Genomic DNA, 72,089 nt, shown 5'->3' with positions numbered 1-72,089 from the left:
TGCTGATGTCTACTTGTTGCTGGAAAAATGTTCGAGGATTGAAAAACTCTTGATATCGCGAGTGTGTGAAAGTGTGATTTTGGGTGCTTATGCTTGTGCCCTTGTTTGAAGAGCGAAGGCAAAAGCCTCTGCTAGGTTAGCGTGAAAACGAGTTTCTATATCCTCCTGGATAGTCCGACTGACTACGGTTGTGCACGAGTTTTATTTTCATATCCTTAGCAGTGCAAATTGTGCTACACTCGGCTGAGTTTGCCGTTTACCTTATCCTGTTATTTTTAAAGTTGTTATTGAATAATTATTATTGATATTTCCTAATTTTATTATTCCTTTTGGACGCAAATGCAGTTAATCTGTCTCATATGTTTCTTGTCTTTTTGAACGGATTTATTTCTTCCTGTATTCCTCGCCGTGTTTGTTTATATTCATTCATTTCGTCAAACGGAAATCCGTCATATAACAGTCATTCCTTAGAAAATTGTAATGATCATTTCACTATTTTTGCTCTACAACCGTATGGAAAGCCGAATTGAAAATCCTATTTTTGCGTTTCAATTAAATTTATTCTTCCTCCGGAAAATTTTGTTCTTTCTTGTTCTTGATTTTTTTCAGGCTGTTTGCTTTTCTTATTCTTCTTACTATAGGTTGTGGTATTGGATATTGTTCTTCGCCGCATAGCCCAGTGTTCAAATCTCGAGTGAATTCCTTGCAGAATTCCATCTAAAACTGAAGCGGGTTACTAGAAGTTCATGAAAATTTGAATGGTAGCGCAGCACGAGGAGGTTGGTATCTCGTATCTGTAGGTGATGCTAGCCCGAAATCAGCTTTCACTCACCTCAAGGCTTATTTCCGCGTGAGCCCAACCCTCCTATCAAAACCAACCTCTCGGCTGATTACTTTGGTAGAAGTAAAGGCACGCATTCTGCTGGCTAGGCATCCCTTGCTTATTCGATATGTAGCCATTCTGCGTCAGAGTTCTTTCTCTTGTTCCAGGTATGGCAGCCTCATTTTCTCGTTGATCTAATTTTCTCATCCACCTCCGTTAGTTATTATTTTGTGTTTATTGACGGCTTTAGGTTGAATTTCTTCATAAGTATTTCTCAGAAATTATTTCAGCTCTTTAACCTTCGGATTTTATAAAGCCATGCCGATCATGGTTCACTATTACTATGCATGTGTTTGCATTCATTTCTATATATCACTTCCGATAATTATTGACAGATATGCTTATTGGTCCTAATAACTTTATTGCTGACGGCCCAGTAAAAACACATTCAAACATTTCTTCTCTTTAAAACTTTAGAAAGTTTATGATTCTATTTGTTTGCAATTTCATCATAATCACTGATTAGCGTTAGTCTCTCTATTTATTTAATACTCGTATAGATATGACAAGTAAAGGAGACAAACATCGAATAAATTTCTTTTATTTTTGGTTATTCCGTACTGAGACTGAAATTCATCTCGGTTATCTCCTTTCAGGACTTCCAATTCTGTCGATAAGGATAAATCTTATTTACTTTAGAATTTTTTCGATTCCTCATATTTGAGGTCAGGGCCAAATAGATTTGCCTATTTTTCAAAAGGAGTACAATTTGGCTGGTCTTTTTGCATCCTTTTCAAAATAAGAGCACTAAAACCTAATAGGTACTCACACACCTCTGTTCTCAATGGCGTTCTAATCGGGCTTAATTATGAAGTACTTTCGTAAATTTTTACATTGTAAACTGACGATTAAACTATAAATCACGTTTCTCATCGGCGTAATCTTAACAAGATAATGTGGCCTGATCAATTTCAAGTTCAACGAGGAATAGATATAATTTTAGGCACGATTTTTCCTTATTTAAAGATTGTCTTTCATTTTTGCTTTAATAATTTTGGTAATACACACCCAGTGTGGTTTTATCAAGTGCCAATTTTATTTATTTCTCCTGAGAGTTCAAAAAAGGAACATTTTTCATTCTCCGGCTCCGAAGTGTAATATTTATTTATTTCAAGAATCCGTGCCTACCAGCAATGGCCCCAAAATGTGACTATTTAAGCGCCAATTTTCGCGTCTTCACATCCGGTTGGTGTGTCTCATAACAATGTGCCTTTGCTCCTAGACAGGTTGCATGATTTTTAAACGCAGTTTCTTTGGAATTTTTTAACGAAGGTAAGAGGCATTAAGTTTCTTCATTCTATTTTACTTATAATTTATGTGTCATGAATGGTTACAACGGATGCAGTAGCATTTTTTAAATTTATTTTTTAAGCTTGTACAGTTATCCGATCTTTTTGCCTTTAATTGGATGTAGTAATCGCTACAAAATTAAAAAAAATAAGGTAGTAGAGGTTACTGGGACTGCAAAAAAAATTATAATCGTATTTTTAAAACTAGACCTCCATTACTAATTTTTAAATCCCATGTTTGCTTAATTATTAGTTAATATATAGCCATCATAGATCTAATAAATATGTATGCTTTACTCTCGTTTAGCCTTCCTGTTAACTAGGCAAGTAAAATGAATATGTGTGAAAACATCCGACCTAACTAATTAATATTAACCGTAAGGAGCAAATTGTTAAGAAATTGTCTCATGTCGCTTTTAAGTGTGGTAGGTACTTAATAATCTGTCTCCGCAGCTCTCGTTAAATTACGAAGGGGATTATTTTATTATTTGGGATTAATTTCCCCAAAGCGTTAGGGTTGACTTATACCTACAAGGATGCCTACATGCTGCTGTCGTTTCTTTGGGAAGGGGAGCTCTGCTTTATGAGAACGCAGGACACGCAGTAAATTATGACATGCTCTCAGCTTCCCTAAACGCCAGGAAACTGAACGTTGTCTGAAGCGAAGCCAGAAAGCAATTAAGGCGGCGATAAGACGCCGAGCCTTTTAAGCCAGGGCTCTCTCTCTCTCATGCGAGCCGAGCCAGTAATTCAGGGAGCGGTCTCCGTAGGCAGCGCACGCGGAGGGCGGCTGGGGCTATCAGCCATCCGGAGATCACGTCCTGAGGCATGCGGCTCACCATTACCTGCAGCGATCTCCATCCTTCTCCCTCTTCCGTCAACGGGGTATCGCTCCTCGAATACTAATTTACTACCGATCAAGAATTCTTGGCAGAGAAGAAAAAAATTCACCACCTCCCCTGGTCCTCATCCTGTGTTCCCGACGCGAGTTGGCGCGGCTTTTTTCTTGAATATGAATTCTGGCCAGGAGGAGTTGTTGGTTTAAAAAAAATCATTTGGATTCCATGAGTCTCATGTATATTTGTTACTTAAATTAGAACGAATAATGATGAGGTGATTATATAGGAAATATCAATATAAAGGAGCTTAATCTGGATATTTTATAGAAAGTTTTCTGGGGTCATTTGGTGGGATCTCTTCATTATGAAATAAAAGAATAAAATAGTACACCACAATAATATTATAATTACAAATAAGCGATTGCAAGGTACGTGGTTTATTTTTATTACAATACCTTGAGGAATTTCTGCACCATGTTCGATTGGTACTGAATTATTTTTTATTGTACGTAGCCTAACCATGGATGTCAGCTTTTAGTCACATAATTAGTGTTATTTTACTGATTGATGAGCTGAAAGAATGCTTTTTAAGTAATGAAGAGCTTAGTATTTCCTTCAATAAAAATAATTTCAATTTTCAAAGAAAACCAGTATCGGGAAATATGAATACGTCATTACAAATTGACCAATTCAATTCCCGGTCCCGTTGGCGGTGAGGTAACGTCCTCACCTATTGACTTGGAGTTCGCTGGTTCGATTCCCACCTATTTGGGTTTTCCTCCAAGGGCAGGGATATTTGCTATCCCATTTAATGTAATGTTTAGGGGTTAGGTGGAGGAGGGGACTATGAAGTCTCCATCTCACCCCGATGAAGACGGTCAATAAATACAGAAGTAAAAAAGTAACCGTTGCTATTTATTTGAATACTTCAATAAGTTAATATAATTATGCTTACTTATTGAGATAAAGTTATGTAACACCGTCGTAATATAATACCAATAATTGCTTTTAAAATCAATTGGCAGTTTTAGAGGCTTAATCAGCATTTTTGTGTGAGTCACCCTGTTTTGACCTTCGATCTCATTAGTAAACGCAAGATATCTTCTCCCAGCTAAATTAATTAATAATAGTATTATTATAATTGATTTTACCATGGAAACTATTTTGTGACATAGTAAAGGATTCAATTTTAGTCAATCCAACTTTTTCTTTCATTTTTTTTCAAAATTTACCAAAATGATATTTACAAAATACTGCCTCAATAATGGCAGTAAGTTGAAAGATTTCTCTTAAATTACTGTTTCGTTTTTAGTTATCCAATGGTTGATACTAATTGGAGCTAATATTTTAATTACATGCATGCACTTAAACTGATGCAGCCATGAAATACATAACGTAGCCCGTGAGTTCATGATTGTGGTATTTCATCAGATAAAAATAAAAAACACCGTCTATCTGATAAAAAAATGGCAATAATTATAAAAGCTTGCATTTTGTATTTATTATGTATTTAATGAGAAGGTTTCTTTGTATGTAGCTTTAACAATTCACTATAGAGTTTCTTTCGCATCCACACAGCAGCCGAAATAAGCGTATTGGATTTAATTTACGGTCCGTTGTGTGATTTGCGAATGGTCATAGTAACAGCATGACTACAGTATCCGAGAAAATGATGAGTGCAAACGTTTTTCATCTCCTTCACCGCTGAAATATTGGCGTCTTTATTCTACGAGGGTCATCCGGAAAGTAGTACCCGTTCGTGAAATAAAGACACAAAAGTAAATATTAACAAACATAAAAAATTTTATTTGAAAGAGGATACTTTAAACTACTTCTCAACATAATCTCCAAGCAAATTAAGGTATTTGTCATAACGTGTGACAAGTTTCTGTATTCCTGCTGCATAGTCCTTCGCCGCCAGCTCATTGAGATACGCGAGGGACCCATCTTGCACAAATTTTTGCATAATGCAGATGGTGTTTAACAATTTCATGAACAATTGTTCGAGAAACATTGGGAAAATGCTCACAGATGTCATCAATTGTGACGCGCCGATCGTTCCTCACGAATTCGTCAACTGAGCTCACCAGTTGGTCTGTAATGACAGACGGTCTCCCCGAACGCTCATCGTCGTGTGTGTTCCCCCTCCCCATGTTGAAGTTGCGACACCACCGCCGAACAGACGACTCGTCCATTACATTGTCTCCATACACCTCCTTTAATTGGCGATGAATATCACATGGGCGAACGTTTCTTGCATTGAGGAATTTAATCACTGCCCTCACTTCACAACTGGCGGCGTTCTCAATTTTTTTAAACATTGTAAACAATCACAGAAACAACACAGGCAATGCTAGCGTCACGCAACTTGGCTCAGAGAAGGCAGACAAGCCACTGAAGCTATCTGACCTCGTCCAGCGGCTACTCGCGTCGTCAGCACTTCATGCGGCACGAACGGGTACTACTTTCCGGATGACCCTCGTATAGTTCCGCTTATTTTGATTCCCAGTGTATATTCCACGTGAAACTATGCGAATTGATGGTCTCATAATTCTATTTCAACAAGATATTAAGGTTTTTTTGCTTATTTTGGCACGCTATATCTAATATGCCACGTATCCAAAACATGCAGAGAACATACCTTATGTTCGCTGTATGGCAATGTTCTGAAAATCAAGCCCCATAAAGCCTGCTTTTACGATTATTGAAGCACTGGTAATCAGGAATTCACATTGAAAAGAATTCTAGCGATCGCTAAATCAATTAAATATAGGTAAACGAGCAGTTTGAGGTACTTTGACTTTTTAATTGTCAGTGTGATGTGAAATTGGAATGGTGGTGCTCATAACAACTCCGTTATCTGAACATTTATAATAATAATGCTATTACCTCGAATTCCAAGAGATTTTTCATGAGAAATTTTATTTAATCATACCCAGCAGGACCATATTTTATAATCATGATGATTCATATTTACTTTTTTCATTACCATTACATTTAAAGTGTAATAGTTACTTTCATAGCATTGTTATTTTTTATTTTAACCTTCAATCTTACGTCTAGTTATTCTGAAGCTACAACGTGGCACAGCGTTCATTATCTCGTATACTAAATGAAATTTAACTATCTATATTGAAAACTAATAAATATATTCATACGAAAACTAAAAGTTGTCATTTATTTCCTTTTCCTCCGTTCGTGTGGGTAGTTTGTATGCTTAAAACCATTTTAAAAAATAATGATGAGAAACAGCTAATGAATATTTTCAACTGCTTATTTTGATAACGGAAGCTGTGTTCTTTCCCAGTCGGTAGAGTGCTGCCCTTAGAGTCCCAGTTGTCAATTCCGAGTGATTTCACAGGTCACTACAACGAGAATCCTTGTTGTGTTCTTTCCAGGTTCAGTGGGCGCATGAATTTTAACATTTTAGCAGGGATTACCTCGGTGATATAAGGATTGCTAAATCCGTAGTGCTTACTTATTTGACCATACTTTCGGCTTGGAACTGAGATGTTATTATAATCATTTGTACTACGTTGTCATTTTAACAATACTTACCCTTATAATTAGCACCGTAATTAGTGTTGAAATGCTAATTTTTGCTTAGTGATAGTACTGGTAAGTGAATAATAAGAAGAAAAGGTTTAAGTAAGCATTGAGCTCATCTTAATGAAATATATTGATAAAACCACTCATTCAACCACTTCATTATCAATCCCCCCCCGCAGGCGACTTTTAGGATATCGTTCTCAACCGGATGGGTACCATGTTAGTGACGGGGATACCACAAAATAATGCCAGCGTCTTTGGGATTTAAATCCGTGCCATTGAAATAAGAACCAAGCATAGATGCCAATCCTACCAATCGGATTCAACTTGTACGTAATCAGATTTAAATATTAACCCAATTTCTTCTGATGTTATCTGCATCGTGATTTGCATTGACATAAGGCATTCTCTTATCTCATAACCTCTGGCACTTTCACAGAACAATTCCCCTTTTGATTAGCCTCAATCAGCTGATGTTCAGATATGTATTCTCGATCCCTGCATTCTCAAGGTTTTATTGTAGTGCATGAGTGTTACCGCCTATTCTCACGGAATATTCTGCTCTATTTTTCAGCCGTCCAAGATAACTTCAAGGATGCAAACCGTTAAGAATGCGGCGTTAAATAGCAGTGGTGAAATTTTAATTTATTTGTCTCGAGTTTGAAATGACTATGAAATTAAGCGGTAATTACCGTCCCAGGATCGTGAAACAGAACTGCATTTCCGCTTTCAATTTATGCCCTAGGTTTACGGCTAACTTGGGTCGTAGAGGTAGCTGGATAGCTAGTTGTTAAAAATCATGTCATAAATTAAATTTTTTCCTTTTGCAGTTGCCTTAACTGTGCATCCACTTGGAGATCTATCACATTGGGAAGGATCTACGTTTCATTTATGTTTGCAAATAGTAACCGGCAATTGCGATGGTATGCTCGAGTTTCACAATTAATGGTCGACGTTTTAACGCCACCGTGCCTGCGAAGAAATAGCGTTTTCTGCATAAGGTACGAGCAGGAGGTATTCCAGTGGTTTTGGAACTCTCAGGGATGTTTTGATTAAAAGAATAGTATCTTTTTCATTATTCATACATTTGGCATCAATTCGGTAGCGCAGACAGTCAAGATAGACGGAAAAATTTAGTTCATCCTTTCAGAAAACACTAAAAAGTGGAATATTAAATTGTTCGTTGCCTGTTGTAAATGTTAGTATTTTATTCATGAAATAGGATTTCTATTTATAAAACTTGTATGAAAATGCATGCATATTCAACAACTATTAAGCCGTGCGTGGAAAAATAAATGTCATGTAAACTATCTAGCAATAAATTGGCCAGCGAATCCTTCCATTAATAATAATCAATAGTTCCATTAATCGTGTGAGAATTCCTGCTTTACATTGTCACCATTGCACTTAATGCAAAAACCGATGTAAAAAGTTATGTAGAACACGAAAATAAATTCCGAAATATCATAAATTTAAAGGCGTATGTAACAATAATAATTTTTCACTAAAATAACGTTGCACATAATGGCATAGCATGTACGATACTTGTGGATATTTTTAATCCGGACTAAATCCCTTCCATTTTCAGAAATTATTCACCATATGTTCGTATATAGTGTATGTAGTGTAAGTATGTGAAAATATTATATGAATAGCTTATGTTTAAAGTACTATCCTTTCATCTCAGATATTCTTTGTATTGTTTGGTTTAAGTTTTCTTTGTTGTCCTTCTCTCAGCCTCTGAATTTTCTTACGCATCAATTTACCCCATATTTTTTGTTTCCTTTATTCCGAAAATTTCAATAGCCCTTCAGATGTCAACTAGAAGCCAATTATCTATCAACAATAAGGGTTAATATTCATAAGTCGCCGACTTCAAGGAAAATAATTTCCGCATGATTTCCATAGAATTTATTCATATAAATAGGGTTGCTCTTTTACGATTACTTTCGCTAAGCACAACCAGAAAGCTTATTTTCTAGCTGCATTAATCTGTCATGATGGCACCCTTTTATTTTATTCTTTATTAGGTAAGAATTAAGGCAGGAGAGTAAAGGGACTTTGATGTGATGACGAGGAATAAACAATATTAAATTTTTGCGGAAGTCATCATCGTGAGTTATTGTTCCCAAGGGTTGTTGTAGCACTTCTCCGAGGTATCCTGTTACCTGCTAGTTTTTTTCAGTTCGTCACCGTCCTGGAGCTAACAGTATCCATCATATTCTTCTTATAATTTATTTGCAATTCTTTTCCTCATTGATTTCTTCAGACAAGGTCATGAGTCAGTCTACACCTCAGGATGTGCCCGGTAAGTTTCTCTCTTCTTCTGGCGTTTTCCATTGGATTCTCTCGTCAGTGATCTATCTTCATCATTATTTTGTTTATCATTTAATTTCCAAATTTTTCTCTTCACCTGTCTCCTTTCCTTTCCTCCCTCCATCGTTCATGTTTAATAACCGAGCAAAGTAAATGCAACATACACGCTTATAGTAACCCCTTCCTCATTTCTAGATTAGTGTTATTTGTTATTGATAATGGTCTCTTCTTGGGGGAGCTTTATTACTTTACTTACTTTACTGTTTTTACTTGTTTTACTGGTTTTACTGTTGGTTACTGTTTTTTTGCTCTCCCCTCTCTTTCTTCCATCGTTGCTGATTTTGATATATTAATATAAAAAAGCCCTTCTACTCTTGAGAGAAGTACATTTGAAGGTTTGAGGCTCCAAGGTACCAATCTTCTACATCGACTGCAGACCTTTAATTTAAATATTCTCTTGCTTATTTTAGGGTCTATCTTCCATCTTTCTCTTCATATGGATTAAATTCTGTTCATGTTACATTAATATTGCTAGAGCAGCAACGCTGTCTAAAGCTCGCAACATGCTTAACCTTTCTCCATGCATTCGTAGGCTGCCTTTCCTCTTTTTATTTTTCTCTTTCCCTCTCTCAACAGTGTAGAAGTAATTTCAAGAACAAATTACGGTAGCGGAGGAGAAGGAAATGTGTAATTTGTATAAGGGAGGGAAAAGAAGAAATTTGAGGAAGACATTGCCGAGGATATGGAGCCCCTTAATTGTGCATATCCTGTGCTACGGGATGGGATAAAAAATGTACAGGGACAAATTGTAGAGGAAAATTAAAAATTTAAAACACGGATCAGGTTACAAACAGTTTGAAGAACAAAAATAAAAGCGAATTGAAAAGATGAATGGGATGGAGAATTGAGTGGAAACCAGCATCAAACCAGTCCTCAGCAAACTTTATTTCCTCCACCTTTTATTTCCTTTCCTCGGCCATGTTTCTTCCAACTTTGAGGGCTTCTCTAACAGGTTTTCTTGTTTTAATCTCACAAAATCATTAATCTCTGGCTTCTTCAACTCATCGTGAAAACAAAAGGCTTGTCTGAATCTACCAGCAATGTTTAGAACATATGTATGCATGCTGGAATACTTGAATAACCAAAATTTAAGTAGCACTTATTTTGGGGAGACGAACGACAGCTAGGGAACTCTTACCAGTTTTTGGGCTTTTGGTTCATTGTACTATATTCCAAGGAGAGAAGAATTTGCAGAATGGTGCCTTTTTTTTAATCGAGGATGCTCGATTATATAGTTTCCGGAATATTTTAATAGATCTAGTTTAACTTCCCATCAAACGGAAGGAGTTCATGACGCAATTAAATCTGATTGTTCCCCTGAAATTCATAAAATACATACATTACGCTGAGTTTCATGACTACCGACTCCTTTTCAGAAGAAAATACAGTGTGAAGTGCAGCTGTGACCACGGTGCGACCGGCAATCAAAGCGATGTGGCTTTGAAATTTTTCCACATCTGCCCTATTCTCCCAATCTCGTCCCAAGCGACTTCTTCTTATTCCCTGAACTCAAGAAACCATTGCATTGTCGGAGGTTTGGCAACACAAATTTAGAAATTCAAGAGTTGTAACAATGGTTTTCGAAGCTATCTGCTGAGTTCTACCATGACGGCCCTCGAAAGGTCAAGAAACGATGGGAGAAATGTATAACTCTGGTTGGTGACCATGCAGAGAGGTCTTAAGAATATCAAATGAAAATGAAATTTCTATCTCCAGTATTTTTAGTAATAAGTAAAATTATTCAGCACCCTCTCGTATGTGGGTGGCAGCCTATGGCATTTTCAATATTTCTGATTGTGGTCTTAGCGGTATTGGACGATTTTACGAAATTACAATGGGAGCGGTGTTAATGCCCACTTCCGTAAGCACATTGGGCGTAGCCCTAGGCTCCGCCTTCCTTTGAAATCAATTGCCTTCCCTCTTAAAACATATTATCCATCTTATATAAGTGCTCCAGGAAAAAGAATTCTGCTTATGCCTACTGTGGCCTTACTATATGGACTTTGGTAGAAGATTTGTTCCAGTCAATGGATAATTACGATGAAGCTTGTTACTCTTCGCCTTTTAAACCTATCACTTTACTATATCGCTTACAGATGAACGGCAGCAGATGGGAGAGGGGGTCACCGGGAGTAGGGATGTGGTATGAAAGAAAATTAGAGAGTGAGTAAAGGGGAGATTGAGAGGTAGCAGAAGGACGTTTTCGTTTGTGTGTGAGATATGACCTTGATGAAGCCTGGTTTTAACTGCCAATTAATTGGAGATATAGATTATTTTAAGAAAATGCCCCCTTTTTACTAATTTCTTCCATTCTGTTCTATTCTCCATTCTGTTCTATTCTCCATTCTGGCATTCTTCTCTACTGTTATTAATGCAAGGGTAGAATATAAGATTCTTGGAATCACCACCAGTTGTCAGCACTAGCGCAACGAGTTTCCCGCGTACTAATAGGTAGCCCTTCATGAGGAAACACGTAACGCGTCAGTGCTCTGAGAAAAGATCTGTAGTGCGGACACCTCATTGTTGTTCCCGTGTAGTGATTAGTGAAGATGGACAAAGTTGAGATTCGAGCAGTGATTAAATACTTCGTAAAGAAAGTAATGAATGCAAAGGTAATTCATGCCAACTTTCAGAACATGCAGGGGGACTCTGCTCCTTCACATTCAACTATTACCAAGTGGACAAAAGAATTTAAGAGTGGTCGCTATAGCTTGGATGATGATCCGCGTAGTGGCTGGCCAAAATGTGTCAATACCCCAGAAATTATTGCAAAAGGGGATAAAATTGTCTTGGAGGATCACCGACTGAAAGAGTGATAAATTACTGAAGCTTTAGGGATGTCATCTGCACAGATATATCAAATTTAAACAGTGGCATTGGATATGAGAAAATAATTTAAAATTGGGTGCCTTGATTCCTGATGCAGAATCACAAATGTACGAGAATGTATCACAATGGAAATTTACGAACACCGTTTGAACGGTTTTAAGAGCAACTAACAAGATTGTCTGCGCCAGTTTGTGACCACAGATGAAACATGAATCCGCTCTCATGCCCCTAAGACAAAACAGCAGTAAAAGCAGTGGAAACATGTTTATTCACTACCACCAAAGAAAACCAAGGTAATACGATCGGCCGAAAAGGTGATGCTTCAGTTTTCTGGGACGCGAAAGGGATTCTACTTACCTCGGGCCAAAAAATTACTGCATAATACTACGCTAAGTCATCTTTCATCGAGACAATGTACGCCCATTCACAAGTGTCGTTGCAATGGCAAAAATACGTGAGCTAAGATACGAATTGTTGTTGACACACCCTCTTGATTCACCTGATTTGGCTTCATCAGATTTCCATCTTTTCCACAAGCTCAGAATTTTCCTCGGTAGACGGAGATTTTCTTTAAAAAAAAGAACTAACAGTCGAAGTCGAAGGGTATTTTGCAGTCCTGGAGGACTCTTAATTGCCGAGATGGGACCAATACACTGGAACAAGCTAGACCAAGTAAGTGAAGACCAAGAAATACTAAGAGTACAGGGAGGTTACATTATAAAGTAAAAATTCATAACTGAGTTAAGCCGTTTCTATTCCAGTCCGAGAAAATTTTAAATTATCCTTGTACGTTTGAAGTTCCCTCTTTTGCTCCTGAAAATAGCAAGATTATATCTGTCTCTCCTCCACCACACTTGCTGCGCTCTTGCATACCTGTTTAGTGATTCGACTCTCGTCTAGTCTATTTTATTCTCTCATCATTTACAAACCACCTTTCTTTCATGCCTGTCTATTACCGGGTCATACAATGAAAATTCTTTCATAACCCATTTATTCCCTATCCTAATCATACCACATCTCTCATGCATCTATTTTGGCCACGATCGATCAAGACATGCAATTGTCCTGGCATATTACATACAGTGAAAGAGAAGAAGAGTACTTTCATACTTGCCTGACTTAACGCCAAGCTCGTTTCCTGTTAATACTTGCATTCAACTTGAATGGATGAATAGGTTCAGCCCGAATGCTTTCTTGCTCAAATTCTAGAACGTTTCTCATATGATTTCAATACAATCCAACAAGGGTCATTCATTCATTGTCCCGAGTTGGACGGAAACATGGCCAGTGAGACACGCTATTTGCGTGTGTGTGCATGTGTACTACCGCCGATTAACGACATTTTTCCCTCTGGATTTCATTTGGCATTCGAATCGATGTATGCTGATCGGTCAAATACCTTGTGCTTCTCGGCCTTTGTCTAATAGGGCACTCGTCGGGAGTGTGTATTCGATTACGTTTGTGTTTGTGTGTGTGGCGGCCTTTTGTGGAGGAGGTGGAAAGCGCGGCGGACATTTCATTGGCAATGTAGAGGCGGCACGGCGGGAAAGGGCCTTCCGCCGAGAGAGATTGACGACTTCGCGAAAGTGCTTTGAACTTGGCAGAGGGGAACGCAATGGGACGTAGGTCAGATGCGCCGTTGATTGTGGGACGAATGATTCACCCGCACCGCCACTGCCATCCCTTTCTCCTTCATTTTCTCCCTCGTGACTGAGGCATGAGGGTGGCGGGAGCTAGCCTGGGTCAGCCGCTCGAAATCGCTCAAAGATGAGGGAGCAGATAGCGTCAGCATGAGAACTGATATCGTCACCATGCGTCACGCTAACAGCAAACATTACACGGACGCATTTTGATGCATTAAGTTGAAGGCCGGTGAATAGGTCATTTTACTTTCTTTAACATAGTGAGGGATCGATTCAGTATGATTCCGTTATATCTCGATATCGTTAATTACGTATTTCTAAGAATCAACGCATTTCAAGTGGAACGGTAACTTTTACCTCTGACTTCACGGGGAAGGGTGTTTGACGGGGAAGGGTGACAACATATCACTAATTCTGCTTACGTAAAGATTGGATGGGCCCGAAACCTCAAAAATAATTATTGTTGAAGAATCGTTTTTGTGACTTACGCGATGTCATATCAGAGCAAGTTAATAAGATATGAAAAATGACCAGCCAAACAATAAAATTTCAGCTGTAAGCACTGGAGACTGAGCGTTTTCAACTACAGCTAAGACATCAATGAGATCTTTTATTATGATTATTATTATTAAGAGTGTTTCATTTAACTTAGATTTTGGCTAGACACAGACTGAAGAAAAATTGACACGAGAACTTATTTATTACGCTGTTGGTCATTTTCATGGGGGTACTTTTATAGTATTTCACTGGCTTACGAGCGTTATGAGTTATATTGTTTAAATCAGTTTTGTATCCCCTTGCTAATTTCTTACATTTTATCTTTTTTGGCCTTAGTACCTCAGGGGTCATCGAGGTAAACCGCTCTTTCGAGACATAAGTCTACCTGCAAAAGCACGACATATGAGTATTCACGCGTTATAACGCGTCGTATTGCACAACATTTTATTCTCAATTGTGGCAATTCTTAGCAGTGAAAAAAATTATTCCCCACGCCTCATCAGGGAAGCAAGGGAAAATAGCTAAAGAGATGAAATAGTGGGCAGAGGTGACAGTACCATTCTATCCAGGGAATGGGAATGGATATGGTAACAAGGCAACGGATGAATCAAACGGGAAGCATCAGCCGAGAACAGGAATTACGCCCTATTTATTGAGTCCAAAGAAAAAATATTAATCAAAATTTTTTTAATGTGCACCTAAGAAATAAACCTGTTGGTTCATGTACATAATTCATAGTTAATGCCACAGAAAATTCATTATATTAATTGTTTTTCCGAAAGACTATTACCTCAAATTCAGTCGGAAAATTGCGCCTGATTTTGCGTCAAAGATTGAAAAAATAGTGAAATCGTTTCAATGCTCCCTTTTTCATCAAGTATAGAAAAAATATCTTTTTATAATGCGTTTAAAATGGATTCGTACTGTAGCAGTATTCAGCATTAATGTTCGCAATCAGCCGTCGGCGGGATGTTGCAGTCCTAGAAGTCGTGGCAAAAACTCGACTCGAGTCTCAAATGGCAGAAATGATTGGAGAGGGTGATCCACATCCTGAGTTTATTTGCGCCATTAGTAATAAATGGATTAAAATATTAAAGGGAAAGGTAAGATACTGGCGCCGCCATAACCTTGCTAGTTAATTTTATAAATGTGGCGCGAAGGTGATGAACTGAATTTTTAAAGCGTTATGAAACTGTGAACCATCGACAAAGCTTTATTAAGATATTGCTAAATGACAGTTCTCCTGCAAAACCGTTCCCCGTAGCTATTCCCCGCCGCCCTTCTAAGTCCTTCTTCTTTCCCATTGCCCTTGCTTCAATGGGTTTCCGAAGTTATAATTTTTGCTATCGTACTGGCTTCCAACCCAGAGGGCCCGGGTTCAAATCCCGGAGGTGCTGAATATTTTCAGTGGTATCTCGATCCCTACTTGAGGTGCTTTATGGAGGGCACTTAGAGTGAGTATGCCGTCCGTCGGATAGGACGTTAAGCTGCGGACCCCTTGGCGCCTACCGTTAAGAGTAGGCTAATGCCGACGCTGTGTTTCTCTCCACCCTTCATCCTTTCCTGTCCATCCCCTATTTCACAAATGACCTCAGCTCTCGGTCGCCTCCCCTAAATACTACTACTGCCCATTCCTGTGCCTGACATATCTATAGGACCCCCTCCTTATTTTCTAAGGATGCCCTGTGAATATGACGTGAATGCACCTAAAACCGCCGGGGATTAATATTAAATGTGGAATGTAACGAAGTTTGTGTTGATGTTCAGTAGTGTATTCAGGCCACAAAGCCACCGAACCAACCGTAAATGCGATCACTCTTAACCAAATATAGCTAGTGATCACACAGTAATACATCTCATCAAAAATGATACTGAATTTTAAATACTCCGAATGGGGTACTGCATTTCGAGTGCTTTCCACACACTACACTATTATGGGTGGGAAAGGCACTGAATAATCATCCACTGTAGGAGCTGTATGAACTCTTGGCTCTTTCCGTGAGAAACTTCCCTTCCAGAAACCATCGGAAGATTAATTTAAACATGTTCAATTAAAATTAAATGAGAACATATAAGCAGGTACTCGAGTGTAAAATTTGTACTTGCACCTGACCTCCAACGGTCCTCGTTTTCCTCAATCACGTGTTAAATGATGCCTCGTTCCTCCGAAGGAAAACATTTTTATTCGGCGCCGAGATATACGGGCGCGGCGGGGTCAGAGGTCGAGAGGAAAAACCGGAGGCGGTAGGTGTGGGCGCCTGTGTGCTGTACCACTCTCACCCTTATTCCTCCTCCGCCTTTCTGTTGAGCGCCGCCCGCCTCGACTACACAGCAACGCCTTTCTGCTGCGCATAAATCGAGACATTCTTAATGCGTGCACGACGAGAGTCAGGTTTCTTTAATTATCTTAGCTAAAACGGATGCCAGTAATCTAGTCGTCTATTCTGGCATTATCCAACACGTTCGCCATTTACCAAAGTGGCACACTGCCGTCCTTGTACAATTTGCGGCATTGCTTCACGCTAACATGTTTTCCCTTAATAGCGTAGCGCCTCGTTCGGAGGCAATGCGCTGAGCTGAACGCTGGTATTCTTATATTTGAATATGCATGACCAAAATATTTTTTATCTCCTTATTGTGTGTCTTTATCGTCGGTGTCGGAATGGTTATCAGCTGCCTCGTCGCATTCGGTTCCATCTCGTTTGCCGACTTTTGGGAAGACCAGGCTTTTGTTTCAGGGTCATAGCCGTAGACCCCATGACTCATCTCCATTTATGACCTTTTTAGAAAACGTGGGTCATCATTTGGGCGAGTCCCTTGTAACTGCAGATCGGAATTCTTGACTTGGACGAGATAAAAGAGAATGCAACGAGGAAGCCGATTACCATTCCGAAAAAGGACTATGCCGATTGTTTTGAAAAGTGGAAGAGACGCTGAAATAAGTGTGTGAAATCTCGACGGGAGTTAAGGGGCTCGAAGACTCGAAGGGGACTAAGGACTCATTGTTCAAGGTAGACTATTTTTCTCAAATTATTGCATTGCTGGATGATTTCAGGACAGATCTCTTATATAAAAACGAAAATGACTGACTGTAGTTATCTCTTATTTATATTATATTTTCTCAGATGCTTTTCTCCAGCATTAATTGAATAAATAATATTAAGTAAAATTGTAGAGATGCATATTATGGAAAGATATTATAGATAGATAGATAGATAGATAGTGGTCTTTATTTGGGCGAAATTGAGACCAAATGGTCCCTTCTTCCATTTAATAATGTGTGAAGTACAGTGATAATCTAATAACTGCACTGTTTCTTCAGATGAATGTTTACGTTTCGCACAGTTTAAAAGTTGGTTTTTATTAGTAAACACTTATCAGGAGTAACAGTTGGCAATTAATGATGAAATTATATCTCGGTGTCTCACCACCTTATTCAATTTCTGTCAGCACGTGTTTTCTTAGCTTTCATTTACCCCTTCGCCCTTCGCTTCCTCCCTATTCCCGGTCAAGCAGCTTCTCCGCCGAAAGGAATCGGTGGCTGACTGTTACTACCACAGCCTTTCACCCGCGGTCTCATGGTTAAGACTTAATACCTACACAAAATTTCTTAGTCATCAAGTCCCACGGCGTCAGTGATTTCACATTTTTAGTCACGATGTTACGCGGCGGGGGTCCTGGACTCTGCCGAGCTTTCCAAGAGAGTAGCCTTTATGTTAATATTTTATTGGATCACTCTCATCATCACGGGTCATAAGTCGAGAATTGGTTTACAGCAGCTCACTGAACTATCCTGTTCCCCTCCAATCTCTGCATTCTCTCACAGCTTCTGGCACCTAAGTTTTCTGTTAACCGCTTGTCATAGATCATCCTTAGTCCGCTCCTCTATGATTCTTCCCCAACTTTCATCCTTCTATTGCGGTCCTCGGTTTATATCGTGTCTCAGGATATGCTCATTCCCTTTCCCTCTTTTTCTTGAAAATTTCCTCTTTTGGCTTTTCTCTTCACCCACTCTTTGTCACTTTTTTTATCCACTTTTCCTTCAGAATTCCTCTGTAGCACCACATTTCCATCGCTTCCAACCTTTCCCTTCTTTCTTTCTATTTACCTTCCAGTTCTCTGCTTTCTCTATCAGCTAAGTCTCAAATTAGTGGAAAATAAGACATGGAAATAACACATATAAGATTTAAATAATTGTTAGTTAATATCAATTCTTATTTTCTGTTTTATGTTATTCTCGTAATGAAAAGCCTTATTCGAAGAACTACGGGAGACGTCACGGCAGTTTCTTTAACGGAGGTAACCGCTGATGAATAACGTAATGCAGATATTTCCGAGTGTAAAAACCATTAATCAGTTAAAACCAATGATGTTTTAACTGAATATTTAAATTAAATACTAAGTTATTGGAGTATATTCTGTGTCAATGGGAGAGGAGATTAAGTCAACCGAAGTAGACAAGTTAACTCAGTAAATGGTATTTACAGGTTCTCCACACTTTTTGCGTCATTTTCTTCCGTTTCCCTATTCAAGTTTACGATGGGAATACAAATTAGCCATGAGCAGCGTTTACGTTGGGCTTGACTCAATTTGTGACTTGACCGTCAAATTAACCCCCTTCGATTATATCCCTCTCCGACTCCGCCTCCTTTCATACCCATTTTTCTAATTATTTATTTTTCTTTTCATTGTTTTTCCACTTTCAGAGGCATATCCCAACGGTTTTCCAGATGTCGCTTTTTAAATGCAGTCATTTGCGCGCATTTTTCATGAATGGTTCATTCCTCAAGCTAGCTTCCCCTTGACCTCCACAGTAATATTTTCTACGCCGCAGTCGTAAACTTTCCTCCCGCCATCTTACTCTTAGTCATCCCTTCCCTTTCAACACCTTTCGCAGACCCTCACTGCCGCTCCACCCTCCTCAACGCCGCAACTCCTCCCTGCTGCCACCCCCCCCCCTCACACTACACCTCCCCCAGGCATCCACTCATCAGTCTCCCCGACCTCGCCCTCCCACACCCAGGTGCACAAAATCCCCCACACCTTACCCCCAAGCTCCCAGAGTCCCTCTCTCCTTCCCGCGGTCCGACCTTGCTTTCACCGCTTCCGCCTTAGCCGACGGGGGCGACTTCGTCCGTTCCTCCGCGCCACGCCATTGTTGATTGTGATTCAATGGAACAATCATTTTTGCCTTCGATCCCCTCGACCCCTACCCGCTACGAAGGTTGAGGCGGGGTGGATGAGAATGGAGGGGGAGAGGCGAGCAAGTGGACGAGTTGGAAAGATAATTTTTATTCTTTCCGACAATGAGAATGGTGTCTGCCCCACTTTCCTCCTCTTCATTTTCGTCGGGGGCGTCGGAGGGAGAATTTGGACACAAAGGGTGGAGCGTCCCCGAACCGGAAAGAGATTGTATCTGCATTTCTCTCCGCGTGGCTGTGATTCCTCCGACAACTGGGCAACTGCAGAGGTTGCATACATACATGGTACCTTACAAACCACCGCTAAGGTGTGCTGGAGAAGGTTATTTCACGCCAGACTACTTTTGAGGCTAAATAGTTATCCTACCTAGTGTGGTCGGACAACATTACTCTGATCGCTTATTGTTCGTAGGAAAAATAGCATCTTAAATCTAACTGCTAAGCGCTTTAGCTCTCTCATTTGTTTAACTTGATTTCTCCTACCCTAGTATAATGGGACTAATGACACTTTTTAAACATCATTGCTAAAGATTAATCCTTCCAATGTATGCAAGAGATTTAATATGCCACTTAAATTTCGTTCCGAGAGTGATTCTTAGCCTAGTTCGTCTGGTAATTTTGATACGCTACTCGGTTTTTTTTGTAGCCTTATACAAATATAGCTTCTCTACCCTAAACGCAATCTAATTCGACAATTCACCCAACTCCATGAGGATGCTAATTATTCTAAATAAGGTCTAAACAGAGAAATGTAACATTGCTCTACTATTTGGTCACATTTTTCCTAAACTCTTCTGATAAATCCTAATATTTTTTTTTATCTTGTCCACACATTCCTTGTATTTGAATCAACCGGGGGAGGTGACGACTAAGTATTTAATCGATTTCACACTTCGTATTTCGGTATTTTTGATGCAGCAGGAGCTTGGGATGGAACTGCCTTTTTTCCAAAAATTCATCACTACGCACTTTTTTTAGTTTAATTCTAATAGCCTAGTGTCGCACCAAAGTATAACATTTAGGTCATCTGCTAAATCTACACTATTCTCAAGATTATGGATATCTCTGTAAGTCACTGCTTCGTCGGCAAATGAACGTATTTTACGATTGATCACGGAGTTAATGCCATTGACGTATAGAAGTTTAAAAGAGGTCCGATAGCACTTCCCTGGAGAACCACTGAAGCGACTTCTACTGCATTAGAACTGATATAATCTATGACTTCCATTGGTGAATTGACCATGCAAAAAGTCTTTAATCCAGCTCAAGATATTTTTATCTATGTATATATATATGGCTTTTAGCTATGTGAGTTGCTTACCGTACATTACTTTTTCGATTTTTTTAATCTTGAAAAACTGCGTCCCCCGGAACGTTGCTTTCTCTCCAACTAAGAATATCATGAACGAAAAACAAGTTGTCTCGCATAATTTACCATTTAGGAAACCGTGCTGGTTTTTCATCAATAAATACTGACTATCAGGGTGTTTCACGATCAAACTAGTAACTATACATTACAAGACCTTGCAGGGTATGGATGTGAGGAAAATAGGTACGTTATTGCTCGATTACTCTTTGTCTACTTTTTTAAATATAGGTGTTACATTAGCCGTTTTCCAGTCAGGAAACCTTGTGATTTACGAGGGACTTCCTGTGTATGACTTCTAGATGTAGCGCAAGTCCTTAAATATACAAGCTGGTATTTAATTGAACCCAGAGGATTTGTTAGATTTAACATTTTTCAGCAAACATGTCATGAAATTTCAATTTTGAGCACCGGTTGGTGGGAATGATACGTTAAGCTATCAGTGACATTCGATGATACATTGTTGAAGACGCTTTGAAAGGAATAATTGAATTAGTTGGCTTTTTCCAAATTGCTGGTTACTCTCTTTCCTTTATCGATTGTGAGTGAATTAACTGTAGTCTTATTTCCCTTAACCTCTCTGGCATACAGCCAAAATTATTTTGGATTCTCTTTTGTATTTTTAACTAATCTTTTCCTTTCAAATGTGCTAAACGCTTTAAGAAATTCCTGCTTGGCATTCGCCCTAGATATTTTACAACCATACGTGATCTAATCCCTACTTTTTCTAGAGATATCATCCCTTATATTCTTCAACTTGTTAAAACATAGCCTTTGAGGTCGTAAGGATTTTCTAACATCCGTGTTGTACCATTTAGGTTTCGTGTTATCCTTTATAAATTTACTTGGAACGAACCTGTTGCCTGCTTAGCGTATGATTTCAAGAAAGTGATTCAACGCATCCTTTGTATTTCGGTATTTACCATATTTCATAAAATTTGCTAATGAACTATGTAACAGTAATTTTAAACCAAATATTCCCCTTTTAAACAAGTTAATTTTTCTTAAGGGCTTCTTATTTCGGACCCCATTTGGGCAAAACGTTGCTTTTACTGCTCTGCGGTCACTAATTCCTTTAAAATTTCGATGCTTAGGACTTTTTCTAGTATTATCGTTGCGAACAAAGTAAGCTTATTATCGACCCTAGTTAGTGTAGTGTCAAGTTGATATTTGGAGGTCACCGTAAAGGAGCATAATAGTGACTCACAGGTATCTTTTTCTTTGCCCCTTTTAGAAAACTATGTGCTCCAATCAATGGACAGTACACCGATATCTCCCCCGATTTTCATCTCACGATCGTCCCGTTTGCTCTGCTGCTGATTTTTTTAAGTACTTGCCCTCTATGACTGAGCTGTAATGAAATTCGAAAGTTGTTTTACAATGGAATTTTAACGATCATCGTCAGTCACTACCGGCGTTTAATGCAAGCCTTAAAAATCCCCGAAGACCATGAAATTGGTTGTGATTAGTCCTATTGAAATAATATATTTATCGGACAAATTTAGCTCACTGATAATTGGAAAAACTTCGGTCCAATATGCTTCAAGAGATCTAAATGATTGAATTAAATAACTTTGGACCGATGAAGAGGAACTTTGGAATGACAGTAGGACATGTATAAAAATACTTAAATTTTATGGTGATCTTGAACTTGAATTTTAATGGCGACATTGAGAATTTTACTTTGGGGATTCTTTTGTCAAAAAGATTGGTGACATTGCCTCAAAACCGGATTGAGCATCCTCTATTCTGTATCGTAAGGGTTTGATCACTAGAACCAATCAGGTCAAATAGAGTTAAAGAATAGCAGCTGCAGGAAAAAAAGAAAGGAAAACCTTTACGACCCCATTAAATTTAAGTTGAATGTTTGTTAATGGTAAGGACACTGTAGATCATAAGAAGAAGAGTGGAATCGGTGCATTGAGGTGTGGTAATGGTGATAGTATGTATATTGGATGGGCAGACTACCCATGCTTTTAAATAAGCACTAAAAATATTTTAGAGCTTTAAAAATCAGTTGTGAAGTTAAGAGAAAATTTTCCAAACACCTTTCGAGTCATGACCACACCAGTGGCTTATATGTAAACAGTTAACGTTGAAATAGCAATTCACAGGATATTGACACTCTAGAATAAATAGAAGTTTCAAAAAAAAATCAGTGAACCTGCAGCAACTGTTGTCAAGGAATGTTGGTACCCCGCATTTTCCCCATTCTTACACCAGTTACATAGCTCCTCCTCTATCTTTATTTTCCTCCCCTCTCTCCTCCCATTTTTCCCTTCTCTCCTTGTTGTAAAAATAAAAACGAGCTTTTTTGTTCCATTGCTGCACCTGACAATGATGCTATGCATTGAAACCTAGGTCGTGCGAATTAGTAACCGTGGTTTGAGAGTTTTCTATGAATCAATAAATACTTAGTGATATACTGATTTTTCCTTAATATACTTCCTTATAGGTGGCCACAGGTATTGCTTTTGATTTTTTGAAAAAGATATTATAACCTCATTGAGGACAATATCTACCGCTTGGCATTTCTTTTTGGCCTAAATGCTAGAGAAAGTTTCCTAATTCCCAAATATCGCGTTGTATTAAGGACGATCACGAATGAAGTTGGATTAAAGAGTGATGATCAGCTGGTATAAGGTGGAGTGTCAGTCATTACCCCTAATTTATAACATAAACCTACGTAGAGGTAATGCAGGGAGAGGTAGGAGGAATCTGGGAGTAAGAAATTGTTTTGGATTTTTGATCGAGTCTTGTTTGCAGATAATAAAGCTTTGCTTAGCCAGCTATCTGTGGGGCTGAAAAGCATTTCAATATAAGCGAGAGAATTATGTGGCAAATATATGTTAAACGATCAAAAAAACAATCAAATTCTTGAGAAACAGGAGGGATAGGCTAAATAAAATCCTGAACGAAATATAATTTAAGAGTTCGAACTCTCAACTGAATTGAGTATGACTTATGTTTGCGGTGCTGCTCGAATTTGAGAGTATCAGCAGAATATTAGAGAAAGGATTACTTTGGTGAAATGAGCCTTTTTAAGGAGGAGGCTGTTGATGACAGTTACGCCAATTAAGATGCACAAAAGATAGTTTTGGTACATTGTGTAACGATGTTTAGTTCCGAATTGTGTTCATTTCTGCGTAAATATGAGCGTAGGTTTTGAAATTTGGTTGCGGAGAAAAATAAAAACTCTAATAGATGGAAAGGAAGGAAAAAGATAAATGGTTGCATCGAAGAAAAAGTTGAATGTGGAATTTCAAGAAAGGTCTAAATGGGGATGAAAGAGTTTTGTAGAATTAATATGATATGAACGTCTGTAATAGAGGGTAAAGTACTTGGTAATCGAGGAGGGGGAAAGGAATAGGCCTGTTATGATTGTACGTTTGTTAAGTGGAGTAAAGAACATATATATTGGAAAAATTATTCTGAATTTACAAGGTATACTAAAGTTGTAAGACCTGATTTTCTTCTTGAAAAACTACTTCCATCAGCAAATTGAAACTGCTGTCACCTCTCTGAATAATCTCCGAGTGGATGTTCACATTTACACTAAAATCTCCTATAGAGGTATCTTTTTCCCACAGGAAAAACCGAATGCTCCGCGGCCGAGGCTGCTTGTCACAAGACGTTTGGCCTTCTTTAAACTATCGACTCCACAAATGCACATTATTCACTTCTACAGCACCATTCCATGCACTTCACTCAATTGGAAACGATATTCCATGGATATAACCATCAAAATATGAGAAGATAGAATATTGCACACTATTCTTGCGCACTAAACGATGCCATTACAAGTATTGACACTGCTTCTCTTTCATGCGGCAGGTGTTTGAACACTGAACTGTGCGTTGCAGCCAACCATATCTTGTTTTATAAAGAGTGCCCGCGTATATTAAGCTCAAGAGTAAAGTGTGTACAATTCAATGAAGACCGCCCACTGTTTGGTAAACAGTAAATAATGGAAACGAAAGTACATGAAGGCTTAAATCTGAAACTTGAATCCGTTTGCATTCAAATTTACACTGTTTGCACAGTGCATATTTCAAAATTGATTTACTTTAATTCATGAAAGTGGAAAGCAATAATAGGTGAACGATTATAGATTTTTAAGATGTCAAATACAATAGCTATTCCCTATGGGTAGTAGTTTGATTCATGACTTCTTTAGTTGACAGCAGAGTATCATTTTGTAATTTTCAACCATAAAGCCATGAAATGCATCTATTTGTCTCACGATTCTCTCCCCCCAGTCCTCCTGCCACTCCCACTTCGTCAGCCCATTCACTTCAAACTTGAAGTTGGGTGATTCATGCGGTCAGATGATGTGAATTCGTAATACTCCAATAATTTCCTGACAGTTCATACATAAATCAAGCGGTGAAAGGCGACAATTTGTGTAAGCACGTGAAAGGCTATGAAACTTAAATACGCCAGTAATAATAGGAGTACTGTGGGCACATTTTCACTCCAGCGAGGTGGAGTGAGTGTTCAAATTTGTTAATAGTTCCCATTTCAAAATTCTAAAAGTCAATAAGTCAGGCTTCTGTCCTTTTCTTGGTCCCTCGTGGCTAACGTGCTGAAATTTAATTAGTAATTAAGATTCGGTGATAAGGTTGTGAAATAAGGTTGATCTTCATTGCATTTCATCACTGTCCCGAAGAGGTCTTAGTGTTACCGATGTGGCGTAATCGTAGTCGATCGTCTGTCTTCTAAGAGAGTCTAAGATTTTCTAGTGATCAAGTTTTAAAGTTTGTGTTGGAGCTGCTCTCGTTCAATGAAAATGGCATGTATCAGCAAGCTATGATCAATGGACTAGGATAGATTTATTTCTAGAGTTATTTTAAAAAACCGTTACATGAACATTTACTGGGATAAAAATTGAGGGCAATTCGAGTTTACTTATCTGTAAGATTCGAAAAAATTCTTTATTGAAGTGATACGATTTTCTCTTACATTTTTTATTGTTTAATTTATTGAAACCTCATACATATTTTACAGGAAGGTTAAACCTATCTCAGACATTACTACTTTCTCCTTGGCATTCTTATCCGTGGCCACGGAAGTTGGAGACATTTTTGCCTATCTTTTGGCTCGCATTTCAGCTTATAGGTGAGAGAGTTTGATCATTTGGTAAAGTTGAAAAATTCATCGTTTTTTTAATGCTTTTCTAATTTAATTTAACCCCTTTCAAGGATTGTCCCGAAATATTTTCTCCTCCGTTGTATGACCTCTTCCTCACAAGCATGAAAGTTTAAGCTACTAATTTCTAAAGATGTGCTTCGCTTATAAGATGTTCTCAAAACACAGACCTAAAACCATTTTTGGTCTTGTTTCTTAGAGTATTTCGTTCAGATTTCACCGATTCGACAGATTGAATAAAAAATAAAGTTGTTCTCAAGTTGAATCCATTGCAAAAGTCAAACCAATATAACTGGTTATGAAGATAAAAATATACCAATATATAAAAGAAGATTTGGAAGGTGCATGTCTCTATTAGAAGTATGGATTATGCACGGTCTCGGGATAAGTTCAACTTAAGGCCTTATCATTTAGATGACAGGCCATTAGACCTTGGTTTCAGAATCGTATTTGACATTCGCGAGCATATTTAGAGGGGCGTAAGACGATCGTAATCGGATTTCTGTAGTAATTCTGAAATCCAAAGACATGAAGCATTTTTCACGCCTGCCAATGCTACCAACCCGATGGTTATAACTCTCTATATAAAATTTGCCGCTTCCGACTTAAGGCGAAAAACACATACTCATGGATGGAAAGGTATCTTGCCCTCTTTAGATGAGTGCTATCCCCTTAAACCTATGTGCTATCCCCTTGATAGGCTACACTTTTGAATAGGGGGTAATAAGTTATTCCAAATTCAGTCCGTATCAAGATTTCCAATTGACTTTCCCTGAAAAAATGAATTATAAATGTATGCATATTTCATTCATCCAGCTGGTAAAATGCTTATCAATGAGCATCATATTTGTTATGAACACCGATCGCTCTCTTCATATTTATAGGATCATTGTGTTCAAATATTCGAATCGTTATTGGAATACAGCGAATAAGAAGAAAATGTCTTCCGTTAAGTGAGATCACATTTTTTTCAGCTCAAATCAATTATTGTGAAAAATGTAAAATTTACAATGTGTTCTCTTGTAGCATATTTTTTTATGTTTATGAGTTACAACTGTCATCGATGCGTCGGCGTAAGCCGTTGCCAGTTGAAGCATGTTTAGCTCGCCCACGCCTGCTTCTGATGATGAAAGAATGCCTCCCGCGAAACTGTTTCTTCTCTTTGAGGAAGACAAAAAAAACACATGGGTCTGGGCTATAAGGTGAACGAGGAACACGCTTTACGTTGAATGTTGCTAGATAATCGGAATTACGCGGTGAGTTTCGCGGAGTCCACTGCGCGCCAACACATCTCGTGCCCAATATCTCTGTTAAAAGCATGTAGGTGGCTATCAATGAAATTATCAATGCTATTGAAAGGGATCCGAAACTTTTTAGACCATCTTAGCTAACAATAACAACAGAGGTATTATGTTTACTTCTGTATGAGCAGGCATCGGAGCTGGAGCTCCGGGCCCACTTTCTTTTGAATTTGATTTTCTCACCTTCTTAAAAAATTAAAACCATCTTCTAGTTGTGTTCAAGGGGAAAACAATCTGTCTTCAAGCTTTTTGTGGCAATACATGGTCCTCTGCTGTCGATTTGTTCAGACGAAAGTAGAATTTCAAATCATTGTCACGTGTAACATCCATTCTTTCCGTAAACAAACTAAGCATTTTTAAACTCAAAATCGCTGTCGTTAACGCAATACTCGATTTAAAATATGGAGACTCATATCACGTGTACTTTAATATATTTAGCTGATATTTTAGAAATGAATCTAATTTTGTGCACAATAAGTCATGAGAGTAAAATTTTGAGCTTTCTTTATTGAACAGCCCTTGTATTAGTGAACACTTCCAAGACAACATGGATACTCTTCCCTCGCCACAAGGCTTAGGTTTCACGTAGCTTTAAGTATTTAAAAAAACAGTTATATTTCATAAGGTTTAATGCTTCGAGTGAAAAATAGGCATTTAAAAATAAATAAATTACATCGGATGATATTTTTGACAAACTACTTAATACATTTTTAATGATGAAAATATTCTAATGGTAGAAAATTAATGACTATCGTTCAGTGAATTACGTTTATTTTTATTGAAAATATCTGGGATATTTCATTAAATTTCAAAGTCGATGGATTGATTATGGCATAAGCAGATTAAGATAACTTAAACTTATTTTCCGACAACGTCCATTTCTGATGAAAAATGGTATTGCAAGTAAAACGTTCTCATGAAGGGCTTCTGCAACTCTCGATATTTCGGTGAAAATTCTCGAAACTCATTATAAGAATGCCTTAATTGTCCTACTTTGTGTTATTTACCAAATTTGGTCACATTTCTAGAGAGCACAGGGTGAAAAATCATCTCATTTCATGAAACCCTCAAAAATTGTCTTAAAGTTAGATGGTGGGTTAGGGATAATGGAGTTAATATGAATGTAGTTAGCATATTACTGGTTTGCGATATATGCAATTTAATGTGTAGTCCGATATATATTTCCATTTACATGAAAAAACATTTTAGATGGAAAAATTCGAACAGATATCTATGTCGTGTGTACAAACTTTGACAGGTTACCTTAATTATTGGATGTCAATTATAACACAATTTGGTTGCCAACTGCATGAGCCAACATGTACTTCAGAAAATACAAGATACGAAGCATCAGATAGAAAGTTTTGGAGTGACCTCTGATTTGATATTTTTTTAAATTTTGAACGTGTCCGTCTCATTAATTAAGGCAACTGCCCACGAGCTGTGGGGTAAGTTTCAGTAAAACCTGCCTCCGTACTTTTTTCATTTTTTCTGAAAACACAAATGAGGAAGGAAGGAAAATATGACTAGGACTCACTAATTAAATTTCGGAACACGCTTCCGTCAAAAGAAGACATGTGTTGATAAATCATTTCGCTTTTTACCACCAGAATTCCAATTTACTCAGCGTGGGATTGAATCTTGGTCACCAGGATTTTAGTTTCGAGATTTTATGGTTATTTTAAATTCATCTCTAACGGGGAAACTCTTTAGCTCTAATAAACAGTATTTTCGTATTTTCATTAAAAGCGAATGGTTGGTCAGATTTCGCAATTTTGCCATAAAAAAATTTCTTTCAAGCCAAAAGTACAGCATAAGTAATAATATCGGGTCGAATTATCCCTAGATGGGGGCAAAATAATCATCATTGAGAGTAAGAAAGTGGCAGAAGAGTTACATCGACTCCTCTTCAGATAACTCCTGGTCCATATCCAGCTGACAGCTCTGAACGTAGCTCTAAGCTCCAGATTATTATGGGAAGCTCAGGTGGCACCAAGTAATTGGCATAGCACATGGTATTTACAATAGCCATAAAATGATTAGCCCATGGAATGCCAGATAAAAACCAATAGGATTTTTAAGTGCAATAAAAATAAGTTCACATAGAATAGGTCTCAATATAAAATACTCAACTTTTAGTGCCAAAATAAATATAATTTTTGAATTTTCTATGGTCTATTATTTGTTTAAATTTTGGACAGAAGTGATAAATAGTATCAAATACGCGTATACATCTATATTTGAAACGTGATTGACCTAAATACTGTCATTTATTGTGCCAAAATTATCACTCGATCAGTTGTAGGACACATATGTAGTTGACTCTTTGTATTGTTTAGGGTATGCCATTGTATCTAACGATCTGGTGAGATTCACCGTAACGTCACAGTATGTTGCAGTAAAACTAATTTTCTTAAAAACTCTATTGCTAAAATTTTGGAGTAAAACAATTGAAATATCAACCCTCATGACGGACATTAGACAAAAAACGTGTTTAGACAAAAAACGAAGCAATTGTTGTAGCTTAGCAGGCGGATATTCCTCCAAAAGAGTCCCAAACATTCTGCTAAACGTATAGGGTGGAGTGTGTGAGAGTCAATTGCTATGGGTATTCAGTATGTTTCGTGTTCGCGGATTCCCAATTGCGAAAAGAGAACGTGGTCTCCTCACGATTTCCAGTATTCCGTAACCTCCATTTTTAGGGTGTGAAGATATTACCCGACAGCGGGATTCCCCCCAATAAATTTAACGTGGTATTTATCTCATTTCACTCGTATTTTCTTCCATTTCCCAAGCAGTATATCTTATCAGAGTTCTGGTATATGATGAATTTGTCTCTTGGGGATAAAATTCGGTGCGAGGATTCCTTTCGAAGATAGCAATGTCGCTTAATCCTTAACCTTTAACATTTTCACTCGTATTTTTCCTCCCGCAGGAGATGACATCATTATGGAGGAAATAAATATTGGTTTGCATTGAAGCAGTCATCATAGCATCCAACCCTTTGCTTAAAAGTTACTCCATCTTTGGTGGCAGGTATTTATGTGTTGAAACTATCGTTTCCTGTTTACTTTTCAATTATAGTCTTAGAATATACTAGTATAACACTAATTGGAAAATGTAATAGCTGCTATCTTACCACATTATCAGTAAAATAATTTAAACACAAAATTATATTCTCTTAAACCCAAATATTTACATAAACGTAGATATATATAGTGTATGTAGCTTTACAAGGATGGATAAGAGGGTAAATGGATACTAAAGAAATGATTAGTTTGTGTTTCAAGAAGGGAATATGTGATAGTTATGACATAACGGTAATCATGTCATCAATAGAAATCACTATTGAATAAAACCAGAATATACATAATTATTTGCTTCATGGATTAGGCAAAAGTGTCTGCTACTATTATTCGGTTAGAATTATTTGCCTTGAAACGTATACGCGGAGGTATCGTGAAAGAGGCTTGGAAAGAGCTGTAAATAAGAATTTAAGTCAGGTGGAATCCATGATATAAGTTGTATTTGCAAATAATCAAACTATAGTTATCCAGTCAGCCAAAGGTTTACAATCATTGCTTGGCTTATTAGAATAATGATATTATATATGTGTGATGATAATCAATGTGAGCAAAACAAAGTTAAGACATCCTAATGATTGGTAGAGACCTTTGAATTTCAGCTTAATTTCTTACGGATGGAAACTGTATTTGAGGGGAGTTTAAAGTCGCAGGTTCTAGGCTTTTTGGATGCGAGTGTGGAAAAGTGAAATAGATGAAAAAGAAAAAAAATGAAAATGCCCATAGTAAGGGGGTTGAGGAGGGCGAATTGTCGGAAGAAATCCAAGGAAACAGAAGATGCATCGCGTTTTGATTGGTAATGGAATCTTGGACATGGTGATAAAAGGGACGACGTTTGGCAGAAGGTTTTACGGGAAGCCAAGAATTGGCATAATGGAAATTGTGAATAGAGGTAGAAAGTATCAAAAATTTAATAATGGTTTAGCATTAAACAGAATGTCTGGTTATGATATGTTAAGCAAAGCTTGGAAGTGGAGCAGTAGTCTTCGATTACCAAAAACCTACCTTAAACGGTATTCTAAATTTTTAAATGAAAATTGTCAATTAAAATTTTGAAAATATTTTTTAAAGAACTTAAATCATGAGGTTTTATAATCAAATCACATGAGTATAATTTTGCCAAGATTTGGGTAATAACCATGAAGAGAAAAATTGAAATTGGCACTTTTAGCCTAAAATAAAAACTCAAGAAACTTTGATAGTTTATATACAGACTCTTAAGATATGTGTTTATCTAATGAATTTTTTTATATCCCTTATTTTTTCCCTTTAAATCCTTCAGTTTATTAATATTTATTTATTTCCAATTGAAACATCTCCTATTTTCTAATATAATAAAATGACCTTTTAGGTAGAATGTCAAGTTTGCGTAGGTATTTATGCTTCACTCTGAAGGAGTTTTTGATTTTCCAAAGACTTTATTTTAAGGAACAACTCGTTTTGCCGACTTGTGTTATCAACACCACAAGTCGGTGAAACGCGTTACACCTTAAAATAAAGTCTGTGGAAAATTATCAACTCTTTCAATATGGACATCAAAAAATTCCACGATGTGAAACCTGAAAGTGTGAACTGTACTAATGATTAACGGTTATATTTTCTGACCCAACCACAGAAGAATATTTGATGCAAGTGTATAAATAGTATGAAGTAGTGCAATGACGAAAAGTTTATCTCCTAATGTATGTGAGAGTCCTTGCGTGGACACCATCGTTCTGAAAGCCATGATGGTGAAAACCAGTCCTCCGACACGCCCTGAACGACACACTCAAGTAAGATGTCCAGGTAATTTAATTATTCGAGTATCCACCCTGCGAGCCACCTCTTTGACTTGGTCTTGGAACAACATTATTAATCCTGAATTATGATCGCGTATAAAGTGGTCAAAATGAATGATAAATGACAAGAGGGCCTGTATGTAAAAAACATAGATTGGATGAATTTGGATTCGTTGTCCACGGGCGCTTTTGCAAGGAAATCAATAATTGAAATGTAAAAACGTCCAAGATAATTCTTATTATTAATGTGGGAAAACTAATCCGACAAGTTACCCTTCTGGTAATTTAAATCTTGGGGTCGTCAGGAGACGCACGTGCCCTATAATTTATTAAAATCTCAAGCTGTTTTCCTCCAGCTCAAAACGGCTTCGGACACTACCAGTAAGTTTTTTTTACGAATTTTCGAGATCATTATCTTGTTACGTGATTGAAACCTTCTCCAAATACAAGCACCTTTCCTATTTTATAAATTTTGTACATATATTTTGGAAAAGCACCTCTCCTTTGGATATTTTTTCATTGCACTTCCCGATTGGGGAGTTGTAAAGGAGTGAATGGCAAAGAGGTGGTACTCTTGGTGAATTCAAATCTAACATAGCTCGTGCACTCACCATCAGGTGATCGGGTGCACATAAATACATATGAGATGTTGGTAGTCCCTCGGTTGGGTGATCACTGAATGAGTACGCTTCCTATATTTTCACAATAAATGTATGACGGTACTACCAGTTTCGACGCCTAAGAGACACCATCAGTTAAGGAACCCAAAGATGTCGTTGATACCTGGAAACCGGTAGTACCGTTATAAATTCATTGCAAAAATATATGAAGTAAACTCATTCAGTGCTCATGAATTTTTCCAAAGTTGAGCCTGAAATCATTGCATTATAGATCCAGTTGAGCGATATTAAACCAAACTTGGTATTAGTTTGTCCGCTCTTTTAGTTTTAGTTTTCCTTTTTCAGAGACACGGTTAGAATTACTCGAGTTCACCTCGCAGGGAATTTAAATTTCTGCGCACACTCTCATTTTCGTTTACAAAGCAACGCTTTGGTTTACCAAAGCAAACTGTTTGCCAAGAAATTCCCTTTATTTAAACCTTAAAAGGTTTATAAAGGCAAGATATAAGACCCCAGAGAAATACTCCACTGTAATTTTTAGCTCTTCTCACATTACTGTGACAATTTCATCATTCACACAATAGCCTCATCATGCATACCAGCTACATGCCTCTTTCCCCTCTGCATTTGAATTCCCCTTTACCATCACCATCCTCTGAATGTTCCATTGTTTCCCTCAGCTGATCAGACACACCTTCTCCTTCAAACTCAAGCAACCAATTTCCTTTCGAATTAACATTCTGGTGTGGGACTATGGCCGTTTGCCTTCGTTATGGTGATTACCACTCGTTGTGCTCACTTGAATTATCACGTTTCATTTTAAATTCTACCCTTAACCTCAATATGGTATTGGTTGCGATCCTCACATACTCCCCATTTATCTCCATCCGGTGCATATTTCTTTTTATTGGAAGTAGTTTACGCTGCGTTCCATTGATATCCTACTCGCCGACGGTAAAAAAACTGTAATTATCCCAACATTAATCGCCCTTCTCAACCTATTAACCTTCCAGAGTTCTAAAAAATTAACGGTTTTTTCTATCAAATCTGGGTTATTGTTTTCAGATCCTCAGCCTTCATTCCACGCTTGTACACTCAACTCCTGTTTGCATGCTCTTCCGTTTGTATGCATTGTATGCCTTTTTAACTTTATATCCGAATGTGCGAAAATCATATTGAAAATGTTTCCCAAAGGAATTGTAGTATGGATAGCTTTGGACTTTTCATTTCAAATTTCATTTGAAGTTAGGGTCACGGTTCTGGAATTAGTTCGAGGAGTGATAATTAAATATAAATGAGTGTTATTTATTTTTAAGTTTTTCAGACGAATATTTGTTATCTTTTTTTCAGAAAACCTATGCACATATTTGCCCAAAGGTTCGATTCAATTTCTTGAAGTGATCATTTTTTTATAAACAATCTATGTGAACTCTAATTGGCCGGTAATACAAAGTTTACTTACGTTTTCATTAAGATTCTGAAGTGCAGTCCAGGCAGGTTACAACAGGAAGTTGCTTTTTACTTTTTTAAGTAGATAGGGCGTATTCGCAGGCTCCTGCCATTGCCATACACACCGAACGATGAAAATTGGACCGCTGCCAGGAAATTCGCATAGAGAAGCCTACGAAAGTGGAGCGCAGTTTACGTTCACTTGCAGATGTACGTTCCTCCTTGCAGTTTACAAATCAAGGGTGTATATTTCAGCAGGGAATGGCGGAAGAAATAATATGAGGTTCCCATTTACTCTGATTCGATCACCATCCTTATATTAATTTTTTATATAACTTTTCGATGAGCGATTTACATTAGTTTACTGAAGAATGATCTGGTACTTTCCCGGCGAATAATGTTTTCCAAGATTATTCGGGTCTCCCACCGGGTCCACGTTCGTAGGGTTGCCGACGTTTCGATGGCCGAGTCGTCCATCGTCTTCAGGGCATGTCGGTGCTCAGGTATTTGGCCGCCTTATATAGTTTGGTCGGGAGGTCAGGTCACGTCTGATTGGTCGGCCGCTTTCCGCCTCTTGTTTCGCTTGATGTTCCTCAAAATGGGTTTCCACGCGTTACTGAGGGAGTATCCGCTGTCTCGGTTAATGGATTTGTTTTCGAGCCGGATCGCTATTGCTTCCTTAGTCAATCTTTCCCAGAATTTTTCTTCTCGGCAAAGGACCCTTGTCTCCTCCCACCGAATGCTATGGTCGGAGATGATGCTGTGCTCTGCAATGGCTGACTTCTCAGGTTGGCACAGTCTGAGGTGTCTCCGGTGTTCTTTTAACCTTGTAGCAATGGTCCTTCCGGTCTCTCCCACGTAGACTTGGCCGCACTCGCAGGGTATTCGGTATACTCCCGGGGTCATGAGGCCACAGGGGTCCTTTGCCCTTAGTTTAGTTTAGTTTAGCCCTTAGTTTGCATTAGTTTACTCTTTTTCATCTTATTCAGCAGGGAAAACGTGGTATATCAATAGGTTGAAGGAAGCAGAAGTGTTATTAATGTGAACCCGGGACCCTCCGGTCAGCTGTCCAACGCTCTACCCACTGGACTACCACGGCCCACTAAATTATATATATATACATATATATATATATATATATATATATATATATATATATATATATATATATATATATATACAATGTATTTGAAGTTAGCACTAGCGGACAAGGACAAAAACACAGAAACAAACAAAAAAGAAAAGAAACTCGAATTTTCGGTTGTCCAAGCCACCTTTTTCAAGGAAGAAAAGGGAGGAACTCCCATAAGGGAGTTTCTTACAAGATTATTAATTACTTCTGGATGCTGCCGTCGCATCTTTTCTTCTTTATATTGTGTTAAAAAGTCATGGGATGATTAAAAGGGTCACCAACTATATGGCTACGGCTCACATTCATTCATTAGCCTTTTTCGGCTATGGATTTCTCTTACGGGAAAGATGTAGCAATTACGACTTACAACATGTCTCTCCGAATGTCAGTCACGAAGGTGAAATGTTCTTAATTCTCTGTGTGTCCTCAGGGGTTGTATTTCAGATGATGTACGGGCCGTTGCGTCGTGAGGAACAACGCGAGAAGGAGTCTCCACTACGTTCCCTCACGGAAAAGACACATTACTCGTGTCGCGCGTGCTCAGCGTGAATAAAGAAAATATCTTGAGATCATTTCCTAATTTCATTCATAAAAGCTCGTGGCCGGAGCCAAGCCAAATGCTATTCTTCCTCACTGATTGGTGTCTATCAGAGACTGAGAGTTGTTAAAGGCACGTCTAATTAATATTTTCAGAAGGAAAGCAAAATACATAGTTTTCTCACCCAAAAATTTGGCCAGTTCACGCCATTATTACTGTGGTTTTTGATGAAAGAGAATGAATAAACTGTTGAAGGAAAATTATTTCATGAAAATATTTTTTTCCATATCGATGATTCTGAAAAATGTGGCACGTCATTACAATTCTCTGGCAAATATTGAGTTTCGATATCAATACTCAAGAAAAGCTATGACAAGACGCAATATGTATGCAGACTCTTTAGTATTATACAAAAGAGTTGAGAAATGATTTTTCGATAGCATAAGTCTGACGGACGTTGAAGGAATTGGCCTCACTAAACGGGCAAGTTCCTTGGTGCCTATGTAGCTATTCCCAGGCTAAAGTAAAATTGCTGCGGGGTAAGTCAAGCTATTGAATCACCACTAGCTATGTTAATACATTACAAGTAATCTTCTCTAAGCCTTGAAAAGAAACGGATAAAAAACAAAAAGCTGAATGTGTATAAATTGTATGTGACTCTCTAACCCAGGTGTTGTCATACTTTGTGTTAGTAATTGCTAAAATTCATTGCATAAGGCATCAAATTTAATCCCTTTTAGTTTTCGGGTTTAATCCCTTTTAGTTTAGTTGTCTTTAATAGCACGTCCTAAGGTAAATTTTCTGATACCTATAAAAGACTATTTTTTTTGTTTCTGTCAGGAAAATTATATTAGAATAAAGATTAGATATCCCTTAGCTTTTTTTCTTTCCAGAGATGAAAGCCTCATTTCTCCATTTCAGGCAAAGTAATATGTCCTGAACATCCTCAGATAAGGAAACTACCTCAAAAGTACGCGGTAAATTTAACCAGTATTTAAGCCAACGGTCAAGTAGTGGCTTCCATCATAATTCTTCCAATAGTGTCGTGACACTGTAAATTTGTTCATAACAAATTTTCGCAAACCTAGGAGCTCTTCGTTGCGCTCGATCTAGTTCCAAAATCAAGCCTACTTCATGAAGATGCCAAACACTTGCAGCATACTCGAGGTAGAGCCTAACTAACATGAAATAACAAAGCTCCTCGATACTTGAATTACAATTCTCAAGTATTCTTTTCATTAATCATAACTTTTTATTTGCTATTCCGCAAATTTCACGTTTTTGTTTTCCCAAGGACATGTCCGCAGTTACGCATATACGTGTGTATTGTGGGTTCCCTGTATAGTGTAAGTGTTTCATAGTGAAGTACTTTTCCTCCAAAAATTTATGGAAACACATCTATTCAAATTTAGTTCTAGCATCCATGTCTCACATTACTTTTGAATTACATTCAGGTCTTTAGCTAATGATACCCTATCAATCAACAGACCAAGATCAAACGAAGGGTACATAAGTTCATTCAAGGAGTGGAAAAGATGCATTAGATAATTAAATTAATCCTGAGGATAAGAAGAGGAGAACGGGGGAAAGGAAGATAGGTGCCAAAGGACACGGAACTGCCCATGAAGACTAGGAAACAAATAGCATAATGCCCATGTGATTAGGACAAAAAGAAAACATTAGTTTGGGCCGCACTGGTTATATGCTCTAAGTTGAAATTTCGATTGTGATATTTGGCATCGTGACTGTTGCATTGGCTTTCCTAGTATATCCGTCTTGAAACCGGACAGTGGGCGATTGTTTAGGCCCTCATGCTGCTCGACGGCGATTCCGAGTTCCGTATTTCTACTTTTTTCAAAAGCCTGTACATAGTCGTCCGCGTTTCGAGAATTGGGGAAAGGTGAAAACGTTCACTATGCTGAAATTCAGCGACTCCCTAGGGATGCGTTATTTTGACGTTGCTGTGCGAGGACGAAGTGTCTTTTTCAAGCCTTTGAACGCCAACCTACCGAACGTTTTACCCTTCCACAATTCTTGCCTCGTCGCTGACTGCCCGCAGACTTTTGGAAATTATAGCACCACCACCCGGTGTGTCTTCTGCTGCAAGTAGGCTAATGGAAGCATCGGGTTTTACTTCTGCCTTACTACTACAGGGTGAAGCTTAATAAAGTAAGATGACACAAAATTCAGTCGACATTTAGTAGAGCGAATTGCAGCACTCCCAGGATGCATGTCTTAAGCTCACCGCTCCTCCTTTGGAGGACAAAGACCGAACTGAATTGTTAAGAAGATTGCACCTCAGAGCATTGTGTTCGATTAGCCCTTGTGGGCAATAGGGGGCTTTTGAATTTTCATTTTCTGATTTCTCATTGCCATTGTAATTCTAAAACATATTCTCACGAGCTATTGATGCGAAGTGCCATATTTCCAATCTAACTTCCTATGAGTTAGCAGGAATCATTCCTCGCCATTAAATGCTGCTGAGACTATACTTTTTAGCAATTCGATAATGCGACAAGTATAGTAAAGTGTTTATACGTGAGCCTCCCTATTAGATTCTCAGGAATAGGACAGTAATCTAATTGAGTATCACACGTTAAATAGTAAATTGAGCCTCGTAAGTTAGCGGATCGTCGCGCAATCGTAAGAACAGTTCTGTTTTAGACAATGGTGCCATATTCCCAATCTAACTTCCTATGAGTTAGTAGGAATCATTTGTCTCCATTAAATGTTGCTGAGACTATACTTTTTAGCAATTCGATAATGCGACAAGTATAGTAAAGTGCTAATATGTGAGCCTCCCTATTAGATTCTCAGGTATAGGACAGTAATCTAATTGAGTATCTCACGTTAAATAGTAAATTGAGCCTCTTAAGCTAGCGGTTTGTCGCGCAATCGTAAGAACAGTTCTGTTTTAGACAATTGAGCATTTCGAGTGAAGCCAACTGAGGTGGGATACTGTATCATCGGTTAGACAAAGCACTCTTACAAGTCACAAATCAGTCACCCGAGAAATAATTGATAACTTTCAAGCAACCATGATCATAGCATAACGTTTGCATTTTCCTTTCGCCCTAACCAAACGCCTTGCCCTGGTGCCTTCTAATTCTCCTTTACCCATCTCCTATTCATTAGCAGTCATGGTTGAACCTCTGCCCTTATTAAAGCAGGTTCTATTCTATGCTTTCCATATTTTAATTCGATTTGCATATTTGTTGATAGAATATTGTGGTAATATTTTGTAATATTATACTGCACTTTTTTACTCCATCAATTTTATTTTAAGTGTTACCTATTGCAATTTTAAATTGTGATAGCACAGTAGATAAATAGTTAAAAAATATTATGATAATTTATTTTTGCTATTTGGGTAAAATCCTTCTATTTTTAAAACGTCGTTCTCATTTCAGTCGTACAACGAACATTGCCTATTTTGCCATTTTCCCAGTTAGAAGTTGAAACTTTGTTTGCTCATTTAAACCTAAACCGCTATTTCATCAAACCTAAGGTTGATTGGTTATGCGGGGGGAAGAGGTCATTCCGCGCTAAGCTCTGTACATGAGAAACTCATACGTTGTAGTATGGAGGCCAGTTAGTTCTTCCCTCTGTGCCACCTGCGTTCTCCCAAGATGTTCTGCATGATGAGTCTACACTTAGCTTGGGTCTAAACTGTTTTGGTGTAATAGAGTAAAGGAAAATTATCAATATTCGAGATAAACGGCTTTAAGAAGATCATATTCTCAATCCGGATACGGTTTACTGAATCCTGTGTACCTTAAAAATAATTATAAACTTAGTACATAGGAAGCGTATGCGGTAGGATTTTAAATGATTGACAATGTTTTTAATATTTGTATCACGTATGTAAAATTAATATTGATGATCTACAGATCACCTTAGTTTTATTTTTGTAATTCTGCAACTCAGTGTTATGGCTGCTTATAATATTCACTGAATCTTTTGTGGATAATAATTTATTCCCACCGATTTAATCATTCTCCAACCATATTTAACGGAAGAAACAGTTATGTCATTTAAAACTATTCTAATCTTAATTTAAATGAAAGTTTAGTCATTAATATGTTAACAACGTCTTCATTTAGTTTTTTCAAGTTTTAATTATCAAAATTACAGGTTTTTCAAAACGTAAAAATCATTCAGCTTGCCCGGGATGATTGAATGATTTGTTCACTTTGAAAATTTTGCATTTTTAATGCATATTAGCGGATGACTCCGTTAAAAGTTACTGTCGCGGTATCTCCCGCAGTCAATTGAATCTTACTTATAGGATATGTTCCTAGCTTCTAGCCATTTCTTTGTTTTACTTTTATTTTTCATTCCGGAAGAACATCATGGACTTGTAAGGTATTCTTCACAAGTTCAACCCTAGGAATATTTTCTACGCCCTGCAGAAATGCAGATCATTCTGACGCTCACTAGTGCGGTCAACAAAAGACTGTTTCGCCCTCGCCGCCTTTATCGCCCTTTAGCATTCCTCCCTTGTCTCCTTTATCGCCACTCTATGTACGCTCGCTCGGCTCGCACGTGACCCATTCAAGTCTTTCGGTCCGATATCGCGTGGAGGACTGGCACAGGGGGAAGGCCTTCAAGAAACCAGCGATAATTAAGGGAGGGGGCGAGCCATATCGAAAAAGAATCTGAAAGCGATGAATGCTACCATTAGAACTTAGATAAGACGCCTGAGCCAACTAAATGTATCTCGTGTCAGACAACATTTTGCTGCACCTTGAGGATGAAAATACGGAAGTTTCCTAGGAGTGACCACGTTCTTATTACACATGAAAAATTTCTCCAATAAAGTTATAGCATTTACTTATTTCCTTTCATTACCTCCATCAGAAAATTCCGAGGTTTGTCAGAATTATGGAATTGCTACTTTATATGTGTATATATATATATATATATATATATATATATATATATATATATATATATATATATATATATATGTACCGTATTTGTCCGAAACACTTCCGAGATACGTAAACTGTTCTACCTGCTCTAGTTTTTGCCCTCCTATTTTAATATTTAGCTTATCCTTTTTCTTTCTAGAAAATCGCATAACCTTTGTTTAATTAATATTGATTCTCATCCCATATCTGTCACAGTGAATTTCCAATTCACACAGTAATGCTTGCAACCCCTTGGCTGACTGACAAACTAAAACACGGTCAAAATAGTAGGGACACATGGGGAAGAATTGCGCTAAGCAAAGAGGCTTTCTCAAGGAGGAGGAAATTGATGACAGGGACGTTGAGTAAGGATGTTAAGAAATGACTCGTAAAAACTTTGATATGGAGCGTAGCTATGTACGGCGCGGAAACATGGTCATTGAAGCAGGGGGATAGACGTAGACTGGAGGCTTTTGAAATGTGAGTGTGGAGAAGAATGGGGAAGGTGAAATGGACAGAGAAGAAAACAAGCGAGGAAGTACTTGGTATGGTGGGCGAAGAGAGGGGGTTGTTGCGAGAAATCCAATGGAGGTAGCGGATGAAGGGAGTATTGACCGGCAGTGGGATGTTGAAGACTTTAATAGAGGGGAGGATGTTAGGCAAACGAGGAAAGGGAAGGAACAGGATAGGGATGTTGGACGGGATGAAGGGAGGAAGAATGTACCCAGAGATGAAGAGGGACCTCATGTAGAGTAGGATATTGTGTTTTTATAGGAGTCACAAATTATTTAATTAGTAGCTATGTCCATCCAAAAACCTACCTCAACCGGTAGATTACCTAATACATATATATGATATAATAGGATACATACATATAATAGGATCGTAGATTTTCGCGGCGTTCAGACGAAAGACTTCCCATTCTCGGGATGTCACCTACGCGGTGACATCCCGAGAATGGAGAGTCTTTCTCAGTATAATTATTTAGTGTTCCCTTCTGTTGCCCGAAAATATAGTAAATAGCATTTTTTTAGCAGTACTTACATTTATCAAACACACGATTTATAGTACAGTACCTATAATCATACGTGTACTTCTGCTCCATGTACATTTTATTTAATATCACAGTTTTGGCCTTTGATTACATATTTCACATACCAGATGTTGATTTTACATTGAATAATCCAGTTAAATATAAGCGTCATATTTTGAATATGACGCTTATTTTTCATTACAACAGCTTAGGAGAAAAATAGCATAAAAGAGAATTGAATATTTTCGGGAGATAAAGTGCTTTCCTACTTTTAGTTCGAAATTGCGTGGTTTTAGTTTCGACATCGACAACGATTTACTTCAAGATCATTTTCATTCTTACTTAAATTGAGTAATCAGAGTTGTCGCACCTCAATTTGAATGTATCATTTGGAAAAACGTTTCCTCATTTAATATTCAGAATGCTAGATTTTTGGTCAAAGCATTCCACAAAAAGTATGACCTAAAAGTAACGATGTTAGTTTAGGGAAATCCTACACCGGTTGAGAAGTATGGGATCCATTTTTACCGTTTGATTATTTGCGTCGGGTTTCCTTAAACATTTTTAAACAAGACTTCTGGCTTCAGGTTTTTCACACAGCCAATCGTTCTCTACCGTTGTTGAACCAAGCAGTTTATCTTCCTAGAATCTCCGCCTCTGAGGCATTTCACATTAACCTCGCCTTCTCCTGTCCGCTGTTCCGTCTCCCCGTTGGCTCTCCCGCCCACGCCGGACTTAACCTTCGCCCACCACGTACGAAGACGGCGAAAAAGCTTTTACGCCCCAGCAAGTAGACATCTTCCAGTCAAAGCAGCGCTCACCTACGCTAAACAGTTCAATTCACCCCATCTTCGTCCGCTGCATCTCATTTTTCTCCTGTTTAGCTTTCCCCTTGGAATAAATCACTTTCAACTTTGAGCCCATAAAGGCACATTCACGAAGGTCAGACAAATTAATACGGTTCGTGCGCATTTAATTGCGTAGCATGTAATTCCTTAATTAATCAACAATCGCCAAACTGCCTTCTATTTGTCTTTTCGTTGAGCCTCTCACCTAAGTGAAATATAAAATTTTTTTTATCGTTCAATCAATTTGTGTTGTCGAATTTCTCCAAACAGGTTTTGGACAAGCAAATTAATCTACTATACAATAGACTCTTGACATGACTGTATTTGCCAAAAGTGTTTCCCGACACGTATTCATATCATAGTTCTCTCCAAAACCGAAATCTCAGTCCGAAACCAAAGTACTCACTGTTAAGAGGGAAAACCTTGGTATGTTAATTTCTCTACAGATAGCTCGTGCGTGAATTTCTCATTATTTGTATAATTAATGTAATATAGCCATTAGGAACTGCTAAATTTTAGCCGTTTAGGGATGTGAGAAGAGTGTTTTAGCACAGGAAAGGTGTGCTCTGAAAACAAGAAAAGCTACCATAGCCAGGTGAAAGTTAATATTATATGATCCAGACATCCAATTTATTTAAATACATGTATATATTAGCTACTTCCCTTGTGTTTAGATTATTGCAAAACTATTAAAAAAGTTATTAATTAGATAGAAAACATTTTTTCGGATTTTTTAGCTTCAACTTCATTCAATGAGTAAAATCCTACTGCGGGTTCTTTACTTTACTCTTTAGTTAGGCCACTGAAGAGTTTAATTTTGTTGTCGATGAATTTCATACCATCTGGATTCATTTTTAATCAAACTCACGATTACTAGCAATCATATTATTTTTGTGTTTGATTTTTTAAAACTTATTTAATTAATTATTACAGAAGTAATGAGCTATTGTAATAATTACAATATTTTTGAAAGATATTTTGATTTTTTATCATATTAGTATTTAGCAATTAACATATTATGTTAACATATTACATGCAGTTATGGTTTAGAAGTACAGTAGTGCACAGGGTCAAGGTCCATAAAAACTACTTTAAACTAGTGAATTAATTATAATATAGTATTTTGAAGATAAAAAAATAACTTTCGGGCAAGAGGGTTATAGATATGAAAGACGTGCTTTAGAGGTATTCGGCAAAGTGTAATGGCTTTCACGTCCTCCCTAAAACTTTGGTTCTAATCTTTAAATTATGTATTATGAGTATTGAGTGATTAATAAATTGAAGTATTGTTAATGCAACAATTTCAGAGCGTAAAAATCATTCGCCTTGACTGGGACTCGAACCCAGATCCCTCAATATCCGGTCGAGTGCTTTAGCCACTTAAGCTACCGAGGCGTCCTCTTAAACTCTGAAATTTTGGGGCTTTTAAAGGAACTAGATGTTATGACGAAATACCGTACATACAATGTCACATGTATTCGTAGTCGTGCGCGAGGCGCCACTGTCCACGAGGTTAAAGCCAACTTTAAACACGTATGGTGTTTTCCCTTTGACAAATTCCAAAGAAACTGCGGGAGATGCCGCAACAGTAACTTTTAACGGAGTCATCCGCTAATGTGTATTTCAATGCAACAATTTCAGAGCGTAAAAATCATTCGCCTTGACTGGGACTCGAACCCAGATCCCTCAATATCCGGTCGAGTGCTTTAGCCACTTAAGCTACCGAGGCGTCCTCTTAAACTCTGAAATTTTGGGGCTTTTAAAGGAACTAGATGTTATGACGAAATACCGTACATACAATGTCACATGTATTCGTAGTCGTGCGCGAGGCGCCACTGTCCACGAGGTTAAAGCCAACTTTAAACACGTATGGTGTTTTCCCTTTGACAAATTCCAAAGAAACTGCGGGAGATGCCGCAACAGTAACTTTTAACGGAGTCATCCGCTAATGTGTATTTCAATGCAACAATTTCAGAGCGTAAAAATCATTCGCCTTGACTGGGACTCGAACCCAGATCCCTCAATATCCGGTCGAGTGCTTTAGCCACTTAAGCTACCGAGGCGTCCTCTTAAACTCTGAAATTTTGGGGCTTTTAAAGGAACTAGATGTTATGACGAAATACCGTACATACAATGTCACATGTATTCGTAGTCGTGCGCGAGGCGCCACTGTCCACGAGGTTAAAGCCAACTTTAAACACGTATGGTGTTTTCCCTTTGACAAATTCCAAAGAAACTGCGGGAGATGCCGCAACAGTAACTTTTAACGGAGTCATCCGCTAATGTGTATTTCAATGCAACAATTTCAGAGCGTAAAAATCATTCGCCTTGACTGGGACTCGAACCCAGATCCCTCAATATCCGGTCGAGTGCTTTAGCCACTTAAGCTACCGAGGCGTCCTCTTAAACTCTGAAATTTTGGGGCTTTTAAAGGAACTAGATGTTATGACGAAATACCGTACATACAATGTCACATGTATTCGTAGTCGTGCGCGAGGCGCCACTGTCCACGAGGTTAAAGCCAACTTTAAACACGTATGGTGTTTTCCCTTTGACAAATTCCAAAGAAACTGCGGGAGATGCCGCAACAGTAACTTTTAACGGAGTCATCCGCTAATGTGTATTTCAATGCAACAATTTCAGAGCGTAAAAATCATTCGCCTTGACTGGGACTCGAACCCAGATCCCTCAATATCCGGTCGAGTGCTTTAGCCACTTAAGCTACCGAGGCGTCCTCTTAAACTCTGAAATTTTGGGGCTTTTAAAGGAACTAGATGTTATGACGAAATACCGTACATACAATGTCACATGTATTCGTAGTCGTGCGCGAGGCGCCACTGTCCACGAGGTTAAAGCCAACTTTAAACACGTATGGTGTTTTCCCTTTGACAAATTCCAAAGAAACTGCGGGAGATGCCGCAACAGTAACTTTTAACGGAGTCATCCGCTAATGTGTATTTCAATGCAACAATTTCAGAGCGTAAAAATCATTCGCCTTGACTGGGACTCGAACCCAGATCCCTCAATATCCGGTCGAGTGCTTTAGCCACTTAAGCTACCGAGGCGTCCTCTTAAACTCTGAAATTTTGGGGCTTTTAAAGGAACTAGATGTTATGACGAAATACCGTACATACAATGTCACATGTATTCGTAGTCGTGCGCGAGGCGCCACTGTCCACGAGGTTAAAGCCAACTTTAAACACGTATGGTGTTTTCCCTTTGACAAATTCCAAAGAAACTGCGGGAGATGCCGCAACAGTAACTTTTAACGGAGTCATCCGCTAATGTGTATTTCAATGCAACAATTTCAGAGCGTAAAAATCATTCGCCTTGACTGGGACTCGAACCCAGATCCCTCAATATCCGGTCGAGTGCTTTAGCCACTTAAGCTACCGAGGCGTCCTCTTAAACTCTGAAATTTTGGGGCTTTTAAAGGAACTAGATGTTATGACGAAATACCGTACATACAATGTCACATGTATTCGTAGTCGTGCGCGAGGCGCCACTGTCCACGAGGTTAAAGCCAACTTTAAACACGTATGGTGTTTTCCCTTTGACAAATTCCAAAGAAACTGCGGGAGATGCCGCAACAGTAACTTTTAACGGAGTCATCCGCTAATGTGTATTTCAATGCAACAATTTCAGAGCGTAAAAATCATTCGCCCACATCATACACATACAATACACATTAGCGGATGACTCCGTTAAAAGTTACTGTTGCGGCATCTCCCGCAGTTTCTTTGGAATTTGTCAAAGGGAAAACACCATACGTGTTTAAAGTTGGCTTTAACCTCGTGGACAGTGGCGCCTCGCGCACGACTACGAATACATGTGACATTGTATGTACGGTATTTCGTCATAACATCTAGTTCCTTTAAAAGCCCCAAAATTTCAGAGTTTAAGAGGACGCCTCGGTAGCTTAAGTGGCTAAAGCACTCGACCGGATATTGAGGGATCTGGGTTCGAGTCCCAGTCAAGGCGAATGATTTTTACGCTCTGAAATTGTTGCATTGAAATACACATTAGCGGATGACTCCGTTAAAAGTTACTGTTGCGGCATCTCCCGCAGTTTCTTTGGAATTTGTCAAAGGGAAAACACCATACGTGTTTAAAGTTGGCTTTAACCTCGTGGACAGTGGCGCCTCGCGCACGACTACGAATACATGTGACATTGTATGTACGGTATTTCGTCATAACATCTAGTTCCTTTAAAAGCCCCAAAATTTCAGAGTTTAAGAGGACGCCTCGGTAGCTTAAGTGGCTAAAGCACTCGACCGGATATTGAGGGATCTGGGTTCGAGTCCCAGTCAAGGCGAATGATTTTTACGCTCTGAAATTGTTGCATTGAAATACACATTAGCGGATGACTCCGTTAAAAGTTACTGTTGCGGCATCTCCCGCAGTTTCTTTGGAATTTGTCAAAGGGAAAACACCATACGTGTTTAAAGTTGGCTTTAACCTCGTGGACAGTGGCGCCTCGCGCACGACTACGAATACATGTGACATTGTATGTACGGTATTTCGTCATAACATCTAGTTCCTTTAAAAGCCCCAAAATTTCAGAGTTTAAGAGGACGCCTCGGTAGCTTAAGTGGCTAAAGCACTCGACCGGATATTGAGGGATCTGGGTTCGAGTCCCAGTCAAGGCGAATGATTTTTACGCTCTGAAATTGTTGCATTGAAATACACATTAGCGGATGACTCCGTTAAAAGTTACTGTTGCGGCATCTCCCGCAGTTTCTTTGGAATTTGTCAAAGGGAAAACACCATACGTGTTTAAAGTTGGCTTTAACCTCGTGGACAGTGGCGCCTCGCGCACGACTACGAATACATGTGACATTGTATGTACGGTATTTCGTCATAACATCTAGTTCCTTTAAAAGCCCCAAAATTTCAGAGTTTAAGAGGACGCCTCGGTAGCTTAAGTGGCTAAAGCACTCGACCGGATATTGAGGGATCTGGGTTCGAGTCCCAGTCAAGGCGAATGATTTTTACGCTCTGAAATTGTTGCATTGAAATACACATTAGCGGATGACTCCGTTAAAAGTTACTGTTGCGGCATCTCCCGCAGTTTCTTTGGAATTTGTCAAAGGGAAAACACCATACGTGTTTAAAGTTGGCTTTAACCTCGTGGACAGTGGCGCCTCGCGCACGACTACGAATACATGTGACATTGTATGTACGGTATTTCGTCATAACATCTAGTTCCTTTAAAAGCCCCAAAATTTCAGAGTTTAAGAGGACGCCTCGGTAGCTTAAGTGGCTAAAGCACTCGACCGGATATTGAGGGATCTGGGTTCGAGTCCCAGTCAAGGCGAATGATTTTTACGCTCTGAAATTGTTGCATTGAAATACACATTAGCGGATGACTCCGTTAAAAGTTACTGTTGCGGCATCTCCCGCAGTTTCTTTGGAATTTGTCAAAGGGAAAACACCATACGTGTTTAAAGTTGGCTTTAACCTCGTGGACAGTGGCGCCTCGCGCACGACTACGAATACATGTGACATTGTATGTACGGTATTTCGTCATAACATCTAGTTCCTTTAAAAGCCCCAAAATTTCAGAGTTTAAGAGGACGCCTCGGTAGCTTAAGTGGCTAAAGCACTCGACCGGATATTGAGGGATCTGGGTTCGAGTCCCAGTCAAGGCGAATGATTTTTACGCTCTGAAATTGTTGCATTGAAATACACATTAGCGGATGACTCCGTTAAAAGTTACTGTTGCGGCATCTCCCGCAGTTTCTTTGGAATTTGTCAAAGGGAAAACACCATACGTGTTTAAAGTTGGCTTTAACCTCGTGGACAGTGGCGCCTCGCGCACGACTACGAATACATGTGACATTGTATGTACGGTATTTCGTCATAACATCTAGTTCCTTTAAAAGCCCCAAAATTTCAGAGTTTAAGAGGACGCCTCGGTAGCTTAAGTGGCTAAAGCACTCGACCGGATATTGAGGGATCTGGGTTCGAGTCCCAGTCAAGGCGAATGATTTTTACGCTCTGAAATTGTTGCATTGAAATACACATTAGCGGATGACTCCGTTAAAAGTTACTGTTGCGGCATCTCCCGCAGTTTCTTTGGAATTTGTCAAAGGGAAAACACCATACGTGTTTAAAGTTGGCTTTAACCTCGTGGACAGTGGCGCCTCGCGCACGACTACGAATACATGTGACATTGTATGTACGGTATTTCGTCATAACATCTAGTTCCTTTAAAAGCCCCAAAATTTCAGAGTTTAAGAGGACGCCTCGGTAGCTTAAGTGGCTAAAGCACTCGACCGGATATTGAGGGATCTGGGTTCGAGTCCCAGTCAAGGCGAATGATTTTTACGCTCTGAAATTGTTGCATTGAAATACACATTAGCGGATGACTCCGTTAAAAGTTACTGTTGCGGCATCTCCCGCAGTTTCTTTGGAATTTGTCAAAGGGAAAACACCATACGTGTTTAAAGTTGGCTTTAACCTCGTGGACAGTGGCGCCTCGCGCACGACTACGAATACATGTGACATTGTATGTACGGTATTTCGTCATAACATCTAGTTCCTTTAAAAGCCCCAAAATTTCAGAGTTTAAGAGGACGCCTCGGTAGCTTAAGTGGCTAAAGCACTCGACCGGATATTGAGGGATCTGGGTTCGAGTCCCAGTCAAGGCGAATGATTTTTACGCTCTGAAATTGTTGCATTGAAATACACATTAGCGGATGACTCCGTTAAAAGTTACTGTTGCGGCATCTCCCGCAGTTTCTTTGGAATTTGTCAAAGGGAAAACACCATACGTGTTTAAAGTTGGCTTTAACCTCGTGGACAGTGGCGCCTCGCGCACGACTACGAATACATGTGACATTGTATGTACGGTATTTCGTCATAACATCTAGTTCCTTTAAAAGCCCCAAAATTTCAGAGTTTAAGAGGACGCCTCGGTAGCTTAAGTGGCTAAAGCACTCGACCGGATATTGAGGGATCTGGGTTCGAGTCCCAGTCAAGGCGAATGATTTTTACGCTCTGAAATTGTTGCATTGAAATACACATTAGCGGATGACTCCGTTAAAAGTTACTGTTGCGGCATCTCCCGCAGTTTCTTTGGAATTTGTCAAAGGGAAAACACCATACGTGTTTAAAGTTGGCTTTAACCTCGTGGACAGTGGCGCCTCGCGCACGACTACGAATACATGTGACATTGTATGTACGGTATTTCGTCATAACATCTAGTTCCTTTAAAAGCCCCAAAATTTCAGAGTTTAAGAGGACGCCTCGGTAGCTTAAGTGGCTAAAGCACTCGACCGGATATTGAGGGATCTGGGTTCGAGTCCCAGTCAAGGCGAATGATTTTTACGCTCTGAAATTGTTGCATTGAAATACACATTAGCGGATGACTCCGTTAAAAGTTACTGTTGCGGCATCTCCCGCAGTTTCTTTGGAATTTGTCAAAGGGAAAACACCATACGTGTTTAAAGTTGGCTTTAACCTCGTGGACAGTGGCGCCTCGCGCACGACTACGAATACATGTGACATTGTATGTACGGTATTTCGTCATAACATCTAGTTCCTTTAAAAGCCCCAAAATTTCAGAGTTTAAGAGGACGCCTCGGTAGCTTAAGTGGCTAAAGCACTCGACCGGATATTGAGGGATCTGGGTTCGAGTCCCAGTCAAGGCGAATGATTTTTACGCTCTGAAATTGTTGCATTGAAATACACATTAGCGGATGACTCCGTTAAAAGTTACTGTTGCGGCATCTCCCGCAGTTTCTTTGGAATTTGTCAAAGGGAAAACACCATACGTGTTTAAAGTTGGCTTTAACCTCGTGGACAGTGGCGCCTCGCGCACGACTACGAATACATGTGACATTGTATGTACGGTATTTCGTCATAACATCTAGTTCCTTTAAAAGCCCCAAAATTTCAGAGTTTAAGAGGACGCCTCGGTAGCTTAAGTGGCTAAAGCACTCGACCGGATATTGAGGGATCTGGGTTCGAGTCCCAGTCAAGGCGAATGATTTTTACGCTCTGAAATTGTTGCATTGAAATACACATTAGCGGATGACTCCGTTAAAAGTTACTGTTGCGGCATCTCCCGCAGTTTCTTTGGAATTTGTCAAAGGGAAAACACCATACGTGTTTAAAGTTGGCTTTAACCTCGTGGACAGTGGCGCCTCGCGCACGACTACGAATACATGTGACATTGTATGTACGGTATTTCGTCATAACATCTAGTTCCTTTAAAAGCCCCAAAATTTCAGAGTTTAAGAGGACGCCTCGGTAGCTTAAGTGGCTAAAGCACTCGACCGGATATTGAGGGATCTGGGTTCGAGTCCCAGTCAAGGCGAATGATTTTTACGCTCTGAAATTGTTGCATTGAAATACACATTAGCGGATGACTCCGTTAAAAGTTACTGTTGCGGCATCTCCCGCAGTTTCTTTGGAATTTGTCAAAGGGAAAACACCATACGTGTTTAAAGTTGGCTTTAACCTCGTGGACAGTGGCGCCTCGCGCACGACTACGAATACATGTGACATTGTATGTACGGTATTTCGTCATAACATCTAGTTCCTTTAAAAGCCCCAAAATTTCAGAGTTTAAGAGGACGCCTCGGTAGCTTAAGTGGCTAAAGCACTCGACCGGATATTGAGGGATCTGGGTTCGAGTCCCAGTCAAGGCGAATGATTTTTACGCTCTGAAATTGTTGCATTGAAATACACATTAGCGGATGACTCCGTTAAAAGTTACTGTTGCGGCATCTCCCGCAGTTTCTTTGGAATTTGTCAAAGGGAAAACACCATACGTGTTTAAAGTTGGCTTTAACCTCGTGGACAGTGGCGCCTCGCGCACGACTACGAATACATGTGACATTGTATGTACGGTATTTCGTCATAACATCTAGTTCCTTTAAAAGCCCCAAAATTTCAGAGTTTAAGAGGACGCCTCGGTAGCTTAAGTGGCTAAAGCACTCGACCGGATATTGAGGGATCTGGGTTCGAGTCCCAGTCAAGGCGAATGATTTTTACGCTCTGAAATTGTTGCATTGAAATACACATTAGCGGATGACTCCGTTAAAAGTTACTGTTGCGGCATCTCCCGCAGTTTCTTTGGAATTTGTCAAAGGGAAAACACCATACGTGTTTAAAGTTGGCTTTAACCTCGTGGACAGTGGCGCCTCGCGCACGACTACGAATACATGTGACATTGTATGTACGGTATTTCGTCATAACATCTAGTTCCTTTAAAAGCCCCAAAATTTCAGAGTTTAAGAGGACGCCTCGGTAGCTTAAGTGGCTAAAGCACTCGACCGGATATTGAGGGATCTGGGTTCGAGTCCCAGTCAAGGCGAATGATTTTTACGCTCTGAAATTGTTGCATTGAAATACACATTAGCGGATGACTCCGTTAAAAGTTACTGTTGCGGCATCTCCCGCAGTTTCTTTGGAATTTGTCAAAGGGAAAACACCATACGTGTTTAAAGTTGGCTTTAACCTCGTGGACAGTGGCGCCTCGCGCACGACTACGAATACATGTGACATTGTATGTACGGTATTTCGTCATAACATCTAGTTCCTTTAAAAGCCCCAAAATTTCAGAGTTTAAGAGGACGCCTCGGTAGCTTAAGTGGCTAAAGCACTCGACCGGATATTGAGGGATCTGGGTTCGAGTCCCAGTCAAGGCGAATGATTTTTACGCTCTGAAATTGTTGCATTGAAATACACATTAGCGGATGACTCCGTTAAAAGTTACTGTTGCGGCATCTCCCGCAGTTTCTTTGGAATTTGTCAAAGGGAAAACACCATACGTGTTTAAAGTTGGCTTTAACCTCGTGGACAGTGGCGCCTCGCGCACGACTACGAATACATGTGACATTGTATGTACGGTATTTCGTCATAACATCTAGTTCCTTTAAAAGCCCCAAAATTTCAGAGTTTAAGAGGACGCCTCGGTAGCTTAAGTGGCTAAAGCACTCGACCGGATATTGAGGGATCTGGGTTCGAGTCCCAGTCAAGGCGAATGATTTTTACGCTCTGAAATTGTTGCATTGAAATACACATTAGCGGATGACTCCGTTAAAAGTTACTGTTGCGGCATCTCCCGCAGTTTCTTTGGAATTTGAAGTATTGTTATTTGAGGACGTTTCATATTAGTGCGCTAGAGAATATGAATTTAAAAAAATTTTTCCAAACCACGAACTTGGCATTAATTGCTAAGGACATTTACCAAATTAATAATATAAAAAAGCTTTATACCTTTGGAATTATTCTCGAAAGTATACAGCTTACTGAATCATTTGACAGTGGTTAATAAGTTAGCCTGGCTTGTATACATTTAGAAGACGGATTATTTTGAGCATCATTTCTCTCAACGGTTTGAGTGTAACTGATGTCTTGGTGAATGTTAATTTCTGCAAAAATTCTATCCTGAAGCACTAATAATTCGAAAGTAAAACTGATATTTGACAAAAAATTGAATGAAACAATGTTTCCTATGCAGTTAGTTTTAGGAAAAAATGTTCAATGCGAAGTTTGAAAAAAAAGTCATGTACATTGTTTTCATATTCAAATCATTTTCAGTTTTTTATACAAAGATCAACCCTTGTATATATGCTTTATAAAAATGTATCAGAATTCACTATAGTTAATCTTGGATAAGGTGTCTTCCTGTTAAATCTTTAAAGGAGTTTTTTTTATCCTTAGAACAATGTTTTGATGCCCAAATTCGTTCCTCGTGTGTATAATTTAAAATTCTCAAAAGGCAATTATAATCTTGGTATACTCACACACACTTTTGAATCTATTTATCAGGTAACCAATTGAAAACTTGTTCGAAAGACTTGTGAACTTGTATTTCCGTTTTAGATATTGAAATCGAAATGTTTCTTCGATGCAATATTGGTATTTCTTCCTATGCTATTCGCTGAGAACACAACTACCAATTGCTTTGTGTGAAAATCAATTACTGTAGTAAAAAATTGGTAAATTAATGAAGGTATAGAATATTGATCTAAGTATCCAGTTACTTGAAAACATTTTTCCCCTTTTTTCTTCAATTTTCTTTGTTTAGTGCAAACACCAATTCATTCAATTCAATTTCATTTTGGGTTTTCATACAACAATTAATCCATTTGGATACAGATGGGTTCAAAATTGAAGAATGATAGTCTTGATGAAAAGAATGTTAACAGTTTGATGCAATATACTGTTGTGGAATCTTTCAGGAATCAGTGGATATTGAATTATCAATAATTGTAGTCCGGTTCTTTGTTATTTTTTAACCAATCACTTCATAAAGAGCATATCATTGCATTTCTAATTTTTGGCTTAAGAAACCATTGCTTACTTTCGAATATGATCTGCGACTCACCTTTCTATGGTGCTGTCAATGAACAGTGTCCTCAAACCCCTAGCATTCAAAATATACGACCTGATCAAAGCAAGCGATGCGTTTCTCTTGACCTCATTGGGTGTATTCAACCGTTAAGAGATAAAACAAAATTTTTGGTTCCTCAGTGAGCTGCTTATTAAACATAATCCGGGATTTATACGACAAGGTGTATTTCCCTCTCGCATGTTTCAGTTGATTGCCGGGCTGTTTAAATTGAGGTGAAATAATGGCCTCTGTCATTTCCTCACATCTACTGTCGCAGTCTTCTCGCAGCTTTCCACGCAGCCGTCTTGGTCGTTTCTGTTCAAGATTAGTGGCGCTGCCGACGATGTGATGTGCATTGGTGGCGTCGCACTGAGACTCGGTACTCATTCAAATTCCACACGCGTATACTCTCAAATGTGAGTTCCTTCTTCAGGATTCTCCATAGAAGCCAAATAAGGCACCTGCCCGACTCGTTTCATGTCACCCCTTCCATCCGGTGCATGCGCGGAGTTCGGCGGATGACGTGTCGAGAATTATTTCTATGGGATTCTGGAGGTATAAGAAAATTCTTTGTGTCAGTTTTACCATTGGAACAAATTTTATTCTAGTTTTGGCATTGCTTTGCAACGATAACTTCTCTGACAATTAAACAACTTTGAGCAGAGGACTTATGTCTTAATGAAATTCTACGGTATAATTCACTTCTGGGGACATTGAACGCGGGAGTTCCTCTAGCAAACGATAAAGCTGTAAGATAAGGAACGTCATTATTCTCTTATGAACGCTTTTCAGAAATACCGTCACCAAGTGTCCTATGTTTACATCGTTGCCTTTTCAATCTGCCATGCAACAGCATTTGCAATCAAATAAGCTTCCTAAGTGATTCATATATCCATGTAATACCATTATGTTCAAGATTTAGGAACTTGGAACTTCGGATAACTTAAAGAATATGCAAGAAGATGAAGGATTTTATGGCATGCAGGAGCCATGAGATATTTTTATAGATGTATTACAATGGCTTTAAATAGTCGAAAAGACTTGCTATTCTAGAGATATAATTTTTGAAAATGGAATGCTTCTTAGTAGTAAAGTAGGTTATTAAATTCCTCTTAAAGTCGTGAAAAAAAGGGGAAATGGCGATGCAGTTGATCCTATCAAAGTTTCTTAACTGAAATTAATTACGGAGTACATCGATCTTCACTGCCTATAAACGTCCAACGACGTGGCAGCTGAATTAGAGTAGAGTATAGAGGCTAAGGAGTGGGAAGTTTTAGCTCTGAAGATATGCGATACCACCTACTTAAAATCATGAAAACCAAACTTACGACAAATAATAATGTGCACCTATATCTAATGTTCATCTTAGAGCAAACAATTTTTCTCCTTCCTGATGTACTTATGCCATCTCTCTTCTCAAAGGATCATAAATGATTCTGGTAATCTGCTTAATGAATACCCGCAGCTTCCTTTCGTAAATAGTAGCCGATAAAATCTTTAAGCAGTAGTAAATTCGTATTTCTATCCGTGCTGTGGAAAGATGAAACCTGTCAAGATAAAGTATAGCGGTGGTTTCGCCGGTAAAGTTCATCCGACCCGGGAACCCACGCACTCTGGATCCATAATTCCCCGGAAGATTATTGTTGACTTGACGGAACTTGATGGCATTTTCTGTCAGCCACCGTAGTCGATGCTTGCTTGATGAACATTAGATTTCAGTGAAAGTAGAAAATGACTTTCTCATGAATATTTCCTATTAAAAGGGGGTGAGACTACGAAAGAGGAAGATGATGTGGGCTGGAGGAGCCACCGACCGTATCCCTGCCGGGTCAGCGTGCAGTCAAAGAGAGACAAGTTCTTTCAAATCAAATGTGGCTGCCTCGATTCTCGACCCAGATGGCCTTCCGCTTTATCCGGTCTCACCCATAAAAGAAATTTGCATGGTGCAGGTAATAAATAAACCGACGTCACCGGCGTTTTTAATCAATGAATAAATACGTTTGATCGCCTCGGCCGTTCAGAATTTGTTGAAGAAGCGAAAGATTTCATATTGTTTTCTCTCTAAGTCTATTTTAATCGTGAATTCATTACTATATACGTTAGGTTAACATGCATGAGAACAACTAGCGAGAGTTTTATCTGAAACCCTGGCCATATAAATGTAGCATTTCATTATTATTTTTCATCGTAAATATTACAAAGCGACAATGAGTAGGGTAAGGCTTAGAAAATATCGACCGGGAGTAACGAATATCTAACTATTTCCTTAATTTATAGAAACGAATCACTTGTCAATATTTCATCCTTTCCATTCCGGTACGACCAATTTCGACAGTCGACTGCCATCATTAAGGACCGACAATAATGGTCTGATCGCATATACCCTGTACGCCTCACTTTTCGGCGGGGAGGGGGGAAAAGGGAGGTGGGGGGAAAAAAGGAGGGAAAGGAAGAGGAAAAAAAGTGTAAAAGGAGGGGGATGGAATGAAATCCCCATATTCTCACTGATAAAGGAAAGAAAATCCCATTTCCAACGGCTTTTCCCAACACTGCCTTATTATCTCTCCTTTATCTTTAGTGAGGTGATCATTTTTAAACGCCCTTTTCCCTGTTCACTTACTTTCTACCTTGGAAAAAAAGGAAAGAAAAATTCCCCTGCCTCTTCCTTCTCTAGATATTCAAAAATTCCTTTCAAAATTTGTCTAAGCTTTCCCAGACTCATTGTGTCTTTACAGCGGTTAAGGGGACAAATAATTGTTAAATGGACGAAACCGAACGTACCGTGATGAAAATTGTGGAAAATTACTATGAAGTGTTTTTTTTCCAATAACATGGAACGATTTCACAACCATGAGTTATACATATTTCCTAAATTAATGGAAAGTCGATATTTTTTTTATTCAGATCCAGCTTTCAATCCAATCCCACCATTGGAATTGTTTTCTTTATGATTAAAAAGTAGACCAAAATTAATTGGTTTTATATCCACCCACTGAAATAAAGCATTTTATATTTACTCAACTATATTTTTCATAAAATCATCACAGTGCATGAATAGGGGCCGGATCTTCAATGAAAAATTATGACATCACTAACAGCAACTAAACTTCAAATTTCAAAAACTTAAAATATTCGATGTAGAAAGTCGGTATTAAATAGACGAAGCAACGTCCAATATGAGAAATGCACAAATAAGATATTTTTATCTCCATAAGATTTTTTTCAAAGATAACACAGTTTATGCCTTGTAGTAAGATATTAGTTTATTAAAAAAACAGAAATTAGTTCAAACGACTAGGCTTGTTAAGGCCTCCGTCATTGACCAGTACACGCCCAAAACTCGATATAACTAAGTGCATGCGCAATTGATTTTTGAAATTAAGACCTGGTCCTATCAGAAGGTATGTTATCTGTAGCTGTATCTACTCCGTTAAATAATTTTGATATCATAGCAGTAAGCATTCGATTATAATAAGAAAAAATATCGTAAAGTAAAGTAAGTGGCGCCCATATTTATAAAGATTATTTAAGATGTCACTATATGGAACCCATCCATTATGGAATAAAAATTGTAGTTACAAAATTGTGAGTACAAAGTTGTAAATTTTTTCTTTCCGTCCATATTATTGCTTTAGTATAGTTTATCATGCCAATTTACCTCCAGTAAAAATTTTACGATTTTATATACTTAAATAAATTAGTGTACATGTGTGTTTATATATATATATATATATATATATATATATATATATATATATATATATATATATATATATATATATATATATATCAATTACACGGAAACACTCACACGAGCAGCACAATAATAGGACGGCAAAATAGAACACAAATAGAATAGCAACATTTAAAAGGACACTCACACGGTAAATTGTTCGAGCTTTCGAGTCAAGAGTCTTATTTGAAGTAGGCCTCGGAGAAGGCCGGTCCTTTTAAATATTGCTATTCTATTTGTGTTCTATTGTGTCGTCTCATTTTTATGTATGTGTATACATGTATATATATATATATATATATATATATATATACATGTATATATATATATATATATATATACACATTCAAACACGAAATCCCGCCAAACGGCGAATAAATACTCATATATACAGAAACAGATATAAGGAAAAGGGATAGGAACACACATAAAGGACGAACACAATAGAGGTGGGGAAGGCGGAATCGAACGTATCACAAGAGTAAAAATATTTCCTTGACCGGGACTCGAATCTCGGATCTTTCCACTTGCCGGGCGGATGCTCTTAACCAAAGAGCATCCGCCCGGTTAAGAGCATACACGTGCATATCCATGCACAAGTCTCATAATCACGTATTAAACAAATTCTGAATTACTTTTTATTCTCGGTAAAAGTACACATCCTGACAGCCACAGTTGAAGACTGATAGATCTGGCCTTTCGGGGATGCAGGGAAATCGTATTCTGGTGATCAAGTATGGTCATAAACATTTCTTATTTTGACCACAACTATTCTTGCTGGCTGATAGCCTTGAGCTTCGCTGCCTGATCATTCGCGGGTACGTAGCTATTGGCTCGCGTACAGTTTGCTGAGCAGAGCTGACTCCCTCATAAAGATTTCCTCTATGAGACGAGTGTTGAAAACCTAATGGCACTTGCTAAACTGCGCCACATTCGGAAGAACAAATTGGAGTGACGCTTTGAGTTAGTTTTTCTTGCCACCAACTGATCTGCGGCACAGTTTCTACGCCTCTTAATTGAAATAAATCGGTGATCTAATGACTAAGAACGACGAGAAGCGTAGGCATCGTTTTGATCAGTGGATTGCAATTTTTAGCGCTGCTTTTTCACGCGTTCCGATCCCAAGGCGAATCAATCACGGAACGCTTAGGGCTATGCTGTCATGCACTCGCAAGTAAAGTTCGAGTTACTCCTATGGGTTCATGCTGTTTTACACGTCCGGACACTGAGAAATTATTTCCCATAAACCCTGGTATATGAGAAATAACGTTGTCGGCGCAGTAATTCGATGACACATGCTATTACTCCCATTCAAACTGCCTGAGGGCCATTTCGCAAAAGAGTTGGGGGTGAATCACTAATGATCACTAATGTTAAAATATTATAACCATATACTTTTATCCTTTCCCGTCACTAATGACGTATTTGGATGTCTTAGCATGATGTGAATATATTGGAATAGACTAAATTTGTGTTCATCTTATTCAAGATAAAGAAGGGGTAATACACCCGATCCGTATTTATTGAAATTTTATGTATCGTGGATTGTCTTAATTGACAAATCGATGCTGCGTAAGCCTGACGACGGAATTTACGAGCTCATTTGTCATAGCATCGATGGCCTAACCAGGTAGTCAACATAGGCAAGAAACACTGTGCAAATGCCGACGGCAAATAGTATGCATGTATATGCGTGTGTATATATATAAATATATATATATACACACGCATGTATATGTATATATATATATATATATATATATATATATATATATATATATATATATATATATGTGTGTATGTGTGTGTGTGTGTGTTTGTGTGTGTGTGTGTGGTTATATTTATATATATATATATATATATATATATATATATACACATTCAAACACGAAATCCCGCCAAACGGCGAATAAATACTCATATATACACAGAAACATATATAAGGACTAATGGTTCTCATTGCTACTTATGCAACTCGTTTGACTTTTTCAGGTTGATAACAATTTGAAATGTAAACTATACCTAATGCAAATATTACTATTGGCCCTGGCCTACTATTCGGAGTTAGGGTTTAGATGGACACTTTAAACTAATATTCAGTGCCATAGTCATCTAAGAAACTTTATCAAAACTTGCTGACCTACATTTGATTAGTAAAAAAATTATCTAATTTTTTTGTTATCTTCTTGAGTCAGTTTATAACACAAAATCGATATCCATTGCAAAAAAATCGTTATATCCATATAAATTCTATATATTATAATTAATTCTAATATATTATTCTTTCACGCACGACGGCCATTTGAAAAGCTCTCGGAATAAAATATAAATGAGCGACTTACTTCTGGGAAACTTTTTTATTTTTCATTTCAGTCTCCCTGTAGACTAACTTACTTGGTCCATTTTGTTTCAGTATCTTGATACCATTTCGAAAATTAGATTCTTTCAGACCTGAAAAATACCCGTCTATTTCGACTGTAAGTTCTTTTTTTAAGAGAATCTCCGTCCACCGAGGAAAATTTTGAGCTTAGGTAAAAGATGGAAATCTGATGTAGCTAAATCAGGGGAATGAGGAAGGCGTGGCAACAATTAGTATCTTAGTTCACGTAGTTTTGCACTGGCAAAGACGCTTGTGTGTGGGCGTGCATTGTCTGAATGAAAGGTAATTTTCTTCCCAGCCAAACCTGGACTTTTTTCGATTGTCTTTTACTGTAGTTGGTCCAGGAGGTAAGCGTAACCGGCGTAGAAAATCTTGCTGGTTGCTCTTAAAACCGTTTACTAAGTGTTCGTAAATTCCCATCCTGATACATTCCTACGTCAAGAAGGCATCCATTTTTAAATTGATTTTCTCATATCCAATTCCACGGTTAAAATATGACATGCCCGTTCAGATGACATTCCTACAGCTCAGCTGTTTCTCGCACATTCAGTCGGCGATTCTCCATCACCGCTTTATGCACTTTTGCAATAATTCCTGGAGTATTGGCACATTTTGGCCAACCATTACGCGCACCATCATCTAAGCTGCCCCGACCGAACTTAACTCGTTTGTCCACTTAACAACAGTTGAATATGAAGGCGCAGATCCCCCAGAGTGTTCTGAAAGTCGGCATGAATTTCCTTTTGCATTCTTAACTTTCTTTAAGAAGTATTTAATCACTACTCGATTCTTAATTTTTTCCATTCACTAATCTACATCTACATCTACTCAATACCCCGCAAGCCGCCGCAAGGGCGTGTGGCGGGGGGTGCTAGGACACCACCCATAATTTAGAAAAGAAAAATAATTAAAAAAAAAATCGCATGCAATAACGACAAAATCATATATAAAAAAAAAACATGGCATACATTCATGCATGAACACTTACACCCCACACACATGCAAACACTCAAACTACCAACTAACATACACATGCACCTGAAAGTATACCTAACATCTCTATAGTGTTTAATTTTGTTCCGACTTGTAAATTCAACGTTTTTAATATTTCTAAAGTGACTTCGGTTTCTTGCTATTATGATTACTGATTGTTCGGGGAAAGAATGAGTATTTGTACCTATCTGTCTTGGAATCTATCTCCCTTAGTTTATCTTTGTGGTCTGATCTACCTAAGTAGTGTGGGGCCATTATAATTCCTTCAGTGTCATATTTAAACTCGTTTGTTCTGAACCTTTCTAAAAGTCTAAGCCTCGCTTGTTCTCTCCGCACTTCAAGTGGTTCCCAGCCTAAATCCCCTAAGAGACCTGTCACACTTGTGTTTTTATCATAACAATTTTTAACAAATCTAGCGGATTTTCTCTGGACTTTATCTAATTCTTTTTGCCAAATTTTCTCCCACGGATCCCAAATACTTGCGGCATATTCCAAATGAGGTCTAACTAGAGCAAAATAACACCTCTCTTTAACTTTTTCATTACATTTCCCCACCACCCGTTTTATGAAGCCAAGTTTCTTTAAAGCTGATCCGCATATTGTCCTGATATGTGCTCCCCATGAAAGGCGTGGTGTTAGAACAACCCCCAAATATTTAACTTGATTTGCCGTAGTCAATACTGAACCCTCTATTTTGTAGTTTATATCCTGTTCCTCGCTTCCTTTATTCCAAAATTTCAAAACTGCACATTTATCTATATTAAGTGTTAATCCCCATTTATTGCACCATCCCGAGATATTGTCTAAGTCTCTAGAGAGTAGCTCGCGATCTAGTTGGCTCCTTATTTCCCTGTATATCACCGTGTCGTCAGCAAATAACCTTAGATTGCTACTAACGTGTGTGCTTAAGTCATTTATGTATAGTAAGAACAGAAGAGGCCCTATTACACTTCCCTGGGGGACGCCCGAAGTAACATCTCTCTCCGTTGAGCACAACCCATCTATGACTACTATTTGTTTGCGGTTTGACAAGAAGTCCCTAATCCAATTAATTATTTTCTCATTGATCCCATAGTATTTAAGTTTGTGTAACAATTTATTGTGTGGGACTTTGTCGAAGGCTTTTTTGAAATCCAGGAATACTGCATCGACTTGGGTGTTGTTTTCTCCCGATCTAAGTATATCGTGAATGAAGAGACCAAGTTGTGTTTCGCAAGATCTGCTTTTCCTAAATCCGTGCTGGTTGTGGATTAGTATTTTCCTACTATCAAGAAATTTCATAATGTTAGTGACAATAACGTGTTCCAATATTTTACAAGAGATCGATGTTAAAGAAATGGGTCGGTAATTGGTTGGTTTATCCCTATCGCCGCCTTTATAGATGGGAGTTATATGGGCTAGCTTCCAGTCGCGAGGCACTGAGCCTTCTTCTATCGATATCTAATCACTACAAACAAAAAGAGGCATCCGAACCACAGATCTTTTCTCGGAGCACTGACGCGTTACGTTTTTCCTCATGAAGAATAACCTATTACTACGCGGGAAACTCGTTGCGCTCTGAATTGTTGCTCTTAACCACGATAATCGGTCCAGCTACGTGACTGACAGATTGGATGGGGAAATTTCATCAATTCAAAAGTCGGTCGTCGTCCCGCAGCGGGAGACACGTTATCAAAAAGAAAACAGTTGTAGAGTGTGCATAAATAATTATAATAATGTTAACGTCAGGTCTTTTACATCTAGTCGGTATATGCTAAACTTTTGCTGGTTCTCCATTCATTAGCCACAGCAGAGTTTGAAAATTGATTTACAGGATATATAAGATAGCCCACTGCATAAAAGATAGCTTATAAATAAAAAAGTATATATTTGGAGTTTTAACTTATCAATTCCTGTTACTTAACTCCGTAAGAAAATCAAGTATTTTTTTATGTTTACATTTGCTGTTCTAAGCTAATGAACTTATTATTTTACATTCCATAAATATTTTATAATGTACCATTTTTTTGCCAATTAAAATAACCTCACTTCTTATACCTTGCCATTGTTTTAATATACAGAAATTTTCTTGTAATTTTTATGCATCTTTTGTTAAATACCATGATCTGGTTTTGGTGATTGTTAACTTCACACCTCGTGCATGACTCCGTGTTCACCCTCTGGGGAATCGGACTACAGTCCAATGGCGCATTAACCCATATTGCACTTGGGCTACTAGGCGCAACCCGCAAATAAAGAATTCACGCTGGGAACCATTGTGTATTATTATACAAAGGAAATATTATGGAAATTAGAATGTTCTCAGTATATCGATTTTCACATCCAATTATACCTTTGTCCACACAAGTGACAAAGGTTTCCTAATTCCTGACGTCACACAATCCGATAGTAAATTGATTGATTCTATTCGAATTAATATTTTACTTTTACTTTCATTATCTTTTAAAGATGAATATTTGAGTTTTAAGTTTATGTTATATTCCTTAAATGTTGAGTTATATCAAATAAATATGTTGATTAATATAACGTTGAAAGTGGAGGTGGTTGATTGCATGTTGCGCCCCTTTTGTATTGCTGATGTGTGAATTTCACACACCGTCGGGCTTAGTACTGGGCGAACTCTATCATAATCTACCAAACCGGGTCGACCATTGTGTTTATGGTTTTTTATATATAGGTCTATATAAATAAACATATATATAATACATATAAATATACATATATTATACATATAAACACACATATAATAAATATAGTAGGCGTGTAATATTGTTATTACATGCCTACTGGAGTAAAAGGAATTGAGCGAATGGATTATTCTTTACAGACTTTAAGGCTTAAATGAGGAAAGACTAACTAGGCATATTTCACTAGAATGTTTATTAAACTTCCACCAAGTCACGCCTGAGACAGCCTTTACTGACGCTTGTACTACTTTCAAATGCCTGCGAGAGTTTAAATGCATGCAACAACATAATGCTTGTATTATTATTTGGGTCCCTAGAAAAGATTCAGGTGAACGACCTTCATTAAATTAATTAAATATGACCATTTTTCTGTTAGCACATCAATTGTTTACGAATGTTAAATTCTAGAAAGTAGATATAATAATTTTTTATACATTTTTATGTGCATTTTTAGTAACTGAAAGTTAGGATTTCTCAAAGTGGGAAGCATATGTTCTTCCTGGAACCCCGTGAGAAAACGAAAGTCTGAGAAAATATCTTAAAAAATAATGTCTAAGATCTGCCTTGAAGAACGGTAATAATTTATTTGAAATCGATGCAAATGAATTCCATTTCAATCGTCCTACTTATGTCAAGTATCTTCCGGAAAATGATATTTTCATATGAGGGTTCAAATAGTTCTCTAGGGAAAACTGCTCAGCAGAAATAGCTCGACCTCTTGTGATTTAATATTCCGCTGTGTTTAATTACGGGGCACTCCTAGTTTTTCGGTGCTCCGCTACGCGTTCATTCGGAAGTATTTTCAGGTCAAAGACTTCAACACGATGATGCATGCTGCAATGGATAAAACACTCTCACTAAACCAAGGCGATGGAGCAAATTTACGGTATCCGGTTATCGAGTTTAGAAACTTGAACTTCCTTGCTATTGCATAATTAGGTAAAATGATCTGATTTCTCACTTCACCATGTTCCTTCCCGTTAATATGTTTGGTGAAAATGCACTGTGGAGGCAATTGCATGACATCAGTGTACATGACCATCGTAATCTGCCAAACGTTCCTGGTCCATAAGCAGATTGCCGAAATGAAGCTGAGAAATTATGGGGCACCTGCAGCTTTTGTGCCCGTGTTCCTCCGAGAAGCTTTTTGCGTGGCACGGCTCGCCATTACCTGACGTGTGCCATCATGAGTTTCCTTTCATTGCCATCACGAGTATGCCTTTCATGAGTTTCCTCGGGGAGTGTTAACATTCCTCGCAAAACTTTCTCTGCGGCCGCCGCCAGATAATCGATCTCCGCGAAAATTCCGATGCAGTGCATCCTTTTTTCGAGTCTGTTTGTTTCCCTTTTGAAAGCCCCTTTTGAGTGCTCCGTCGCTAGATTTGGAATGCGGATGTTAGGCATTTCGGAGTGGCATGAATACAGGTGCAGTCAACACCCTTCCTCGCATCCCTCCAAACCATTCCAACGAACTTGGGTCATCATTCCGGACTACCGTGATGATGATCTGAGAGCGGAGGCACATAAAATGTTATAATGCGTGCTACGTTGCGTAGATCTTCATCTACGTCTGCATAATAACCCGCAAGCCGCCGAAACGGTGTGTGGCGGGGGTGTTAGGTCTCCAGTCATGTATGGACAATAAATGAGTCCATAATTGAATATGAATGTACTATATTTGCTCATGCACAAAAACACTCGAACACAATCACACACACACAAGTATATGCCTGTATGTAATTATACCCCTGTTCAATTGGTGTTCTTGACTAAATAATTATATGTTTACGGAAGGATTTGATTTAATCTAATTGGGCGGTTGGATTTTATTTTGTTATAATTGTGTATCGTGCGATGGAAAAACGAAAACTTCAAATCTGTCTGCGACTCTTAACCAATCTCTTATATGTATGCAGGTGGTCGAAATGACTAATAAAATTTGATACCATAATAATTCCCTTGACTTCGCTAGAAAACTCAGGTGTCCTGTACCTTTCTAAAAGTCTGTCTTGCTGGCTGTCTTCGTGAATCAGGAGGCTCCCAACCCAATTCCTCCTGAATGTCTGTCATACTTATTCTCTTCTCGCAGCAATTAAAAAAAATCTATCGGTTCTTTTACGCTACATTCCGTTGAACACGACGGGAAAACTGGTTCAGCGAAAGGGAGATGTCTGCTAGGATTTCCTTCTTCCTTTTGCTTACAAAGCGGTGGTGACTCAAAATACTGGGGGAGGGGTAGAAAAAAATATGTATTACCACATCCTCGAGATCCTCCCACTTGGCTTTTGAGTTCCGCCGAGCGTACATAAGGTGCGTTGCGTAAGACGCTCTAGTTTATCGCGACCCATATAAGTGGACCGGACCGTCAGTCCGTTGAGTTTCCGCAGTCCGCTTCGGATTTCCTCTAATGATAGAGCCGATCTGTTAAAAACCGATCAATCTCCCTCGACTCTGGCTCCCTAAGAATGGAATCGTGACGTTGACTTAACGCCAGTGTCCGACTGCCGGGATGCATGTGTGTTTTCGAACGAGGGAGGGAGAGAGAGAGAGAGAAACAAGGGGCGGAGAGAAATCCCTACGGATCTTAATGAGTGACGTCAAGAGGGCGATGGGTGTGGGGAGCAGTGTTGCTTGCCACGGGGGAGGAGGGGGGGGGTGAGGGCTAGTGGGAAGGGGTCGTCGAAAAAGTGGTTACCGGAGGCGGGTGGGTGGATGTTGGGAAGGTGGTCCGGAATGGGGAAGGGATCGGAATAAGGAGATGGGGAGTTCGTGGGGAAGGACCCCGCCGAAGTGAAAGGGAACGTGTGTGTCTCTCTCTCCAACCCGATGATGGAAAACGGGGGACCTGTGCACTGGTGGGCGAATGGGTTGGGGATGGAGACGGGGGGACGGGTGAAGAATTTAGGGCAATGAAAGCACGTTAAGCCCCAAGCACGACACATGAGGAAAATCGATAATCTATTTTTCCGAAGACAAAATATTACCTCACCATTCATCCTCCTATGGGAGAGTGTGTCAGCCCCTTCATCCAAAACGACGATCCATAAACGACTGGAAAGCGGTCGAACCCTTGCCTCTACAGAATTTTTTTGGTGTTTTAATTATTATGGATAGAGTAACATGTGGAGATAGGCGTAGAATGGTTCTCGAAATCTATTACACATCATTATGGACTTCCGACACACTTTAAGTGTCATGCAAACACCTTTCTCCATACGCTGTTTCATTCTCGTTTATTTGTTAGCGCCGCATATTTTCTATTTTTTCTAACCCCCTTTAGTACTAATCGACTTTCCTCTCCTCCTTTTTCTCCCTATGACAGCGCCTCAGCACTGAATTCAAAATCCTGCCACCTTTAAATGCATTCAGCATTCACTTTCACCACCTTTTTCCAATTCCTCTTGTAGCTTCTCCTCTTCCCCAGTCATATGACTACTGTATCATTTTCATTTTTATTTAAGTAGCACTTTTTCCTCTTTAATTTTGCTCATCCTTATTCAAACCCACTGTTCAAAATCACACAGCATTCGTTTTTTCTCTTTTCTATGAGAATGGATTTCTTATTCATGCAACAATGCGCTATTAACGTCAAACTTTATATTTTTCATGTCACTTTTTCTCCTTAAGGACGGATCTTTCTATTAATTTACTAAATTTCATAATCTCTAGACAAAATCTATGGATGATCTCTTTTGATAAAACATAAAATTTTCTATAATTTGTCTTCCTTCTTTCACGTGAATAATGAATTGAAATTAGGTACATGCAACTTTATCATGACAGGTGGATGGAAAAATATAGAATATAATTTTTAATACCAAGAAATATTTTCATAAGAGCATTTTACATAAAGATAAATGATAAATCATCCTATCTGTCTGTCCTATTACCGAAGGTAGATAAGTTCAGAAAAATTTGTGAGCTTTAGTTCTATTCACACTAACATCTTGTGATTGTTTTTAACCACCGTCATCCTTTCTCACTGCCATGCTTTGAAGTATTTTACCGTCAAAAGGATTTATTTTCAGGGTATATTTCATCGTCAACACACGTAGGTCCTTTAAAATTTGTTTGGTGAGTAGACTATAATTACAGCTAATGCAGTTATGTCTCAAGCCATGCAGGCATAACATGTTACGCTGAAGGGTTATTTGTCGTACCTGAAGAACGAATATCCTAGTTGAAGTCAGAAGGTATATACTCTCTTCTTTCACATGTTTTGTGTGTGGGTCTTGCAACCATCAATTAGTTCTCATCTCGAGACGTATAAATCGCGCCAACCCTTTTGCAATTAGGATGCCCTCGGGTGCCACCGGTCCAGAGATTCGAGGTCGAGTGATAGCGGCGAAGTCGCGGGCGGTTGAGCACGCGCCGTCAGCCACAAATCCTATTCTCGTGGTCAGGAAAGAGTCGCGAGCAGGTCCCCCCTGGCGATTTTTGAATTGCGAAGCCACCCAACACAGCCCGAGTTAGGAATTAAATTGCGCTGTGCATCCCCATGGTTTTGAAATGTTTGCAGCTAATTCGTGATCCGTTCTCATTTCAATTTCCATTTCGGCTTTCCTGCCATGCCTTGATTTAAGTCCCTTGTAAAGGCAAGCACCAACGTTGCATAACTTAGGAAGAATATGACATGAGATTTACCATGAAAACCAACCTCAAAAAAAACTGGACGAATTCGCAAGCCTTTTATCGACTATTTCACCGACTATTTGGACACCGGGGCGTGATCTTGTGAATGGAACATGGGACCATGCCCCACCCTCTCTGGAAAATATTTTATCTTCAACTAAGTTCAAAATTGATATTACTTGCCTTAAGATTACTTTTTAATATCTGCTCTTCCCCGATCATTCAATTATCTAATCAGGATGCGTTGCTTTCTCTGAATTAGTACGAGTAATTTCATAGTAAACGTGATTTTCAAATATATTTGAAGGAAAAACATGTCGTAATTATTTTTATTTTTTTTGGAAATGATCCTTCACCCTCTTAGAGGTTTTATAAAAATACCAATGACTAGAAATAAATTTAATCCAGCATAAAATATTAAAGTTCGTATTAAGAAAATGATGGTTTATTGTTGCGTCGGATATCAGGTTCTTTTTTTGTGAGGAGAGGCAAAGACATGTATCGCTCTACCATATTATAGAATGTTTCAATTTAAAACCTACCTTTGTTGTTAAAATACTAAAAATAATAATAAATAAGAAAATGATTACATTTTATATTTTGAAGTGTTTTTTATGTTATTCACGGTTTGAGTCAATTTATGTGTAGATTATTACTTGACTTTAGTTTACGACCTTATGTAACCTTAACTAGTTTTAATAATTAAACATAAATAAATTAAAAAAATATTAGATTATGAGGATTTCAAAGTTGCTCTCATTCCTACAAAATACCATGCAGCCATTGAAGAGTCGTAACTTAGGAATTTTCTCTTCGTAAGTTCTGGTATTCGTTGCATGAATTAATTATTTACGGAATATACGTTCAGGGTCCATGTAGTGACTTTAAAGTTGTTATGTATATTATATTTTTTTTTCGCAGAACCACATTTGAGGCACCAGGTTTATTACTAGTACTTACTTGAATTTATACAAGGAATATTTTTTATTGCTCTTGCAATGTTTTCTCGGGGAGATCATTTTGTTATAGATGCTCATTTCTTGTCGTTTTCTCTTGAAAATTGCGCCAATTTAGAAAACCATGGCATTTTAAAAATGTCCAAAAAAACTGGATTCTCTAATTAGGATGCCATTACTTAAAGATCAATTCTTTTACTCTGCCCTTATAATTTCTTATAGAAAGCAGTGTTCTATTAATATGCACGGTAACATTTATGGAAGAAATTTTTATATTTGAACGATAAATTGCATCATAAAATAAGTACCATTCTAGATACAACATTTTGCTCGAGAAATTTTATAAATTCTCCGTCTTAAGTCATTCACAAAACACTATTTTGATGAATGAAATTGATTCAAATTTATTTTTCCTCACCATGAATGAAAGAGACAAATTCTACCGTGAAATTGGAGAACACGCTCCAGTATCACTTTCCACTTCCTTTACTTTTAGGTCAGCGTAAATTAAGAGGCATGGATTGGAGAGAGAAACTCTCTGCCTGCCCGTTTTGCCAGGCCAAGGAATTGCTTTTCATGTTCGCCTTCTACTCGTTTTCACCAACCGTTGAACAAACATATCGTTGTAAAAATAGCATTAAATACATGTACATTCAATTATAAAAAATCTGTCTCCAATAAGCAAATAAATATCAGCGAAGGCTATAATTAACGACCAATTCAGGGTTATTGTGAGGCTAGACACTTTTCAATCGACGCTAAGTAAAAATAGGATCTCACTGTGGATTGATTCATTTTATGTTTTAAACTTTTACTTGTGTGTGCATACAAACCTAGGTATCTGGATTCGTAAGAAACCAAAACTTTCCCTTTTATTTTAAATGCAATATAATTTTTCATACCACTCACCGTCATATCCGTCTTAGGTAGCTCCTCAAGTCTCACAAGTAAATTAACAAAAGACAAAATGTTTGCATAGAATTCATCTGGATATAAATGCTAGATATTAGTGTACTGCATACGTGTACTCATACATGGGGTTAAGGTGTGTAAAGAGTAAGTTTTACCTCCGTTATACTCAGTACCAACTCAGTATTTACTTAATCATATGATTACAAATTACAGAGGAACCTTACTTCACCGATAATTACTGTGAAACAGCTACCACATTTCACAGAAGGGAATATATTTTGCGAAAAACGTAAGGTTTTTGCCGAATATTCTATGCATTATATTGTTTTTTTTTAATAATTTATTTCCCAAATGTGTTTTCTTTAGTGAAACTAGTATTTGCAGGTATTTGACGGTTTTTATTGAGAATACCAAAGACTATTCTAATATAAATTATATTTGCTAAAATAAATTCCTCGTATATGAGCTGCTCTCTTTTGAGAATATTCTCATTCCGAGATGTATGATAGATGTCGTTGAATGTGATTCACATAAGTATCGTTTTGTACTTGCATAAGATGTGGCATAGAAGGGTCAATAAGATAGTTTAATAAAAGTTTTTTGAGTTGATGTATAAAATCAATCTGAAAAATTGGATCCGTCATCATCAAAATAATGCCACACTTAATTCCGTAAATAAGTGCAAGTCCTGAAGAATGGTCTGTTGTCGCAATAGAATCGCAAGAGCTGGAAAATTGTACGACTGTGCTGAATTTCGCTCTATTAAGATCGCTATTTTTAAACCTTCTGCCCTAATTTTCGTTTTTTTTTCGACAAAGTATGTATGCATGGGCATTCATGACTAGCCATGTGAACCTCTAAAGCCGCTGAAACTATGCCTTTTTGCATGTAAAAAATACGGTACATACAAAAAAATTGTAAAACGACGAAACGTGCTGGCACGTAGTAGCGACCGAAGTGATTAACCCAGAATTACGGAACGTTAGGCTTTCCAGAAACGTGGCCTCCGTTACTCACCTGTATAAAGTTGTAGAACAGCTCACCGAAGTCCTCCCCTCCCTCTCCCAATAAGGTGGTGTGGATGCAGAACGGTACGCAGCAAAGTTAAATCCCCGTTCTTCAGGCTCACGAAATCTCTTTGGTGGCTAAGGAGAAAGTTTAGCTTTGACCAAATAACGGCGAAAAGCGAAAAAAAGCTATTCCTTTCAACCACACACCATAATCTCTTCTATGGTTCGCTAAACTTTTAATGAAGCAGATTAAATGGTAGTGAGCAACTCCCGAGTACAGTAAAGCTGATGCCCTTAGTGCATTTTACCGAATTGATGTCCACGGATTTTATTTCTTCGAATCCTTTTTATAAGGCCTTACGTACTTCAAGAAAGCAGTGCGACATTAACCTCCCATGTCTCTAACTCTGTTCTTATATGAAAATGAAGCAGATTTCCTCAAGTTGAGTGTTAAGGATAGGTGAATTTTTCCCCTAAAGGGAAGAACTTTTGAGTGAGAGGTTATTAATATTGAGTCGGAGTGATAATCTTCGGGTAGAGAGATTGGGAAGGCTAGCCGAAAAACTTTTGTTGCTCATTTGTTTGTGAATAATTAACCTGCAGAGAGTTTGTGCTTCCTCTAAGCCCTTAGGGGTTAGGTGGTAAAGAGACTCCATAATCTCAAAATAAAGTCGGCTATCTGTCTACTTATCCATCTTATGCTTAGGAAAAATATATTTTCTTTAGCTCATTCAAGTTTAATTACGTTAATAATAATTTCGAAAAAAATTACCGGCAATTACTAACATAAAAAGGAATTCACTCCTAGTTCCCATTATCTCCCGAATACAAATGTTAAAAGGGCTGTAATTAGAATTCCTTCATGATGGTATATTTTAAATTTCACAAAAAAAAACTAAAATAATTTGTTACTACTGATTTTTCGTGAGTGATATTCTCTGTGATTTCTTCGTGAAAATGCAATGTATAAATTATTTTTGTGTCTGAAAATTTCCTCCATTATGTTGAGATCTCTCAGAACAATGAAAACGGCGTCGTCCCATCAATATTTAGTATCTGGATTACCGATTGCACCTTGGCCCGCAGTTACAGTTTGGCATGAACAAGTGGCGCCACACCC

The sequence above is a fragment of the Hetaerina americana genome, unplaced genomic scaffold (genome assembly GCF_022747635.1).
Source record: "Hetaerina americana unplaced genomic scaffold, ioHetAmer1.1.p SCAF_4, whole genome shotgun sequence".
In the NCBI taxonomy this organism is placed as follows: Eukaryota; Metazoa; Arthropoda; class Insecta; order Odonata; family Calopterygidae; genus Hetaerina; species Hetaerina americana.
Note: the sequence above shows the minus strand (reverse complement) of the source record.